This window comes from Mucor mucedo, assembly GCF_025094135.1.
Source record: "Mucor mucedo strain NRRL 3635 chromosome Unknown EV154scaffold_226, whole genome shotgun sequence".
NCBI lineage: Eukaryota > Fungi > Mucoromycota > Mucoromycetes > Mucorales > Mucoraceae > Mucor > Mucor mucedo.
The window spans coordinates 1-61675 of record NW_026252510.1 but is presented as its reverse complement, the minus strand read 5'-3'; the positions used below and the strand labels follow the sequence as shown (position 1 = coordinate 61675).

At 35.9% G+C, this 61675-nt stretch overlaps 9 protein-coding genes across 9 annotated transcripts; 3 read left to right on the top strand and 6 right to left on the bottom strand.

Moving 5' to 3' along the window:
- Positions 1-11288: 11288 nt before the first annotated feature.
- EV154DRAFT_488162 (uncharacterized protein) lies at positions 11289-12962 on the bottom strand (the record flags this gene model as incomplete). The annotated part of the gene is made up of 4 exons (XM_051599070.1): positions 11289-11314; positions 11384-12652; positions 12727-12755; positions 12931-12962. The coding sequence occupies 4 exons, from the start codon at positions 12960-12962 to the stop codon at positions 11289-11291; spliced, it is 1356 nt and encodes a 451-aa protein (XP_051450771.1).
- A 2248-nt stretch (positions 12963-15210) lies between these two features.
- EV154DRAFT_488160 (uncharacterized protein) lies at positions 15211-17148 on the bottom strand (the record flags this gene model as incomplete). Its single annotated transcript, XM_051599069.1, has 7 exons — positions 15211-15261; positions 15534-15552; positions 15937-16011; positions 16272-16350; positions 16500-16656; positions 16699-16907; positions 16977-17148. 7 exons carry the CDS (start codon positions 17146-17148, stop codon positions 15211-15213), a joined length of 762 nt encoding a protein of 253 aa, XP_051450770.1.
- Positions 17149-30756: 13608 nt separating this feature from the next.
- On the bottom strand, positions 30757-32490 carry EV154DRAFT_571403 (uncharacterized protein; the record flags this gene model as incomplete). Its single annotated transcript, XM_051606268.1, has 2 exons — positions 30757-30782; positions 30852-32490. 2 exons carry the CDS (start codon positions 32488-32490, stop codon positions 30757-30759), a joined length of 1665 nt encoding a protein of 554 aa, XP_051450769.1.
- Positions 32491-33102: 612 nt separating this feature from the next.
- Positions 33103-33766, top strand: EV154DRAFT_488157 (uncharacterized protein; the record flags this gene model as incomplete). The annotated part of the gene is made up of 3 exons (XM_051599068.1): positions 33103-33161; positions 33279-33370; positions 33585-33766. 3 exons carry the CDS (start codon positions 33103-33105, stop codon positions 33764-33766), a joined length of 333 nt encoding a protein of 110 aa, XP_051450768.1.
- Positions 33767-35713: 1947 nt separating this feature from the next.
- On the bottom strand, positions 35714-36914 carry EV154DRAFT_571402 (uncharacterized protein; the record flags this gene model as incomplete). Its single annotated transcript, XM_051606267.1, has 3 exons — positions 35714-35777; positions 35851-36553; positions 36824-36914. The coding sequence occupies 3 exons, from the start codon at positions 36912-36914 to the stop codon at positions 35714-35716; spliced, it is 858 nt and encodes a 285-aa protein (XP_051450767.1).
- A 2043-nt stretch (positions 36915-38957) lies between these two features.
- On the bottom strand, positions 38958-40325 carry EV154DRAFT_556861 (uncharacterized protein). Its single transcript, XM_051605378.1, has 7 exons — positions 40130-40325; positions 40022-40077; positions 39789-39877; positions 39455-39529; positions 39276-39386; positions 39127-39215; positions 38958-39070 (listed from the first exon to the last, which is right to left on the bottom strand). Exons 1-5 carry the CDS (start codon positions 40155-40157, stop codon positions 39383-39385), a joined length of 252 nt encoding a protein of 83 aa, XP_051450766.1. The 5' UTR covers positions 40158-40325; the 3' UTR covers positions 38958-39070; positions 39127-39215; positions 39276-39382.
- Positions 40326-49457: 9132 nt separating this feature from the next.
- EV154DRAFT_488153 (uncharacterized protein) lies at positions 49458-50098 on the top strand (the record flags this gene model as incomplete). Its single annotated transcript, XM_051599067.1, has 3 exons — positions 49458-49504; positions 49611-49702; positions 49881-50098. The coding sequence occupies 3 exons, from the start codon at positions 49458-49460 to the stop codon at positions 50096-50098; spliced, it is 357 nt and encodes a 118-aa protein (XP_051450765.1).
- Positions 50099-59328: 9230 nt separating this feature from the next.
- Positions 59329-60461, bottom strand: EV154DRAFT_571397 (uncharacterized protein; the record flags this gene model as incomplete). Its single annotated transcript, XM_051606266.1, has 2 exons — positions 59329-59363; positions 59432-60461. 2 exons carry the CDS (start codon positions 60459-60461, stop codon positions 59329-59331), a joined length of 1065 nt encoding a protein of 354 aa, XP_051450764.1.
- A 49-nt stretch (positions 60462-60510) lies between these two features.
- Positions 60511-61266, top strand: EV154DRAFT_571396 (uncharacterized protein; the record flags this gene model as incomplete). Its single annotated transcript, XM_051606265.1, has 1 exon — positions 60511-61266. One exon carries the CDS (start codon positions 60511-60513, stop codon positions 61264-61266), a length of 756 nt encoding a protein of 251 aa, XP_051450763.1.
- Between the last annotated feature and the right edge of the window lie 409 nt (positions 61267-61675).

Here is a 61675-nt window from a genome sequence, read left to right as displayed (position 1 = left end):
AAGAACTATTTAAAAACAACATCGTTCTAGAACACTGTTTTTATCGGAAATAAAAAAAAAACTTTTTTCTTATTCTTCTTTAAGTTTATTACACTTTCAAACGACACATACGCTATATTGAAAACTGGTTGGCGTAAGGACGGTATTTTGTCTATCATCTAGTACGAGTAATCAAATAATACAACCATATCATGCATTGTTGAATGGATAAACAATTTATTGTTGCGTGCGGCCAAAAAAAACCTTAAGACTACTTGATAAGAAATTAAGAGCTATACTTCATGCCATTACCGATATATAAATTAAATCGAAGCGTTCCCTGTTGTCTACATATTTTAATCCAACGTATGCAAAACTCAATTGAGGCCAAAGTTTCATATAAAAAAAACCTTTACGTCTATCATCACAAACTGTCTAACTTATAATAACTGATGGAAGAATCATTCCTATCTTTTATACTGCAATTTCATACTCAGGAAATCACAGAAATATGAGTATATGCGTGAGCTTTAAAGACGCTTTCCAGGATTATAAAACTTTCTAGACTGTGAATATGGGAAGCCCTCAGACTATGTCTGGGTAGAACAATCCGTTTTATCAGTAACATATTTACCTTGGTGCTGAACAGAGTCACTTAACCACTATTGATAATTCGGCACTAGCTGTGTTTGCTTAACAAAAAAGAACTACATGCAACATTGTTTGATAAAGATGAACAGAAAATTTTATTGTTTGTAATTTGATTTAACGTATACTCATGCCAGTCGGGAGGATTAGAAGATGAACAGGGGGGATGTTAAGATTACTTTGACCCATGTGGAATATAGTCATTTGCATACATTTGCCCCATCTATGGAATGAGTCACCTTAACTACCACAACATATTATGTAAACAGCTCATACCTGTTGGACATATCAAAAAGAAGTGCAGTTGGAGTATATTGAATTGAAAAAAAAATTACAGGTCAGTTTTATGAATGAGCGTACATTAATTGAGTGCTGTTATTTTTTTTTTTAGCAATGCATCTCAAAATTACGTTAGTAATCTCTTGAACAGAAAGAAAATAATAATAGACAAGAAGTTTTACAAGACAAAATTATTGTTAAAAAAAAACTTTATTAATTTGTAAGAATATTTATTTTCTATATATTGTGGACGTTAGCCGTTCAGAAGAACGTTACCAAGTCTAGCCACGAGGAGGCCTCCACTTTGTAGACTCACCCCCAGACCCCAACGCTGAAAAAAAAAGAACATTAGTTTCAATAATATTAAAAATTACCAACATAAAAGATGACACCACGGAAGAGACCAGCACATCGGATAAACACCAAAACCACAGGAATGACCGACACCAGAGATACTAGCCTATGTTAGTTTTAATAATATTAAAGATTACCAAAAACTCCAAGACGAAAGACGACACCACGGGAGAGTTCAACACATCAGAAAAAAACCAAAGACCAAACTATTGATACCAGCAAATGTTAGTCTAGTTGCGAAACTATTGAAATTGAACGTGCGTTGATATATACCCATAAAAAAAAATATAAAAAATTAAAGAAAAGAAAAAGATGAAAAAAAAAATTTTTTTTCTCATTTTAAAATCCAAGCCAGGGTGTGACTTTTTTTGAAAAAAATTTCGATGACATTCTTTTCTGAAAACGGAAATTTTTAAGAAACGTCATTAAAACACAAGAGAGTTTTACAATATAGAAAATACGAATTATATGAAAGCGATAGGTGGTTTTAGTCTATTTTGACCGGTAATAAGGATTAGTCTGATGCTACTGTTTATTAAGCGTATCATCTTTGCCAAAGATCACACCGGTTTTTCTGGATGAGACCTTTTTAGGGGAATACCAAATCCCTACGGTCGCCTCTGTAAACCTTGTTTTACCTCTGTTTTTTCCCTTTTTGTGTTGTATATTGGCCTGTGCCTTTCAGTTAAAGTTACCAGGAGGGAACAACGCATGCTTCTTTCTTTGAAATTAGATTTTCATACATGGATGTAATCGTTTCAAGAGTGGTTTTTAAAGAACTCTAAATGTCATAAACTCATTTCATCATGTCTTGTCATTATTCCTTGTGAAATCATTCCCCTATAATTATAATTGGACCATCTTGCATGACATCGATCTCTCTGTAAAACTATTTCAAAATATGTCTCCTAAATATTGTCTGACCCAATCTTTCTAATGCTTTTCTGATGATATGTAACTTGCGGTTGAAGAATAGGTTTTCTGCTTTGACCAAAGCCAAATACTTTTGGAATCAATAACTAATCAATGTCAACGGAATCCAACCTGCGCTTACTCGTCAAATGTTCAAAACTCTTATATGTTGATGATACCTGTCAATATGACTAACTTTGTCTGAACCTATCATATGAACAGCATGGTATTTTTTTTTGTGCGATATCTAGCATAAAAGAGTGTCAGTTGTTTTCTAGAAAAAAGCTATTCTGCATAGTTGTCCTAACCCATTCCCGCTCCTCTTAATTAATCTCTTATTTTTATACGAACCTTCCCTGTGCCCCAAAACATTTTCTGTTATATTATATCTCGAATTTCCCTTCTGTATGTAACAGTAATTCCGAAAGGCGTTTTCACCTGGTATTCTTTTTATTCCATAAGGACAATTAAACGATGTTTATGCGTACTGGTAAAGTCGGAAACATTACTCCTATTGAATCGTCTAATTATTTAAATCATCCTTTTCCATCATCTATGGGTATTTATAAATTTGAAATCGACTAATTATGAAATGTGTGTACCATAATATAAGCCAAAATTCTATAAATAAAACATACAGACGTCCGTGTACGTTTGCCTACAACAATGATAAAAAACTGGTAATGAGACCTCCCATCAAAGTGATTCATTCCTACAATCTTGCAATGGAGTTTTCAACCAGTAATGTGTAACTATTGTAAATGCTTCCGAATCAACTCTTTAAATTATTTCACTAGTTTTAAGATCTTTTTTGGTAGCAATAAACCGCTTAGTTGGTACCATCATGGGAATGATCATAACTGTTACATTGAGAGATGATTCGGGAATCTTGTAATGTACAAAGTCTCTGACAAGCTTCCATTTAATGTCGATATTATTGGGTAAGGAAATCTTGGTGATAGTAGACACATCTTGACGTCAAAGAAGAGTATGATTAAAGGTTTCCAGACTAAAAGAGCTTGACCCTTTTTCTTAGTTTGGTATATTTTTTATACTAGAAAAATCCAAGCCACACGTTACTCAAAAAAAAATTGAAAAATCACGTATTTTGCGGTAGCGAGGTATGCAAACGTAAAATTCCCCAAGGGAACGTTTTATGTGCTTGGTCTCTTCTACACTAAGATTCTGCCCAACATCATTCTTTTCTTCCAACGTTTTTTTAAGTGATAACTTGCTGGATAAGACTAATGTGGAAGGTTATTACGTTCACATCTGCGGTGTACTATTTTACATCTATTATTTTTTATAGATTATTTTACGATGAGTACTTGCCGCGTGTGCCGCTCTTTCACATTTGGTTTTTCTGGTACTGTTTGGAAATTACCCCTTCTTAATTATCTTGGTTTGTTTGCGCATTCTGTTAAAGAATGTTAACCGCATTCGTGTTAAAGAGAATGGGCTTCTCATTGTTCTTGCTTGGAACCTTAAGCTCTTGGACGCAGATAATGCTTATAGTAAAAATAGACTTTAAAAGAGAGTAGTTTTACTGAGAAAGACGGATAAAAAAACAAACAGAATACAATTATAAGTATTGTCGAGTTATTGTATAAGATTTGATTCAGAGCTGACTAGAGAGCTGGGTTAGCTCTAATATTTATAGAATATTTAAGATATCGCGACTTGTCTTGATTACAACTCAGATCCGTTATAGCTTTATGTAATGCACAATATATTGTTATTATGGAAGTTTGCACGATGGCTATCCTTGATATATTGTTTTACTCTACATTCTCTAATCTCTCGTTGGTGGAAGCCTAAAGTTTTATTATGATAAAAAATATTTCAAATAACCTGATAACTTTTTATCGATCTTTTATCGGTTAAACATCTTTCCTTTTGTAGACAGTAGCATTTATTATGAGGCTTTCCCACAATGCTCTTTCAATGCGTATTTTGTCTGTTTGAAGAGCTTTTTCAACTGATATTCAAGTTTATTTGTAGTCTTACAAATAGCGTCAGTGACCCATAGAGATATACATGTATAGAAAGAAACCTTGCCCATGACTATCACGGATTACCATTATCTAAATATGAGGTGAATACATCCTCTATCAATAGACCCCTTTTGATTTGCTTTGCATCCTCGATTAGTTTCTGCCTAACGTACACTTACATTTGGAGCACTTCTGTTTTCACTCGTTATAGTGTCAGATTGACAACTCATATATATGCGTGTTCTTCTTGCAATTTTCAGTTTAATTATGATGAACATTGGAAAAATCACTGAGAAATCTATTATGTTCACAGTAAGTCCGGAAGGTCTGAAAACTTTATGAAAACTCTGAAATGTTAGTTAAAAAGCACTGAAAAATTTACAAAGTACTGGAAAGCTTTAATTGGGTAGTTAATTCCGTGTTTCATTTTCAGTGTATTTTCAGTAAAAACTAATAAACTTAACGCTTTCATTAATACCATTAAAGTGCAACTGAATTTCTTAAATTTTTCAGCTCTAATTCATGGTTATTTCAAAATATTAAGACAGGAATTGAACAACTTTAAACAACCAGTGATTTCAGTCAATTTTTCAGGGTCAAACAACAGTCAATTTAACGTCTTTAATTTTATTACTGGAACATCTGAATGCGACACTTTATTTTCTTAATAAATTTTACTACGTTTATTTCAATTAAAGTTTGGTTCCATCTGCCGATTGAAATAATCGTATTCGCCAATCTTTAAATTTATCCTTCTCATCATAGGCCAGAAAAAATACATCCTCTCATTGTTCTTTATGCTTGACTCTAAACCAGCTGCAGTATGTAATAGATCTTCGATATCTACAATCTCCAAAAGAGTGCATTGATTTACGTCGTGTTTATTACATCTTTCGCGAATGTCACAGTATGGAATGCTAGCCAACGACACACAAGTATTCTGATAAATGTGGACAAGTGCAAAATGTTTTGTAATTTTATCATGCGTATGTTCAAAGAGTAAAAGTACTTTCCCGAGATATGGCTTGTCTGGTACGTTTGATTTTATGACGGCATATTGGCATAAATGGTTTCTTTCTATCTGATACAAGAATGGAACTATCAAACAATCTATACTTCTCACGAAATACCAAATGTTCGGCACATTTCAATTGTGTGGAAATTCTTGCAGGTGTTGTGTTTAATATACCAGATAAGAGTGATAAAGTGTTATACTTCCTAAATTTTTCTAAATCAAAGATCTGATTAAACATATCGGACATAGGTACAGAGTTTGCGTTTTTGTCATCGTATTTAGCTCTTGCGTGATAGTTAATATAAGCATCATGAATACATAAATTCTCGGCACTTTTTTCTGCAATCGAGTACTTTTAATGTTTTGCTTGATTCATTGGATCCTTCTTTCCATACTCCTGCAGCTAATTTGACGAAGTGAACCCATAGCCTGAATTTCGTCTTTGACATGAGTTAAATAATTCTGATTAATATTAAATTTTTCTGCAGGTAGACTATCACGATAGAAATTGAGCCATACGTTAATAAGATCATCCAATTGTTCAATATCATTATCAGATATGACATATTGCGTGGAAACTGAGCATACAATGGAAATAGCTTGAAGTGCGGAGATGGATGCATTTAAGTGTACTAATTCTTCGTCGGTTGGATTTCGAATATTATCATACTGCTGCTGAAGCTGTTCTACTACAAGAGTTGGCACAATATATTTTAAAAAAAACCATGTAGTCAACACCGCGCAAACGGCCTGTATTTTGAAAAACATTCTTGAAATCCCCTTCAAAAATAATGGGCGCGTATTTCCCTTCATTAGCTATATTGTCACCAAGCTGTTTATAATACGTCTTTGCCAAACGTAAAATAGATGGCTCGTTTCCTTGTAAAAAATCACGGATCTTTGTGGCAATATTCAATCCAAACAAGTGAAACTCATCAATGCCAAGAAAGTATATACTTTCAAAAGAAGGTAGGTTTCTAAAAATTGATGACTTCTTAATTCCACGAGTGGGATCTCCTTGCTTATAGTGGTCAATGGTTCTAACTTGAAGTGGCTGAGAATCACTGTTAGCACGTATGCCGAAGCACATACGACGTTTCTGTCTATCTGAATAGATCGTACAAATCTACAGGCCCAATATGACGTGTGACCAGTCAGATAATTGACCTCAGCGACAGATGGTATATCTCCAAAGGAACCAAGAAGATAAACTTTCAATCGATACGTATTTTCATTGACATGCACAACCATTCCTTCTTTTGCCAACTCTTCTAGTTCAGCGATAGCAAAAGGGAGATAGCTTGTAAGATTATTAGTTTTTGGTGGAAATCCAACATCAATAATATTTTCTTTTATTACTCTAGTTTAAATTGTTTGTTATATTGTTATTTTAGTAATTTACTGTTTTCACTTTACCTTTCCGTTTCTGGTAAATTCAAAATCTGAAAATGAATTGTATTTAATTTGACATCTCCTTTGTTGCGTGTTTGAAAACCATCATTAAATAGAATCAAGCCAATATCATATTTTTCTTGAAACAAGCCTTTTGATTGAAGATCTTTTATATATGATCCTTTGATGATTGTATCGATCGGTTTTTCACACTGACGTAAAAACATCGCATTTGTGAAAAGTGAAGACAGTTGAGGAGCTTACTTTAGCTGTTCTGTAGTTCGTCTAGGTGTTGCAGTAGAATTGGATGAAGTGTATCTTACTCCATGGAATTCAGGGCACTGTAATTCACTTTAATCCGGGAAAGCATACCAAGCATGTATACATGTATCAATCTTAAATGGTCTAAAAGGTGATTTTTTCTTGATCTTTGTCTTATACTTTTTGTGTGTCAGGAGGGGAGTTTGGTCTATTGAACGTCATGAGCAAGCATTCTGTTTTATTAAGTCATTTTACGTACCTTCATCCTTTTCTAGGTTATACCAGGTGACTATTTTGTCTATAGTACCATGTCCAATATGATCCTCTTCGAAGATTTGGTAGATATCAAGATTTTTCTTGTTAATATCAATGAATTGTATATTAGGATCCGTTACGGTAAAGGTTCTATCGGGATGAGAATTATAACTTGCTTCGCTTTCTACATTTACTGTTGTAAGAGTAGTACAAGCAGATGTTTCGTTATAGTCTTCTGGATCAAAACTGTTATCGTAATCGCAGTTGCTTTCATCAACACTTGATGTTGTCAAAGTATAAGTTGAATCATTATCTTGACTATTTGAATTTTCGGTTATTGTCAACATTGATCCTGGTAGTGTTGATACTAGTTCAACTTGATCCACTGCCGATTTGCTGCATATTTCCGCAGATGTTATCTCTATACCATTTTCTGTTTGTGCTCTTGTTTTTATTGTGGTTGTTCCTTCAGTTTGGCGTTGAATGCTTTTATGCGATCGCTTTCGTTTCAAGTTATTATTGTTTAATCGGTTGTGGATACGGCTGACTTCATGAAGGCTTCTTTGTTTTTCGTGTTCACGAAAATGAGCTATGCGATTATTGTCGCGTATTTTTTTGTTGCTGATGTTACATTCAAATGGCATTAAGAAACTTCGAAATAAAGTGAAACTCAAAACATTGTGCTTGCAACAAAAATAATGGCTTTAAAAATGAGTGAGATTAGCAGTCACATCTTTTATAAAAAATTTTTTCTTTGTTGTTTTAAAAAGTTGTCCTTCAGCCCTCTTAAAATAAAAAATATGCCTCCCAAGAAACATCATAATTTAGAACTGATTCAGAAAATTAGCTCATTGGAAAACACGGTGACTCAAAACAACGCAATGATAGTATCGTTGAAGGATAGTTTTACTCAGATTCAAGACATGTTACGTACTCATGCTGATGGGATGGAGGTGGTTCAAAGACATTTTGCCGAGAATGAAAGCCCCACAAGTTCAAACTCAAATGAGCAGGCAGGAACAAGGAAAAGGAAAATACCCATGCCAATGGTGACAATGACAAATGGAAACTCAAGGAAGCGAAAAATATGAAAGCGTGACGTACTTGATGCTATTCTTCTACTAAAACCTGATATTGAAGATGTTGGTATGGTTTATGAAAATATAAGGAGCTGTGCCTACTATCGTATTAAATCGCTTATGGATGTAACGTATAACGACCACCCACTACCATGGCGAGACGTGCTTGCGTGCTATCGTTGCGAAATAGTTCACTTGTTGAATGAGCGTGTACTTGAAATGGATGTAGATTTATCTCTTTGTGAGATTGACTGGGTAGCGCTCCACCTTATCAAGAGGTCTTACCAAAACAGAGAAAAGTATATGAGGTATTACTGGATATTTATTAAGATGACGTGACTCATTTAACAGAAAAATATAGCTCATCCACAGAGGCGGAAGAACAAACTCAAGACAGCCAAGACCAAACAAACTAAGCTCAAACAAACCAAGCCAAAAAAACCAAACCCAAGAAAACCATCTTCAAGAAAACCAAGCTTAAGAGAATAAGGTATTACCTCGGATTTGCATATTTTTATTTATTTAATATTTACTGGTATTGTTTTGACATAGGCTGCCATAGGCGATGAAAATATTTTCATATTTTTTTAATTTTTTTATTTTTAGGAAGGCAGTGAAGGTAAACTAAATGTATCCCTCGAATTGCATTACTAAATTATTTTATAGTCATTTTTATGCTTTGTCACCCCTTCATTTTAGGTATTGTTTTAGTTTTTTCATTATTATTATCATTTTTTAAATATTATTAAAACGAATAAAAAAAAACCGTTTTTATTTCTTACTGAATTAATGTACTGAATTATCTGACTGAATCTATGATCTGAATAGTACGAAAATGTATAATAAAAATACTGGATTCTATAAACTGACTTCTTTGAAATCACATGCTCCATATCAGTGAATATGGTCAACTGAAAATCGTTATTTTGCCCTTGAATTCTATTCATAAATTCACTAAAAATATTAGTGAAACTACCCCCCTTGCCGTGTTTTCAATTCACTACTTTTCTACGTCTTTTTCAGATCTTTCTGTTTTAAAGTGGTTAGTACTCTTGCTGATGCAAAAACGTATATCCAAGGTCTTTTACTTAATAGCATCAATGACGTACATAATGACTTACTCTCCTAAGGTTGTAAGCAAAGCTTATTTTTTGGACCAACAAACACCTGCAGGTACATTATATGACAGAATAATTACAACAATAATTATCGTTAAATGTTACCATCAAAACAGTCAAAAAGATTTGGATTACAGTGTTCTTTTTTTGACTGGTGTAGGTTTGAAAAATTGAGAGTCTAGCTCACGCCAATAATAATAGCGGAATAACTGAAAATAGCTTTAGGTCGGGCATTATTTTTTGTAGTGAGCTTTCCAAAATCGTTGAGAAAAATAAACTTATCAAGCGTGATAAAGAGAGCTGTTATAACATATTAATACTGCTATTATAAATCACCATAAAAAAATGGAAGATGTACAACAAAATTACGGTGACAACTTCTATTATCCGAACATATAATTAAATCAGAAAGTGAGCCACATGAAAAAATATGCCGTCGTATTTTTATCAATGCATCGGCAAGTCCAAGTTGAGAACGCGTTGTCGTGGGTACAGCAAAAGTATTTCAGAGACCACATAGTTGAAGTCAAGCGGTCTAACGGTTTTACCCAATCAATGAAATGACACCGCATAGGAACATTAATTCATCGCTGTTTTTACGTTTTTAGCGGTTGAAATTTAAAGATCTCTCGTAGTCTGGCACGGATTCAGCTTTCATTGGGGTTGTTTTCCTAATTTTTGTACGATTTTGAAGGGCTCCTCGCAATTGTATATCAACGGTATTAATATCATGTGTTGTGTTTTAAGGTAAAGTAAAATTATAAAAAGACTATAGGAGTAGTTTGAGACTGTTTATAAGATTGTCCTTTATTAATAAATGAAATATACGAGTATTTATATAAAAGACTGTCTGCTGTGTTCATATCTCTAGTGCTATCTTGAAGTTATCATTGATTAACCAAAAATGTATATGATTATTACATAGTCACTAATTTAGTCTTCTTCTAATAAATGTTAAGTCTTCTGAACTCTCTTTGCTTTAAACTAAATTTTAAGTATTTCTCAGACGTACTAAATTAGACTTGTGATGTAATATCCTTATAGTTCTTACTATGACATTTATTGTTAAGCTTACTGTATATCACAAATGGTATCAGCATGGATAAACCTTTGTTAGCTCTAATATGGCTATAGCCTTGCTAGGTCACCACATCATGAGTTAAATTAAAGTTATTATTCCTTTTTTGTAACAAAAAAGATAAAAAAAACCCCATAGTAGAAGAACCACGAAGGGGAATATAAGTTTCACCACAATTATTAGCCTTAATTTGTTGCAGTATAATTTGACAGATTGAAAAAGTCGTAATTTATATTTAGAATTCTGAAATCGTTGGGAACATCATTACACGCATTCGCATATAAAAATATGTGGTAGCTTGACTCCCACTACCAATAATAATAATAGTGATAAATCGTTAAAGTTAAGAGAAAACACCCGGAGTATTACTTTTTTTAGTATAATTTATTTTGCCTCATGACATCATTGGACGCAAAGTAGATCAAGATCAGTCGGGAAATCATTCAGCATTGGTCATCGAAGCATAATGTTACGTAGTCAATGTCTGTTAAAACGAGCAAACACTAGAGCAAGTTTTCTCTAAAACCCTTAAAACTGGAACGGTATTGTTTGATAAACGAAAAACGTCTCCCTTTTGGTTATTATTTGATTATATTTGACTAATTTAACAACGAATTAAAAAAACGGCTTTGAAGATTCTTTCGGAACGGCGATCTTAGCTTATCCAAATGTCAAAGTAAATTGTTCATGGAAGACTTTCTTCATTTTTACACAACCCTAACCTTCACAAACATGCTTTTGTATGTGAGCGCAACTGGCTCGTACATTTTTAACATACTTGTGCGGAAGCCAACCACATGTAAACAAAAGATCTCAAAGCAAAACAATAAACCATCAATTTAATGCCTTTACATGCACGAATTTCGACAATAATATTCCCATTTTGTTGGAAGAAAAAAGAAATTAAACAAATTTTTATTTGAATTATTCGTCCAAATTGTCCAAATATTCTATAGGAAATACAAACATGTACATTAAAATAATGAAAATACACAAATGACTAACTTGTTTCGACTTACCATCCGGCTCTAAAGCTAATTGTGCGAAAAACGCTTCGTCCGGATCTACATACTCCACCGAAGTGGACTCAACTCTATCCATCAAAGAGACAGAAAGAGGAACAGGAGCAGAGGCAGACGACAAGCCAGGCGACGCAGAAACAGCAACAACAGCAGGCTTCACAGAAGACGGTCCTCCAGAAGAAGGGCCAACCGCAACAGGCTCAACCTCGGACAGGTCACCAACCACAGGACGAAGACAAGGAGAGCAGACAGAGTCGACAACAGACGGTCCGCAAGCAAAAGGACCAACGACAACAGGATCAAGCTCCATTGGCTCATCATACACAGGACCGACACAGGAGGGAGAGCGGACAGGGTCAACTGCGAATGGTCCACCAACAAACGTACCAACAGCATCAGGTTCCACAAAGGAAGGTTCAACAAGGACGGGAGCAACGCACAAAGGAGAGCAGACAAGGACAGAAGATGGCACCAAGCCAACAGAAAACAACACAGGGCTTCCAGCAGCAGGAGTGGTAGAAATATCCATGGCGTTATCGATGTTCATGGGATCATCTATAATAACCCCAGAGGGAACCAAACCAGGATATTGACGTGCGCATTTAATACGCAGAGGTCTAGCTTCACCACATTTAAATTGGCGTTTGCCCCGGATTTCCGCACGAGCTCGACGTACAATAGACGTGGTGGTGCGGTTAGTGACATTCACAACCACCGAAACAGACGAACCGACAGCAGGAGAAGCCGCATCAGCTGGAGCCACATCAGCAGTAGCCACAGCAACAGGAGCTAGAGCAGCAGGAGCCACAACAGCAGGAGCCAGAGCAGCAGGAGCCAGAGTAGTAGGAGCCACAGCAACAGGAGCCACAGCAACAGGAGCCACAGCAACAGGAGCCAGAGTAGCAGGAGCTACAGCAACAGGAGCCACAGCAACAGAAGTTACAGCAACACGAGCCACAGCAACAGGAGCCACAGCCAAAGGGGCCACAGCAGCAGGAGCCAAAGAAGAAGGAGTCAATGCAGAAGGAGCCAAGGCAGGCGTAGCCAAGGCAGAAGGAGCCAAAGCAGAAGAAGCCAAGTCAGAAGGTGCCAAGGCAGAAGGAACCAAAGCGGAAGAAGTCAAAGCAGAAGAAGCTAAGGCCGAAGAAGCTAAAGCTGAAGTAGCCAAAGCAGAAGGGGGCAAGGTAGAAGGACCCACAAGACAACAACAAAGCCTGTTACTGGCCGAACAGACCAAAGAACCAATGAGCGACAACAGAATGCCCACTAAAGAAAATAAGCTAGAAAAATCGAATACGATCCATTAACAAAGGGAAAATCTACGTGTTTAAATTACTTACCCCAATAACACGAAAAAAATCGCGCAAAACTACATTCACATGCAAAAAAAAGGAAATTAGTATTTGATGGAGATTCCTAATGTCATGTCATGTTACCAGAAGCTTCAGAAGCAGAGGAAATAATGGGGACGCGCTGTAGACATGAAATCCGATAAGAAGAATTAGAAAAGATGTACATTTATGAAAAGGATAAGGAATACTTACAAAAAGACAATCGACGCGATACAGTAAATCATTTTTAAAATAAAAATACTATGAAAGAAAAAAAGAGAAAATGGGGGCAGTTACCCAAGGAAAATAATAGAATATTTTTTGACGGTCACTTTTAGTGCGTTTTGAATTTCTATGTGTACCAATAATTAGACTGTGGGGAAAGAGCAACTTCTGTTATTCCCATTCCGTTGGTAAATGAACCCGCATTTCCAAACAAAATGTTATGATGTCGCATGCTTCAAAAACAATAGGTCGTAGATCTAACTGGATTGCAGAGAGAAATAACCAATCATGCAATTTAGTTGTCCAAATTACAATAGAGATCCTAATGAGAGACAGTAAACTAACAGAATTTAGGACTCGTGTGAAGACCAATTGCAAAATTGTGAATAAAAACAAGAAGGTGAAATCTATTGATGGCTCAGTCATTAAAAATGTTTGAAGTCTTACGACACCCTGCTTTCAAGTCTTGGCTGGTATCTGCAAGGTGATATTCAGGTTTAGATCAAAAGGTGTTCCTCTTTCCGAACGAGTAGGTAAGATGATCACATGTCAATACTGCAATCGACTAATGTGTCTTTAAAAAATAGTTTTAGCACGTTTATATCTAACGTAATACATTTCCACGTTCATTCCTTTTATTGTTCCATAAACCATCAATGTGACATACAACTACTATATGTGGGCACGTAGGTTAGAGTCAAAGTAGCACGGCCAATCGAAAGTAGTTTTTATTTTATCAAAGACATCGGCACCGAACACAGTGTCAATGAACAATAACGAATGCTCATCGTCAAACTGGAAGAAAAGCTAAGACAAATGGGTAGTACATCGGAAACTGGCTACAAGAGCGCAGACAAAGTCGATGTATCTTGTTGGACAATCAAAAACACTAAGTGGATCAAATAGAGAAACGAAAGTGAATGAAGCAGTTGCGAACATAAATGAAGTAAAAACTACTTACGCCGGTGACAAGGTTGATGGCGTAAATGATGTTCTTGTTGTGCCCACATCACATAATAAGTACTACTGTCTACAAAAAATAAGGTGTTCTTCAGATGGAAATTAAGAAGACTAGACTGGACTATGTGCATCGTTTTTTTTTACTTTAACATCACTTCAGGGTTTAATTAATAAGAGATCAGAGGGTTCCCAGAATCATCACAAAAGAAGAGTCGTATTTGACGGCTGTCTCGAATTTAATTATTTCTGAAATTGTCACTCAATAATAAAACACTGTCAGGAGCGGACAGTACAGACAGAAGAATACTTGCTTACAAGAAGAAAGAAATAAAAGATATTTATTATATTTATTATAACAGAGAGAGAGAGAGAGAGAGAGAGAGAGAGAGAGAGAGAGAGAGAGAGAGAGAGAGAGAGAGAGAGAGAGAGAGAGAGAGAGAGAGAGAGAGAGAGAGAGAGAGAGAGAGAAAGAGAGAGAGAGAGAGAGAGAGAGAGAGAGAGAAAGAGAGAGAGAGAGAGAGAGAAAGAGGAAAAGAGGAGAGAGGGTTATTAGATGATATATCTGAGGAAGCGGAAGAAAGAAGAGGGAAAGTTAAGCTATATTTATAGTAAAGGATTGTATAGTTATTTAGCACAAAAATAAGCAATGACAAAGTTTAGCAAGTCATTACTTATTTATGACAGATTTGATAATCGATGACTGAGACGTAGATGACAAGGTGCTGAAAAAAAATTATCAAGATTAATGCATCTACGTGACACGATCATGACAAACACATACCCATTTGCGTTGTAAATATGATTTTTAGAATACATACATATTATTTCGACAATGTATCAGCCTCCTCTTCAGATTTTATTCAGATAACATTTCATAACGTGCAGCTGCTAAAGTGTCAGGAGCGGGGCGGGGCAAGAACAGAACAGAATGATTATTAAGGTGAGGACAAGACAAAGAGAAATTATACATCTATTAGTATTAATATATATAAAAAAGGAATGAGGGTAGAAAAAAGTTTATTCAGGGAAGCAGGAATAATAGATAAGATCTTGAATACACAAATAAGAATAAATAAACACTATGGCGGAAATAATGGCAACTAACTGCCATTTACTTCACAAAACTGCCATTTTTTCGGCGTGCAAAAGTGGCAGATATGATATTCTATAATAAAAAAAGAGGCACAGTTGCCATATACTTTTGTCTGGCAGAAATGGCACCTATAACAGTTGAATGAAGCCAAGAGGTTCACAGCTGCTGTTTTTGGTTTTAAAAAATTGTATCTATTTTAGTTTGTTGAAGACAAATCATTCACAGCTTCCATTTTCCTGGCTTGTAAAAGTGGCAGTTATGATATTCTATAAGAACAAAACGTTCACAGTTGCCATTTTTGTTAAATTGATAAACCCTTAACCTTTCTTTTAGAACCATTCTTTTATATTTGGCAGGCTCACTTTTTCTTATTCAATGTTATTATTAGCAGTAAAGCACGTTTTATTGGATTGTTTATTTATATTTTCAGTGGTGTATAGGAGGGTTTGATAGGACTCTAACCTTTTTATTTAGGTTTCTGGTTGTATACATGGCAATAAGATATACCATTATAATGTTGGGAGTTACTTTAGCTTACCTTTGACTCTCTTAACAGTCTATAAAGTTAATGTTAGAAAATAGTAATACTGTAATTAATTCTGCATTTTATTACCAGCCTTAAGTTCTGATGTCGACGATTATTTGACCGGTAGTGTTCCTAAAATGTCGTCGTTTGAGTGAAAGGTACACAGAATAAATAGTCTATATGTAAGCAGTATGATATCAATAAGAATAAAACATAACTTTTTAAAGGCTATTGACCGGTAAAAATAGAACCGTCTATTGATGAGGACCATTATCCATGGAAAATGGTTATATTATACAGACGTACTTTACCTTGATCAAAATAAGAAAAATAGACTAAAGTTTTATCTAAAAAAAAACCCCTTTTAGTTTATTATTCAGGTTACATGTCATTGCTTCAGTCATTACAAACATACCCAATTCCAGCATTTTTGTTCACACTTTCCGTTATTTTGAAGGTGCTATATACCCTTACCATCGTTATTTGAAGGCTATTTATTTTAAAAGATAAATAAAAGTAAAAAAAAGAGAGGGAAATTGTAAGCTAAAAGAACGCTAAAATACACACTAATAAAGAAGCTAAAGACCAGAATGGACCAATCATGTCGACCAGACACGACTATTATCTTCTTCTGGTTCTTTTACGTGAAGGTTCATTAGCTAGCTCTAGTGGAGGAGAACTGTATAAAAAATAAGTATCGCATATGAGTATACATATACCATGCATGAAAAACAATAAAAAAAAACTTACAGTACGTCAGCTATGATGGGGGACTCATCGCGACCCATATTCTCAAAAGCGTTATTGATAGAGTTTGAACAATCGGAATCTTGTTGATTCTACATTTTGTTACCTTGTTAACGATATTGATGAAATAAACCACTTAAGAATTTTTTATTGCTACCCTTCTTCTGTGTGTTTGGTTGTCACTTTAAAAGCTCTCCCTTAACAAGCTTTTGGCACACCACATTCTCTTACACTGGTATATTTTGAATCCCTTGTCATTCGCAAGCTTTTCCTGGCGCAACATGTAAAAATCCCTATCATTTGCCGGCTTATCCTTCGAGTTTTTTAACACGTCAGGTTGGTCCAGGTCAATCAAATCATGCTTCAACGATTGTGCCAGTGACTTCAACTGAATTCATTTGGTTTATAAATTACGTTGTAAAATTCGGACTGGAGGTGGCTTTTGTTGCTCATCGGGAATATCCTTGCAAAATAACTGCCAGTCTTTTGTGTGTAAACGTTGCAGCAGTTCATTTAGTCTATCAGAGATCTTCTTTCCTTTAAACTCTTCAGAATTTGGGTCAATCGTTCGTTTACCAAGCTGATCAGGATATTCAATCACTTGGGATCTTTTTACCGACTCGGTGATTCGATCACGAGCTAAAGAAAATATACAAAAAAAAACTGATTCAGTCAAGATTATCAGAATCTTGGAAGGATAGGCTTTACCACTTTGTTCGACGATACTTTTTTGTATCGTATTTACATCTTCATCCGTGATGTTTCGTGCAAATTGATTTTTGAACTGATCAGACAGCGCAGCTAGAATTTGATTGATCTCGGTAATGTCAAGTTCGATTTTACGAACAGAATCGGTGAGTGCAATATTCATATCAGACATTTGGAAATGTTTGTTTTAAAATAAATATTTTTAATGAATAAAAAGGTATAAAAAAGTTAAAAGAAGATATTCTAGTACATGTAATATGTTTTTATCCCACCTTTAGTTACTTTGAGTTGAATTGTCTGCTTACCTAAATTATGTCGTTTTTTGTTTTTTGTTTTTTTTTTGTTTGTTTGTTTTTTGTTTGTTGTTTTGTTTGTTTTTTTTTGGGACGACATGTCGTCAGGTCATGGCGTTTTAAAATTTAAATGACGGAAAAAAATTGAAATTAATACTTAAGGTCAAAGACCATAGCTAATAATATATCGTACCTGCCGTCATCTTCCAGGAAAGTTTTATCATTGACGTATGTCACTATGAAAGGGAAAAAATTCAAAAGGCGATTTTAAACTTAGGTTATTGAGTGTATAAAAAGCACCTTACATATATAAATTACTTACACAGGTTACATTTTCCAAATATAAATCACACTTCCACAGATATCAAAATTTTCAAATGTCATTCCCTCCCTCTTCTTCGTCAAATGCCAACAGACAAAGAGATATACTTCCTCGTGAAATTTTGAATGTGACAGCTGTTCGATGATCTCTGACAGAGACCGTCAACTCCAAAACCATAAGAGCGTTCATATAAGAACAACAACATCTGAAGATACCGATATGCAAGAAAGCAATTATAATTCTGCTGATAATGGAGACGTCAGTGATTAGGGTACGAATAACTACCTTATATCCTTATTTTAAAAATAACATACAAGGTAATTTTAGTCTCTACCCCCGTTGTCATGGATGTTGATGACCAAATCAATTACAATTGCGGATGCAGCTTTGAAGAAAATGAAGGCAGGGCTCACGTTTATCAACCCAGTCGAATCGGCTCCAACACATTCACAAAAGCTGAATTAATGAGCATTAATCTTTCCGAAATGATGCTGGAACAAAAGATAGCCCGAGCTGCTTACAGGGACATTGTAAGATTTGTTAATACGGTTATTCGGGACCACGATGAGATTATGATGGGTAATAAAAATAAACATATGGTCTTGATACATTAAATTTTCCTACATCACATTGGTAATTCATTCCGAACCCAGAGCCAAAATTAGCTATGGTGAGGTGGTTGATGATTTAGTCAAAGCTTAATCCAGTGTTTATGGCCACGAATACGTTGTCTGTCTCAACGTCTGTAGATTGTATTGATTGGATGATGAAGAAGACGAATGTTTGACTCTGACCAAAAGCGATATAAGACTAGCACTGAATTGATCAAGGTCGCCAACGCCAGGATGAAATTGATGTCTATCGGTGATCTTCTTTCCAATATGTTGGCTGATCCTCACACTAGAGACCTTCTAGATTATAGAGCCAACAGGGAATTAAGTAACATGCAAATGAGTGATATTTTCGATGGGCAAATTTACAAGGATCTGGTAAGAAAGGGATTGTTCTCCAATCCTGACGATATGGCCATTGGTCTTTACACTGATGGGTTTGTAAACCAAAAGAAGGGCAAAACGTTTTTTACAATCATCCACGTTGTGATATTCAATCATGATCCTTTCATCAGGTAACAACTTATACTGGTCTTAAAAGTTAAAGCTTTCTAAACACTAGACATTAGATACACAAACGAGCATATGTTACAGCTAGCAATTTCACGTGGTCCTAAAAAACCTACTCATCTGGATTCATTCTTGCGACCCATCATCGACCAGTTAAAGGATTCGAAAACCCATGGGCTTGTTGTTAAACGTGATGATATAAAAATATGTCGCTCGAAAGTATATTTGTTGCGAGCTTCTGGTGATATTCCAGTTTTGGCAGATATGGCTCACATCGGTTCTCATACCAGTATATACGGTTGTCGTTTTTGTGAATCGAAAGGGGGAAATCGAGACGATAGGTCTCATGGAAAGTATTTTGACGATAGTTCTGCCCCATTGAGACCACTGCAAGACTACATGACTGGAAGTCTTGTAAGTATAATGACTTGAACTTTTGTTTTCTCGAGACCAATAAAGTGTACCAACTATAGATAAAAAATATTTACCAACCTAGTGTTCTTAGTGAGCTATCGACATTTTCCGGTTCCTCATTTTTTGGGTTGTATGAGCTCCATCTTTTAGTCAGAGATATCGGCAAACATTTATACAATCTGATCACAGTAGAAATTTTTAAAGATCAAACGTACTACTATACAAAGCGAGATAAAACCGTCTCAATCGCCAACTATTCTTTCTACATCTCAGGAAACAATTTGGATGTTATTGGGGATTGTATCACTTCATCGAGAAAGCATGTCCCCGTTTCTTGCCAGGGTAACATCAGCAATGTTTTTGAAAAGATTGATGGTACACGTGGGGTGGATTGGTTGGACTTCCTTTTGTACATTGTTCCCACATTGGTTGTGTCCTACCTGCCTAACAGGTCTGCCAAAAATAACGTTCTGGGCTTGGTCAAAGGTTTTGCTCTTGCATTGCAGTCGGATCTTACACCAGATCTTATCAGTAAAATGGAGGGGTAAGTCGGTATACTAGAGTGTTGGGAATTTAGTTATTTAACAGAAATGTATTACCTCTGATAGCTTCTTTCCATTTGGCACACCTATCTTCTGGAGCAAGTCAATCTGAAAAACATCTCTCGGAGCGTGTTTCGTCCTGTCCAACCTTACTTGATTCACGTTTCAACATCATCAAGCAGCAAGGTCCCTTGAGGTGTTACGCTGCAAGATATATGGAGAGAGTAATTGGTGTATACTCCAAGCTGATTAAATCAAGAAGAATGGGCGGTAGAAATGCAAGTATGCTCATCGAAAGATTTGCAATTCGCAATTTCATCAGCGGTATTATCGATATTACGAGGGAAATTGATTTGATCGTACCAGCCGGACCAGGTGACATCGATTTCAGGAATCTTCCTGATAGCCTGGATGATGTGCAGCTTTGGGCGCCGTTTGGTGGTAACGCCTCTCTGAAGGTGAGATGATAGAAGGTATCAGATGCAGCCGAGTAAACGATGTCTTATCTAGATATTACCGAAGATCCAGTGGTCTGAATGCTGCTACTTCTTTCGGTGATTCTGAAATTGCCATTGCTTCATGTGCTTGGATAAACAACAATTTTTACTCCTCCAGCATGTACCGAAGACGAAGGAATGAGATAAGTCGGGGAAACCATTACGTGATGTTCACCACCAGCTATAAAAAGTAAGTCGATTCCTGTTTTCATTGAGTTAACTTCTCACGCTTCTTTCTTTTTCTATTTTTACCTTAGTCATTTCCACGTTTTCCGTCGCTGTTGGCTTGTAGGTGCTGTTCAGTTCTTTTTTAAGCATGTTGACTTGAATAATCTCCCACAGTTTTTGGCGCTAGTCGAAGTCATGAAACACCACGACGTGGATCGACACGACAAGTCTGTTCGAATTGTCGAGGCTCGTTCAGGCTCAGCGCAAGCAACATTCGTGGTCAACAATGTCGTAGACATTGAACATCAAGTTGGGTTTATTGAGTTTCGTCCCAATGAAAACCAGCTCTACGTCATTGCCCCCTACTATGTATTCGACGATAATCTTCAAGCAAAGAAAGGAAACCTTTCCATTTTGGAAGTTTTTGTAATTGCCATTCGTTTCATTACTTTTCTTTTTTTTCATGGAACACATGTCGAATAAAATAAGGTCATATTTTCTTGGAGCAAAATGATAATAAAAGAATCACAGAACCGAAAAAAAAGAACTTCTTTTTTTTTAAAAAAAAAAAAAAAATCTGGTTTTCAAAATAATAAAAAATGAGAGTTTGTTACCATTTGCTTCACAGGCGCAAAAAATTATTTTTTATACGGTAACCCATCAAATTCGGATCAATATTGCATCAAATTTTTCGCATAAGGCAATTTTATTTTAACTTCGAGATAGTCTTTATTACATCTAAACTACATATTGACGTTTTCAGAAAGGTTTTTGAAGCATTTTTGTTTTTTTATGATATTATGATCATTTGTAGCAATCTTTTACTCAAATCTTATTGGCTGGGGATATCGAGCAAATGAAAAAATAGTAGTTATGTTTTTATTTAATTCACAGCTGCTGTTATGTTCGCCATAGTGAAACATGCTGTTATTTATATTAATTGACAGATCGGGTTAACAAGGGTTCGGGGATCAGATTTACACAGACTGATTATTAGCCATATTGAGTTTGGGACATCTTTGGGGTAGCAGGCATACTGTAGATACAGATAATTTCGGGGACAGATACAGAGGATAACATGGTCCGATATTATTAATGTTTTAAAAGGGAGTGCAAAAGCAGAGGTACAAAGGAAACGGATGTTAAATGGGTTTTACAAAAACAAGGGATAACCGAGATACATTATTTGGAGCACAGACGTTAGACAAAATACAATAGTGATGTAACAGTGACATGTGTGACAGGAGAATCAGAACATGGAACAGGTGGAACAGGGACAATGGGCTAGTTTGGTTTCAATAATGCTCAGAGACACTTTGCATGATTATATGCAGCTGAAACCTAGCCGGTTCATGACACAAAGCTTCTAATTGAAAAATACAACAAAAAAAATAATCTATAAGACTAATGATTTACCGGATTGCAAAATAACTTGTTTTTATTAAATATAAAAATAAAGAGTTCCTTTATACACATTGAACGTAACCATAACTGTAAACGGTAAAACTACCATCGTAGGTAGATTTCATTATAAATCATCCAAGCTGTCAATATCCCGCAAGGTACATCAAAGATAATAAAAATAACAGTTTGTAACAGGGAAATTCCCCTTAGTGCTACGTCAATTTTAGATTAGTTGCTGACATATGTCAAAATATGAAATATGATAAATTACTTCAATCGTCGGAGTATCCCAATACTGTCGTGTATATACTCCTCGAATACAACACTAATTCTTCATAAATTAATTAATTTAAAGACCTTTTCGCAGAATAGATAAACCTTAATGCACTAAAAATAGCAGATATATTATCTAGCTTCGTGCATACACAATGGCTTTTTTTTATTTGTAACTGATTTCTAAATCCATTCTTGCTGTTAGATAAAAAGAAAGAAACAAGCAAAAAAGAAGATGAAAAAAGATAAAAGAAAAGGAAAAAGAAAACAAAAAAAGAAGACTTTGTTTATATGTACTTTTTAGTGGTTGGTATTACGACGGAGGGATGACTGGAGGCAGTTGAAATTTTTTTGTATACGCGGCTTCTTGACAACAGGACTCTCCGACGGATACTCGTTTGCTGCGGGTAAAGAGAGTGAATGAGTAATTTAAGGTTTGGATCTCTGATTTTATTGACCCAATCTGAGTAAGTATCCGCTTATAGACGGATGCTCGACTGCTTCAGGTAAATCGAATGGATGAGGTAATTTTTAGAGTTTGGATCTGAATTTTATTTACTCAATGTAAATAAGTATACGCCCATAGACAAATGCTTCTCTGCTGCAGGAAAGTGGAACGAATAAAGTAACTTTTATTTACCCAATGTGAGTAAGTACTCGCGCATAGACGGATACTCGTCTGCTGCAGGTAAATGGAACGGATAAAAACGCTTAAATTTTTATGCAACCGTTATATTTTACTCAAAATGAACGAACAGTTACCCCTGGACGGATATTTACCCTTTCTGACTAAATGAAGTAAGTTTATTTTTTGTGTACCATTCTTTATTTATCCAAAATAAACGGATAGTCGCTCACGGGCGGCTATCCGCCCAGATTTGAACTGATGTTTACTCCCAGATGACTATTCGCCCATTCGTCCGCTTTTAATTTGTTTAAGTAAGTGTTTTTAGCCTAGGTGCTTTGTAACCTTAAAAACCAAGATAGACCACTTTTTTTTTCAAAGCCGAGTAACTAGTAACAGCAGCATTCCAATTGCCGTTGCGGTTATTCTTTTGTTATATAAACAGCTTTTAATAAGCAGTTTGACAACTACCATTGGCATCCCTCAATATCATGTTAAAAAAGTAAAGAAGGGTATTGGCTGATATATCACACCGGTTTTTTGTTCTTCAAACTGGCTTTAAATAATTCATGCACGTCTGTGCTGATTTGTGTCTCATTTGTATTGGGATTAGCACTGATTTCGATATGCTTTTTAGCCGCATTTTCAACATTTTTTCAAGCATTAGTTTGCTCATTTCCTTCGTCACTGTCCTGGGCATTGTCTCCTTCTTCGTCATCATCGTCAAATTCTTCGCTTACATCTCGGTCTTCTCCGATATTGTTCTGATATTCTTCGAAATTACTGCTACTTACACCATGAGTGATACCTGACAATAAAATTAGTTTGCGATGAAAATGGTTTTTTTAACAATGTCAATGAACCTTTTTCCATGGCAATTGTCTTGATGTTGGCAATGATCTCTTCAGTTTTAGTCATTCTTAGTCATTCCTTAACATTTCACTAAGTTATTTTGTTCTTGAGCTCACAAAGTAATGACATGAGACTTATTGTTGTTAATGCCATCCATCAGTCCAATTAAAAACTTTTCTTTTTCAAACTGATAGTTGTAGTTGTTGAAACAGAGTTTTTCTCCTTGAGGATGTTCTCTTGAGTATTCGTTTAATTTGTAAAGAAACAGATTTGTTTAAGGAATATTTAACAAAAAATTGAAAAGGGGAAACACAAACTTCTGTATCACAAGATCCGAAATCTATTTTTAACTCCGTTTTTTTGTTCTTTTATACAGGTATCACCAGCAATTCGTTTTTTGTTACAAAATGGTGTGATTAATAGTTAGAAAACAGAAAGACACAACGTAAAAGATCAAAAAATCTTCAGACTGCTTATCGAGTTTTTTATGAATAAAAGTACATTATATGATTGAGAGGGTTATGTTCTAACAATGAGTTTGCTTATCTAAATTATGTAATATAAATCTTATTATAAAATTAGTTTAAGGGATTTGTTACACACTGCAGGTAGTTGTGCGTTGTTGTGGAATTGATCAACGTTATTTTTATTTTAGATATTTTTGTTAAGGAATCAGAAATAGAACCAGTTTTTTTCCTTGTATAGAATAAAACCAGCTGTGACGATTGGAATAAAAATCAATATATAAAGTCGAATGCAAAACAATTATAGAAATCACACTCTATAATTGTGTATTATAAGTCGGAGAGTTTTCCATCATAAAAAGAGGCGTCTTTTTTATACAATGATTAGTGCAAGATTCCCCTATGCAGATTGAATTAACTATTTACCCGCAAACTGGAAAATAATAGAGTTTCGTTTAGAAATCAGTTATATATCCAACATAGTCTAATGTTACATCCAAAGAGCTGTTTAATTCAAATCCGGCATTTCTAGTGCATTATCATGTATCCATTCAATTAATACTAAAGTATTTAATTAAATCTGTCAATAAATTTATGAGAGACTAATACGCAGCAATTCGACTAACCTAAAAAAGATTATCAAATCTGGTCTCAGTTAGGAATACGCAAAAGCTGGTACTGTGTCGAACCAATAGGAATGTATTCGCTCAATGGTACTTATAATACATAGGTTATATGTATTATAATTGGATGACAAGATAAGAGTAATCGTATTCGTGGAATTAGGCGTCAAATACGACACGCTATATTGAAAACTGGTTGGCGTAAAGACGGTATGTCGTCTATCATCTAGTACGAGTAATCAAGTAATACAACCATCTCACGCATTGTTGAATGGATAAACAATTTATTGTTGCGTGCGGCCAAAACAAACCTTAAGACTACTTGATAAGAAATTACGAGCTATACTTCATGCCATTACCGATATATAAATTAAATCCAAGTGTTCCCTGTTGTCTACATATTTTAATCCAACGTATGCAAAAAATCAATTGAGGCCAAAGTTTCATATAAAAAAAACCTTTACGTCTATCATCAAAAACTGTCTAACTTATAATAACTGATGGAAGAATCTTTCCTATCTTTTATACTGCAATTTCATACTCAGGTTATCACAGAAATATGAGTATATGCGTGAGCTTTAAAGACGCTTTCCAGGATTATAAAACTTTCTAGACTGTGAATATGGGAAGCCCTCAGACTATGTCTGGGTAGAACAATCCGTTTTATCAGTAACATATTTACCTTGGTGCTGAACAGAGTCACGTAACCACTATTGATAATTCGGCACTAGCTATGTTTGCTTAACAAAAAAGAACTACATGTAACATTGTTTGATAAAGATGAACAGAAAATTTTATTGTTTGTAATTTGATTTAACGTATACTCATGCCAGTCGGGAGGATTAGAAGATGAACAGGGGGGATGTTAAGATTACTTTGACCCATGTGGAATATAGTCATTTGCATACATTTGCCCCATCTATGGAATGAGTCACCTTAACTACCACAACCATTATGTAAACAACTCATACCTGTTGGACATATCAAAAAGAAGTGCAGTTGGAGTATATTGAATTGAAAAAAATTTTACAGGTCAGTTTTATGAATGAATGCACTTTAATTGAGTGTTGTTATTTTTTTTAGCAATGCATCTCAAAATTATGTTAGTAATCTCTTGAACAGAAAGAAAATAATAATAGACGAGAAGTTTTACAAGACAAAATTATTGTTAAAAAAAAACTTTATTAATTTGTAAGAATATTGATTTTCTATATATTGTGGACGTTAGCCGTTCAGAAGAACGTTACCAAGTCTAGCCACGAGGAGGCCTCCACTTTGTAGACTCACCCCCAGACCCCAACGCTGAAAAAAAAAGAACATTAGTTTCAATAATATTAAAAGTTACCAACATAAAAGATGACACCACGGGAGAGATCAACACATCTGATAAAAACCAAAACGACAGGAATGACCGACACCAGAGATACTAGCCTATGTTAGTTTTAATAATATGAAAGATTACCAAAAACTCCAAGACGAAAGACGACACCACGGGAGAGTTCAACACATCAGAAAAAAACCAAAGACCAAACTATTGATACTAGCAAATGTTAGTCTAGTTCCGAAACTATTAAAATTAAACGTGCGTTGATATATACCCATAAAAAAAAATAGAAAAAATTAAAGAAAAGAAAAAGATGAAAAAAATTTTTTTTTCTCATTTTAAAATCCAAGCCAGGGTGTGACTTTCTTTAAAAAAAATTTCGATGACATTCTTTTCTGAAAACGGAAAAAAAATGAAGAAACGTCATTAAAACACAAGAGAGTTCTACAATATAGAAAATACGAATTATATGAAAACGATAGGTGGTTTTAATCTATTTTGACCGGTAATAAGGATTAATTTAATGCCACTATTTATTAAGCGTATCATCTTTGCCAAAGATCACACCGGTTTTTCGGGATGAGACCTTTTTAGGGGAATGCCAAATCCCTACGGTCGCCTCTGTAAACCTTGTTTTACCTTTGTTTTTTCCCTTTTTGTGTTGTATATTGGCTTTTGCCTTTCAGTTAAAGTAACCAGGAGGGAACAACGCATGCTTCTTTCTTTGAAATTAGCTTTTCATACATGGATGTAATCGTTTCAAGAGTGGTTTTTAAAGAAATCTGAATGTCATAAACTCATTTCATCATGTCTTGTCATTATTTCTTGTGAAATCATTCCGCTATAACTATAATCGGACCATCTTGCATGACATCGCTCTCTCTGTGAAACTATTTCGAAATATGCCTCCTAAATCTTGTCTGACTCAATGTTTCTGATGATATGTAACTTGCAGTTGAAGACTAGTCTTTTCTGCTTTGACCAAAGCCAAATACTTTTGGAATCAATAACTAATCAATGTCAACGTAATCCGACCTGCGCTTACTCGTCAAATGTTCAAAACTCTTATATGTTGATGATACCTGTGAATATGACTAACTTTGTCTGAACCTATCATATGAACAGCATGGTATTTTATTTTGTGCGATATCTAGCATAAAAGAGTGTCAGTTTTTTTCTAGAAAAAAGCTATTCTGCATCGTAGTCCTAACCCATTCCCGCTCTTCTTAATTAATCTCTTATTTTTATACAAACCTTCCCTGAGCCCCAAGAAATATTCTGATGTATTATATCTCAAATTTCCCTTCTGTATGTGACAGTAATTCCGAAAGACGTTTTCACCTGGTCTTCTTTTTATTTCATAAGAACAATTAAACGATGTTTATGCGTACTGGTAAATACGGAAACATTAATCCTATTGCATCGTCTGATTATTTAAATCACCCTTTTTCAGCATCTATGGGTATTCATAAATTTGGAATCGACTAATTATAAACTGGGTGTACCATAATATAAACCAAAATTCTATAAATAAAACATACAGACGTCCGTGTACTTTTGCCTACAACAATGACAAAAAACTGGTAATGAGACCTCCCATCAAAGTGATTCATTCCTACAATCTTGCAATGAGTTTTCAAACAGCAATGTCTAACTATTGTAAATGCTTCCGAATCAACTCTTTAAATTATTTCACTAGTTTTAAGAACCTTTTTGGTAGCAACAAACCGCTTAGTTGGTACCATTATGGGAATGATCATAACTGTTACATTGAGAGATGATTCGGGAATCTTGTAATGTACAAAGTCTCTAACCAGCTTCCATTTAATGTCGATATTATTGGGTAAGGAAATCTTGGTGATAGTAGACACATCTTGACGTCAAAGAAGAGTATGATTAAAGTTTTCCAGACTAAAAGAGCTTGTCCCTTTTTCTTAGTTTGGTATTTTTTTAAACTAGAAAAATCCAAGCCACACGTTACTTAAAACAAAATTGAAAAATCAAGCAATATGTAGTAGCGAGGTATGCAAACGTAAAATTCCCCAAGGGAACGTTTTATGTGCTTGGTCTCTTCTACACTAAAATTCTGCCCAACATCATTCTTATGTTCCAAGGTTTTTTTAAGTGATAACTTGCTGGATAAGACTAATGTGGAAGGTTATTACGTTTACATCTGCGGTGTACTATTTTACATCTATTATTTTTTATAGATTATTTTACGATGAGTACTTGCCGCATGTGCCGCTCTTTCACATTTGGTTTTTCTGGTACTGTTTGGAAATTACCCCTTCTTAATTATCTTGGTTTGTTTGCGCATTCTGTTAAAGAATGTTAACCGCATTCGTGTTAAAGAGAATGGGCTTCTCATTGTTCTTGCTTGGAACCTTAAGCTCTTGGACGCAGATAATGCTTATAGTTAAAATAGACTTTAAAAGAGAGTAGTTTTACTGAGAAAGACAGATAAAAAAACAAACAGAATACAATTATAAGTGTTGTCGAGTTATTGTATAAGATTTGATTCAGAGCTGACTAGAGAGCTGGGTTAGCTCTAATATTTATAAAATATTTAAGATATCGCGACTTGTTTTGATTACAACTCAGATCATTTATAGCTTTATGTAATGCAATATATATTGTAATTATGGAAGTTTGCACAATGGCTGTCCTTGATATATTTTTTCACTTTACATTCTCTAATCTCTTGTTGGTGGAAGCCTAAAGTTTTATTTAAATAAAAAATATTTCAAATAACCTGATAACTTTTTATCGATCTTTTATCGGTTAAACATCTTTCTTTTTGTAGACTGTAGCATTTATTATGAGGCTTTCCCACAATGCTCTTTCAATGCGTATTTTGTCTGTTTGAAGACCTTTTTCAACTGATATTCAAGTTTATTTGTAGTCTTACAAATAGCGTCAGTGACCCATAGAGATATACATGTATAGAAAGAAACCTTGCCCATGACGATTACGGATTACCATTATCTAAATATGAGGTGAATACATCCTCTATCAATAGACCCCTTTTGATTTGCTTTGCATCCTCCATTAGTTTTTGCCTAACGTACACTCACATTTGGAGCACTTCTGTTTTCAATCGTTATAGTGTCAGATTGACAACTCATATATATGCGTATTCTTCTTGCAATTTTCAGTTTAATTATGATGAACATTGAAAAAATCACTGAGGAATCTATTCTGTTAGTACTCTTGCTGATGCAAAAACGTATATCCAAGGTCTTTTACTTAATAGCAACAATGACGTACATAGTGATTTACTCTCCTAAGGTTGTCAGCAATGCTTATTTTTTGGACCAAGAAACACCTGCAGGTACATTATATGACAGAATAATTACAACAATACTTATCGTTAAATGTTACCATCAAAACAGTCAAAAAGATTTGGATTACAGTGTTCTTTTTTTGACTGGTGTAGGTTTGAAAAATTGAGAGTCTAGCTCATGCCAATAATAATAGCGGAATAACTGAAAATAGCTTTAGGTCGGGCATTATTTTCTGTAGTGAGCTTTCCAAAATCGTTGAGAAAAGTAAACTTATCAATCGTTGATAAAGAGAGCGGTTATAACATATTAAAACTGCTATTATAAAACACCATAAAAAAATGGAAGATGTACAACAAAAATACGGTGACAACTTCTATTATCCGAGCATATAATTAAGTCATAAAGTGAGCCACATGTAAAAATATGCCGTCATAATTTTATCAATGCATTGGCAAGTCCAAGTTGAGAACGCGTTGTCGTGGGTACAGCGAAAGTATTTCAGAGACCACATAGTTGAAGTCAAGCAGTCTAGCGGTTTTACCCAATCAATGAAATGACACAGCATAGGAACATTAATTTATCGCTGTTTTTACGTTTTTAGCGGTTGAAATTTAAAGATCGCTCGTAGTCTGGCACGGATTCAGCTTTCATTCGGGTTGTTTTCCTAATTTTTTTACGATTTTGAAGGGCTCCTCGCAATTGTATATCAGCGGTATTAATATCATGAGTTAAGTCAACGTTGTTTTTCCTTTTTTGTAACAAAAAAGATAAAAAAAACCCCCAAAGTAGAAGAACCACGAAGGGGAATATAAGTTTCGCCACATTTATTAGCCTTAATTTGTTGCAGTATAATTTGACAGATTGAAAAAGTCGTAATTTATATTTAGAATTCTAAAATCGTTGGGAACATCTTTACACGCATTCGCATATAAAAATATGTGGTGGCTTGACTACCACTACCAATAATAATAATAGTGATAAATCGTTAAAGTTAAGAGAAAACACCCGGAGTATTTTTTTTTTTTTATATAATTTTTTTTGTCTCATGACATCATTGGACGCAAAGAAGATCAAGACCAGTCGGGAAATCATTCAGCATTGGTCATCGAAGCCTAATGTTACGTAGTCAATGTCTGTTAAAACGAGCAAACACTAGAGCAAGTTTTCTCTAAAACCCTTAAAACTGGAACGGTATTGTTTGATAAACGAAAAACGTCTCCCTTTTGGTTATTATTTGATTATATTTGACTAATTTAACAACGAATTAAAAAAACGGCTTTGAAGATTATTTCGGAACGGCGATCTTAGCTTATTCCAAATGTCAAAGTAAATTGTTCATGGAAGACTTTCTTCATTTTTACACGACCCTAACCTTTACAAACATGCTTTTGTATGTGAACGCAACTGGCTCGTACATTTTTAACATACTTGTGCGGAAGCCAACGAGATGTAAACAAAAGATCTCAAAGCAGAACACTAAACCATCAATTTAATGCCTTTACATGCACGAATTTCGACAATAATATTCCCATTTTGTTGGAAGAAAAAACAAATTAAACAAATTTTTATTTTAATTATTCGTCCAAATTGTCCAAATATTCTATAGGAAATACAAACATGTACATTAAAATAATGAAAATACACAAATGACTAACTTGTTTCGACTTACCATCTGGCTCCAAAGCTAATTGCGCGAAAAACGCTTCGTCCGGATCCACATACTCCACCGAAGTGGACTCAATTCTATCCACCAAAGAGACAGAAAGAGGAACAGGAGCAGAGGCAGACGACAAGCCAGGCGACGCAGAAACAGCAACAACAGCAGGCTTCACACAAGACGATCCACCAGAAGAAGCACCAACAGCAGCAGGTTCAATCTCGCACAGGTCACGAACCACAGGACGAACACAAGGAGAGCAAACAGAGTCGACATCAGACGGTTTAACAGCAAAAGGACCAACAACAGCAGGGTCAAGCTCCATTGGTTCATCAAACACAGGACCGACACAGGCGGGCGAGCCAACAGGGTCAACTGCAAACGGTGCGCCAACAAACGTACCCACAGCATCACGTTCCACAAAGGAAGGTCCAACAAAGACGGGAGCATCGCACAAAGAAGGGCAGACAAGGACAGAAGATGGCGCCGAGCCAACAGACAACATCACAGTGCTTCTAGCAGCAGGAGTGGCAGAGATGTCCATGGGATTATCGATATCCATGGGATCATCTATGATAACCCCAGAGGGAACCAAACCAGGATATCGACGTGCGCATTTAATGCGCAGAGGCCTAGCATCACCAGGACCAAAACGAACTCGACCACGGATCAAAGCGCGTGCTCGACTAACACGGGCTTTGTTGGTGGTATTGGTGTTTGTTTTATTGGTGGCGGTGGTGGTAGTGGTATTGGTGATGGGGGTAATAGTGGTGCTGCTGATGATGTCGTTGTTGGTATTAGGGAAGTTGCCAATATAACCAGCGGTAGATTTGACGGCAGTGGTGTTGACAACAGCCGCAGCAACAGAAGCAGAGACGGCATGAGCGAAATTGGTGGTGGTTTTGCCTACTGAAGCTGGGACAGAAGCAGTAGTGGCAGTGCTACTTGCCTCGACCGAGTGGGAACAATTGTTTTTGATGATGTTGTTGGTGCTGTGGAGAGTGTTGGAGGTGTTTGTGGTGTTTAATGTCACCGTACCAGAAGGCAATACACCCGGAGGCACTACGCGAGATACCACGTCCTTCCAACGTTTTACAGCGAAGGCCAGCATAGCCGGAGTAACTACATCAGAGAACTCAACAGCATCAGGCACTACGGCCAACGAAACCACCACTGGAGGAATCACCACAAGAGGAGCTACGACAGAAGGAGCCACGACGGAAGGAGCCACGCCAGAAGAGGCCACAGGAGAAGAAGCAACGGAACAAGGAGTCACGGCAGAGGAAGCCGCAACAGAAGAGGCCAGAACAGCAGGTACCACGACAGAAGGAGCTACAAGCGAAGATCTCAGGCGAGAAGAAGCCACGGCAGAGGAAGCCACGGCAGAAGAAGCTACAGCAGAAGAAGCACGATCAGAAGAAGCCACAGCAGACGAAACCACAGCAGTAGAAGCCACAGCAGTAGAAGCCACAACAGAAGAAGCCACAGCAGAGGAAGCCGCGGCAGAAGAAGCCACAGCAGAAGAAGCCACAGCAGAAGCACCCCGAACAGACAAAGCCGCTTCAGAAGGTCTGATGGCAGTAGAAGGCACGACAGAAGAAACCAGAGAGGAAGATGTCACGACAGCCGACTTACCATCACGAAAAAGCATGCTGATGGCCAAACGGACCAAAGAACCAAGGAATGACAACAACATGCCTACCAACAACAATAAACTAGAAGAATAAAATATGGACAGTTAGAACAGAGTCATTTCGACCTATTTAAAATAATTACCACAACGACGAAATTAAAAATGCACGAAACTTAATTGGCAAAAGAAAAAGAAAAGAAATTAGTCTTTGATGGAGATTCGTAATGTCAAGTCATGTTACCAAAAGCATTAAGAGCAAAGGAAAAAGTGGCGAAGTTCTGTGAATATGAAATTCCGATAAGAAAGATTTAGAAAAATTATACTATTATGAAAAGATAACAAAAACTTACAAAAAAGCAATCGACGCGACAAAGTAAATCATTTTTAAAATAAAACTACTTTGAAAGAGAAAAAAAAAAGTCGGCGCAGTTCTGCAGACAGAGTTATAAAATATTTTACGACAGTCACTTTTAGTGCGTTTTGAATTTCTTTTTGTAGCACGTAAAAAAGTGTTAAAAATAAACAGCAATCCCTATTATTCTCACCTCCTTTGTAAATGAGCCGTCATTTCGAAACAGAATGTAACGATTTTGCATGCTTTAGAAACAACGTGTGGTAGATCTAACTGAAATGCAGAGTGAAATGACGAGTCAGGCTGTTGGGTTGTTCAAATTACAAATGAGATCTGGGTAAGATACTGTAAACTAGCAAAGTTTAGGACTCGTGTGAAGACCAAATTACAAATTTGAGTGAAAAAACAAGAAGATAGAATCTATTGATCACTCTCACATATGAGGTCTTTAAAGCCCAATGATCTCCTGCCATCAACTATTGCCTGGTATCCACAAGATGTTATTCCGGTTTAGATCCAAAAGTGTGCATCAGTCCGAAGGAGTAGGTAAGATGGTCGCACTTCAATGGTGTAATCGACTAATATGTCTTTAAAAAATAATTTCAACAACTTTATATCTCACGTAACGCATTTACCCAATTATAGCGCCTAGTGTTTCAGAAACCATCAATGTGACATCCCACTATTATACTGAATATGGGCACTTATGTTAGAGAAAAAGTATATCGGCCAATCGAATGTAATTTGTAATTTATTAGAGACACAGGATACGAACTTACAGTCAATGAACAACAACGAATGTTCATCGTCAAACTGGAAGAAAAGCTAAAACAAATGGTTAGTACTTCGGAAACTGGCTACAAGAGCGCAGACAAAGTTGATATATTATGTTGGACGATCAAAAACATTAAGCGGATCAAATGGATAAAAGAGAGTGGATGAAACAGTTGAGGACATCAATGAACTAAAAATCACTTACGCGGCTGACAAGGTCGATGTCGTAAATGTTGTTCTAGTTGTGCCCACATCACATAATAAATACTACTGTCTACAAAAAAAAGGTGTTACACAGATGGAAATTAAGACGACTGGACTGGACTATGTGCATGGTTTTTTTTTACTTTAACACCACTTCAGGGTTTATTCAACAAGAGTGTGATAAATCACACATATAGATTATACAAATAATAAATTCATATCTCATCATCACTGATAAATGATAGCTAAATCATAATCAGGCATACAAAAGGAATTCGCTAAAGACGGTCAATATTTTAAAGTGTCATGGTATCATAACACCAATTTCCAAACTTAAGACATGGTATTGTTATTATTTTTCTATTGACTATGCGTAGCACTAATTGTCCAATATAGACATTGTTATTGATAGCATACTTGTATTGTTAAGCGTAGTATCCTCAGCCTCGTCCATTCCATTTGTTATAAAAACTCTTTATTTTTCCTCTTCTTAAATCGTCAGTTAACTTTAACATCAATAAACTCTGACAAGAATTCTAATTGATCCTATTGTTTTTTTATACCTTTTTTTCTGCAAAACTATCCTCTTTAAGCCTACTTTTGCTACAAAGAGATCAAAGGGTACCGATAATAAGCACAAAAAAGGAGACGTTTTTGACGGCTGTCTTGAATTTAATTATTTCTGAAGTTGGCACTCAATAATAATACAGATATCCATTTGTATCGCAAATATCGGACTTAGAATACATATATATTATTTTGACAGTCTATCAGCGTCCTCTTCATGTTTTATTAAGATCGCATTTGATAACCGTTCTTAGATTGATCGCGTAGACGCCAAAGTTCCATGAACCGCTTAGGTTTTAGCTGCATACGATCGTGCAAAATCGTCTACAATCATTATTGCAACGAAGATAGCTCATTATCCTTGTCCCACCTGATCCCTATTCTTTGTCTTCTGTCACACATGTCACTGCTAAACATTGCTATTGTCTCCTGGCTAACATCTTTTTTCTAAACAATGTATGTCCGTATCCCTTGTCCTTGTAAATTCCATTTACCGTCCGTTTCCTTTGTAACTCTGCCTTTGAACTCCCTTGTAAAACATTAATAATATCAGCCCATTTTATCCTCTGTATCTATTCCCAAAAATTTCTGAATCTATGCCCGCTTCCCCAAAGATGTCTTAAACACAATTTGACTGATAATCTGTATCTGTAAATCTGATCCCCGAACCATTGTTTGCCCGACCTGTCAATTAATATAAATAACATCAAGTTTATTTATTCTTGTTTCCGTATTCCCTATCTTATCTATTTTTCCTGTTTGTTTGAATAAAATCTTTTTCTACTTTCATCGCTTTTATACATATACTAATACTAATAGATATATAATTTCTGTTTGTCTTTGTGGTGATCTGCTATATTGTTGCAACATTAAATATATCCATATCTATGACATCAATACATTAAAAATGATTAAGGAATCAATTACCTAATATAGATAGTTAGTACTATCATATCAAAAGGTTACAAGAACACAGTGACTAAGGCTTACTAAAGATATGGAAGTACAATGTGTCTAAGATGACAGTAATTCCAAGTGAAACATATCTACAAAATAAGCAGTTAAAGGTAACAGGATACACACTGGGAAAATGATAACAACTTCAAAGATACACTAAAGATAGTGGTACAGCAGATAGTCATTTATATATAAATACTTGTTCATTTTATTTTATAATAAAGACAATCTTATAAACAGTCTCATATTACTTATATACTGCCTTATAATTTTACCTACCTATAAACACAACAGTCTTGCCCTCACTTTAATAGTCATTCTGTTCCGCTCTTGGCCCGCCCCGCTACTGACGGACTATTATGAGAAGGTCGACTTGGACAGTCCAGATTACACCTGGTGTTGCTGGAGGTATCTGAGAACATCAACAGTGTTTCCAGTCGTATATTGAATACTTGGAGAGATTTCGTTGTTTATGTAGTTTTAGTAGATTATGCAGTACATTTCGGATATGCTAATGCATAAACAACTGAGTTGCTACAACGTAAGAAAAGTCTATTTTAATCCTTTTGTGTCTCATGGCGCAATCGGGATCAACACGACTGCGATCAGCCGTTTGAAATTCGGGCTGAGCGGTGCCAGCGCGACTAACAGCTCTACAATCACGACCCATAAAACGACCACCATCACAACCAACACCACCAGCACCACAAACGTAACCAGCATTAATACCACTGTTAACATTGTTGTCATGGTCTACAGCATGATACGACCCAACATCATCAAAAGAAAAAGAATCCAACAAGCCATTATATGCTGATGATACAAATAAAGTGCGATTAGCTGGCTGTGTCTTAGATGGAGCCACCAGAGGAGACGAAGCAACATCGGTAGCTGGTATTTTTACAGACGAAGGCTGGCCAAACGAATCCTCACCAAAAGAATGACGTGAGAAAAATAGCGGTTCTTTTGAAAAAGTCCCAACAAAAGAAATATAAAAAGACGAAGAAAGCGCGGTTGACACAGGTTTAGTAAACAAAGACCGAGCATTCAACGGATTACCAGTAGCTAACCAAGCACCAGCAGCCAAAAAAGCACCGGAAACCAAAGGAACACGAGCAGCCAAAAAAGCATTAGCAGCCAAAGGAAAGCTAGCCACCAAACGAGAAAATCCAATACAAAGATGTTGACACTTAGCCTCGAAGGTGGTCAGTCCACGTTTGATGTCATCTGCAGTCTACCCAAAAACAGTATTGTTTATTTCTCTTTCCGTTTCGCGATACTTTAACAGCTGGCGTTAAAAACGCTCACCAACTGTTTTAAAAGTCCATGAAGATGAAATTACTTTATCGGCCAGAAGTTGCTAGAACAATCTCTCACTGATCTCTCTTTTTTTGATCTTACTACCAGCAGAAGGTGCGGGTAATTTTTGTCCACGATAACATATCTTAAAAAAGTCCTTATTACTCTCAATGAAATCAATCATAGCCTAAATTTGACCACCTGTAATTTTGGTTCTATCAATGATTTTATCTGCGTCATCATTGTTGAAAGGATCGCCACCAGTGTTTCTGTTTAATTGATCTGACATTGTATTATGTATCACGGACAGAAGGGACAGAACAGAACAGGAAGACTGCTTGGTGACCCGTGGGGGCCGATTGGTTAGAATAGAATATTTATTTAGTAAGAAAGGGAGAGGGTTATGACTAAGATCCAGAATAACGTTTTTCTAATAAATAAGTAACATCTATTAATACGATTTCTTATACATGGAAAAAATTACGAAAGGTATAAATTATAGATTAACAAAGGATTTGACGAGTAGTAACAGGCTGCATTTAGTCGACATTGAATAATATGATAGTTCGGGGAATACAGTACCTATAGTTTGACACGGGCGGAGAACCTAGATTGTGAATAAAAGTAATATATGATTGGAAATATTTACTAAGGTTGATTCAGACAGGAAGCGCGAGTACGATTGAGAGACAGGTTTACGATATGTTTTACAAGGAATTCGGTCGCGGGCAAGATACTGATATGATTTTTGGTACAAGGTTTTACAGGGAGTTTGGTGGCGGACAAGATATACTGATATTAATTTCTAGGACAAGGTTTCACATGGGTTAAAATCAAGGCATAATCTGGAACATGATGAATTGTGCTCAAGATATTATAAGTTTTAGAGAAAATTAAGCAGAAAAAAGGTATGTTGAGAACATAGAAAAACTTTATAATGCAAACACGGATACGATTTGATGCTTTTAGATTATCATAAAATAAATAAATGCCTCATTTTTACGTCATTTATCCTTCACAACAACGAATAGAAAAAGAGTTTTTTTTTCCCGACATATCTCGGGCATAGTTTTTTGCACGCATAGTCTCGGCACATAAAATCGTTCCCGCAAACCTTAGGGAATTCAACTGGGAAAATTTTCCGGGAACTGTTTTTAAAAATTAAGGAAATGCTTTTTAAAAATTAAGGAAATGCTTTTTAAAAACTAAGGAAATGCTTTTTAAAAATTAAGGAAATGCTTTTTAAAAATTAAGCGAATGCTTTTCAAAAATTAAGGAAATGCTTTTTAAAAAAATAAGGAAATGGTTTTTAATGTTTAGGTCCGCTTACTGTACAATATTTGTTTTATAACCATATTATTAAAACCAAAATGGAACTACATACTAAAACATGTTGTCCTGTTGTCATCTATGCATCATTAAATCCAAGTTGAGAATGCTTGGTCATAGGTATAACAATATTATCGCAAAAGTATTTCGGATATTGCATAGTTAAAGACAAAACCATTTAATGTCTTTATCTGATTAATCGAGTGGCACAGTATAGGCCAATAATATCTTCGCTATTTTCAGTTTTCGCTTGGGTATAACGTAAGGTTTTTCAGTGGTCAAGAACGGATCGAGCTTTCATGGGATTTGTTTTTCGTAATTGCTTTACGATTTTGAAAAGCTTCTTGTAATTTGAGATCTGTGATATCACTCTCATTACTTAAGTTATAGTTATTATTCCTTTTGTAGCCAAAAAAAAAAGAACGGAATAGAAGAGTTGCTGGTGTATCACAAGACTATCTCACCATAATAATAACTACTTTAATGTAAATGCGGAACATACAAGAATCAACGATACAACAAATAAGAATCACCGACATAACAAACCACTATGGCGGAAATAATGACAACTATCTGCCATTTACTTCACAAAACTGCCATTTTTTTGGCGTGCAAAAGTGGCAGATATGATATTCTATAATAAAAAAAGAGGCACAACTGCCATATTTTTGGCTGGCAAAAATGGCACCTTTAACAGTTGAATGAAGCCAAGAGGTTCACTGCTGCTGTTTTTTGGTTTTAAAAAATGGCACCTATTTTAGTTTGTTGAAGACAAATCATTCACAGCTTCCATTTTCCTGGCTTGTAAAAGTGGCAGTTATTATATTCTATAATAACAAACGTTCACAGCTGCCATTTTTTTTAACGGACAAACCCTTAACCTTTCTTTTAGACCCATTCTTTTATATTTGGTAGGCTCACATTTTCTTATTCATCGTTATTATTGGCAGTAAAGCACGTTTTATTGGATTATTTATTTATATTTCAGTGGTGTATAGGAGGGTTTGATATAACTTTAACCTTTTTTTTTAGGTTTGTGGTTGTATACATGGCAATAAGATATACCATTATAATGCTTGGATGTTACTTTAGCTTATCTTTGACACTCTTAACACTCTATAAAGGTATTGTTAGAAAATAATAATATTTTAATTAATTCTGCATTTTATTACCAGCCTTAAGTTCTGATGTCGATAATTATTTGACCGCTGGTGTTCCTAAAATGTCCTCGTTTGAGTGAAAGGTACACAGAATAAATAGTCTATATTTAAGCCGTATGATATCAATAAGAATAAAACATAACTTTTTAAAGGCTATTTACCTGTAAAGATAGAACCGTCTATTGATGAGAACCATTATCCATGGAAAATGGTTATATTATACAGACGTGCTTTAGTTTGATCAAAATAACGAAAATAGGCTAAATTTTTATCTAAAAAAAACCCCCCTCTAGTTTTTTATACAGATTACTTGTCATTGCTTCAGTCATTGCAAACATACCCAATTCGAACATACTTGTTCACACCTTCCGTTATTTTGAAGGGGCTACATACCCTTACCATTGTTATTTGAAGGCTATTCATTTTAAAAGATAAATAAAAGTAAAAGAAACCGAGAAAAAATTGTAAGCTAAAAGAACGCTAAATACACACTAATAAAGAAGCTAAAAACCAGAATGGACCAATCATGTCGACCAGACACGACTACTATCTTCTTCTGGTTCTTTTACGTGAAGGTTCATTCGCTACCTCTGGTGGAGGAGAAATGTATAAAAATAAAGTATCGCATATGAGTATACATATATCATGCATGAAAAACAATAAAAAAAACCTACAGTACGTCTGCTATGATGGGGGACTCATAGCGACCCATATCTTCGAAAGCGTCATTGATAGAGTCTGAACTATCGGGATCTTGTTGATTCTACATTTTTTTTTTTTACCTTGTTAACGATATTGATGAAATAAACCGCATAAGTATTTTTTACTGTTACCCTTCTTCTGTGTGTCTGGTTGTCACTTTTAAAGCTCTCCCTTAACAAGCTTTTGGCACACCACATTCTCTTACACTGGTATATTTTGAACCCCTTGTCATTCGCAAGTTTTTTCCAGGCGCAACATCTTCTTTATAAATAAAACTGGTTTTTAAAATAATAAAAAAATGGCAGTTTGTTACCATTTGCTTCACAGGCGCAAAAAATCATTTTGTATACGGTAAGCCATCAAATTCGGATCAATATCACATCAAATTTTTGGCATATACCAATCTAATTTTAACTTCGAGATAATTTTTATAACATCTAAACTACATATTGACCGTTCCAGAGATGTTTTTGAAGCATTTTTGTTTTTTTATGATATTATGATCATTTGTAGCAATCTTTTACTCAAATATTATTGGCTGGGGATATCGAGCAAATAAAAAAATGGCAGTTATGTTTCCATTTAATTCACAGCTGCTGTTATGTCCGCCATAGTGAACATGAACATATAATATATATACAAGAGCAAATTAAGCATTTAATAAACGATTGTCTTATATTTGATGGAAAATATCGCGTCTCAGACATTGGATATTACAGTTGCGATGGGGATTACAAGTTTGACCATACCTGTTGGGGTTGTTCTATCAAACAAGATAGACAGTCTATAAGATAAAGAAAAAGGTAATTGTGAGACTGGGTAAATTGGATATTGTTTTATTATTGAATTAGAGGATGGTTTATATAGGAATTAACAAAGTCCTTTCGGTACTTGTCAATTAATAGAGCAGGCTGAGAGAAGGATTTATAATGTGAACATATTGCAGTACGCATCTGTAGACTATGCGTGCATTGTAAGCTGTCGTATTATTTATAACTTGTTTTTATCCTTTGTAAATGCAGATGTTGCGTGTAAACCGCGTGTACGTGAGGTGACACAAAATAGCTATTTCGAGTTTCTTCGCTAAAGTAACTCACAGAATAGTCCTTGTATACACTTCGGGATATTTGGGTATACAACAGGGGTCATTTTGTCGTAGTCTTATTTCAGAGATTGAAACCAGTCGTATTTTCTAATTTGAGTTATACAATTGTTGGGAATACCATTACAGGCACTGGTGTACAAATATATACATGAAGGCTTGATTCCGACTACCAATCATAAAGATAAAACGCTAAAATTAAAAAAAAAAACCGACGTATTACTTCTTTTTATATAATTCGTCTTGACTCAGGACTACATTAAAACAAAAGAAAATCAACATCGTTCTGGAATTGATTCGACATTGGTCACCATTGTACTAAAATATGCACTATTTAACATATAAAATCGCATATAAAATCTTTCCATCGATCCTTGATCGACAGGTACATAATATCATAATACTCATAGAAAATAATAGCATAAAAAATATCCTGAGTTATACATTTACAACTCAGGGTTACTAGATATTCCAATAGAAGATCCCATTTCGAATAATAGATTGGCTACACTGATAAGGCTCATCAGTCATTAGTAAATACAGCCAATAATACCAAGTGAACACAAACGAGCCCATAATTTTACCCACGCTTTAAAATAACTATAAATATCCCCCTTTCTTTCAGAGATGAAAGAGGGATTCACTTTTAATAAGAATAAAAAAGCCTACAAGCAATATTAATCTTATTCTTTCTGTTTTTTAATCTTTTATTTTCCGTGTCAAACAAACCGTTTTTCCACAACCATACCTTAATGTTACGTAGTTAATGCCTTTGAAAATAAGCATTCGCTAGAGTTTGTTTGCAAGAAAACCTTTGATATTAGAATGTGATTGTTTTCAAAAAAAAGTCCTCTATTTCAACATATTTGATAATTTAGAAACATATAAAAAAATACATCTTAGAAAAGTATTTCGGAACGGTGATCTAGTCAGATTCCTGCTGTCAAAGTAGATAATTGTAGATCGATAACGATTCTCATTTTCGTACAATTAAGACCCTCACTCGCGTGCGTTTATATGTGTGAACGACGACTTTGAACCATCTTAATACACTAGTGGGGAAGGAAACCAGGTGCGAAGAAAATATTTGAATATATAGCAATACATTCTCAATTTAATGCCCCATATAACCCATTATCATTTCAATATCAGTCACTTTTTAAAAAAACGAATGTGGACAATAGTATTCCGAATTTTTTTTTTAAGGAAAAAATATAAAGAAATTTCAATTTATTTCCTCATCCAAATTATCCAGATAGTCTATATTAAATAAAAACATGTACATTAAAATAATCCGAATACTCAAATAACTAATTTGTTTAGACTTACCATCTGGTTCCGCACCTAATTGGGCGAAAAACGCCTCATCGGGATCCGCATAGTCCACCGAAGTGGACTCAGCTCCAGCGACAGAAGAGACAGACACACCAACAGGACTGTGCTAAAATCGCACTTATAAATAATAAAATAAAATAAATAAATCGTCGATCCCACATGGTCGACTCATATACCAAATACAATATCACAAAAGAAAAGAACATCAGGTCTAAAAACTGAGTTACTACTTTAGAACTCAGTTTGACTTAAGATTTCTTAGAACCATCGTCCTCTCAATTCTGACAGAACAATAAGACTAGCTCATTGTTTACGAATCAATCCAATCATAAAGGCAATGACTGCTTAAATTTAAGGCACCATCGGACATGTATTATACCACCCAATGGTACCTTCACTAACTTTTAGATAACCGTTTAAACTACAGATCCCAATAACTATAAATACCCTGCCTTCTACTATAATGTAGAGTGCATCTGCTTTTGAGTAGTTCCTAACGTGTTTTGTGACATTTTTGAGCATTCATCTCCGACTAGTACAAGTAATATAAAAGGAAATTTATTCATAGCCAGATTTTTTTTATGTGGGGATTTTTTTTTTTTTGAAGAAAATTTTTCAGTGGAAGTAATATTGGGCCCCCGGCTGCGATTTCATAGGCCGGCTCTAAACAGCTTTAGATCAATATTTCAAGCCTTTCAATAGATAAATTATTTTTAAAAAGGGTCACGCATCTTAAGAATATACTTTATAATATACATTCTAAATTACAAGTAATTCTACTTATTACATAAAAAAAATTTAAACTTTTTTACCCTTTTTCAAGGTTGATGATATTGAGCCTCCGGCTGCGATTTCATAGGCTGTCTCTAAACAACTTCAAATCAATATTTCGAACCTTTCACTAGATATATTAATTTTAAAAAGGGTCACGCATCTTAAGAATATACTTTATAATATACATTCTAAATTACAAATAATTCTACTTACATAAAAAAGTTTTAAACTTTTTTATCTTCTTTTCAGTGTAAGTAATATTGAGCCTCGGTCTGCGATTTCATAGGCCGGCTTTGAGCAACTTCAGATCAATATTTCAAGCCTTTCAATAAATATATTGGATGACTTCCAAAATGCAAAATAGAATTAAATAGAATAGACTTAATTTTTTGGGTTGTGTAACGTGGAATTAACCTTAAATTTCACTGCTTAAATTTTTGAAGTTAATTCGACCCCCCTACCCCCCCGAATTAAAATAGAATTAACTCCAAAAAAAAAAAAAAAAACATTTCTATTAAATACTTTGTTTCTGATAAACGCTAATAATATGCAGATAATAGATATGAGATGTATGGATAATATTTGTCAAAAACGTTTATTTATTCGGCTCTTTTACGCTTCTGGGAACGGGTGCCTTTGCCCTTTTCAGAAGTAGGAATAGGTTGCTAATGTGCATATAAAGATTATGGTTTTTAGTACGAATAAAAAAAACATGATTTATAATAGTTAAACTACCTTAGCTACCGATGTCTTGATATATTCAAACATCGCTGACATCTGATAATGTAGTCGGTTAGATAGAGTTTATATATATGATACGAATCAACATATTGATTAAATTTACCGTCTCCTTCAACTCGTTGAACTCCTTTTTGACATCATTGAGTTCACTTTTGAGGCCATTTTTCACACCATCCAGGCGAATGTTGACCTCCTCAAATTGATTGTCAACAGCTCCAAGACGATTTTCAATCATTTCCAAATTGACATCGGTCACGTTGGTCATTTCGGAACGTGTGGTTGGGACCGATGGTTTTGGTTCATTTTCTCCCCGAAGAGACAACGCAATTGCCTCAGCCAGGACACCAAAATGGTTGTTGAAGTCCTCCATATGCTGGTGGGTATTTTTGGACTTCTTTGGCATTGGCACCGTTCTACCAACTGCACGAGGAGATGCCTCACTCTTGTCACTGTCTGTTAAACTCTGCTCTACCAGATCATCAATTGAGCGAAAGCCGCTACCTCCATGATGCATGCGGCTTGCTTTCTCTTCATCCTCGGAATCCGTGTGACCATGAAGCTGTGATAAGCAGCCTTTGATTGCAATTTGGTCCTCAATTGTTTTTGCATCAGTAATCAAAGTAGTTGGGGTTGAGTTGCCTAATAGATTTTTTTTGTTTGTATCATTGTTAGCAAGATTTCTTTCATTACACCTCGAATTATATGATAATTTACCTGTTGGTGCTTTTGCCGTTCTCAATGTACGATAAGCCGCCTTCAAAGAGTTGCCGCTACGCTCATAGGCAACCTTCGTTCCCTTGGTTCCTGTTTCCAACCTGATGGCCTCGTTTTCTTGTTCGACAATTTTTTTTTGTCCAGCCATATATATTTGGCTTACACGGGACCATTCGTCCGCTCCACTTGGCAAAACCTTCTTTACTATTTTCAGTAAATAGGTTTTTTCATCTTTAGTCATTCTGACAGATCCTGTTACGTTGCCCATTGTTATTTTTATTAAGTTATATGAAAAGAAAGAAAAAAGGCTTTTTTAAAAAGCGAAAATTATGGTTTTTATAACACGTTGTTTAATAAAGCACGCTATTATGTCAGACTTGTTTGAATCAATCATCTTGTTGGGATAATATGGCGTGACTTATGAGATTCGATGTTGTGGAACCCAATTGTTGTCACTTTTGTATTGGTAACGAAATACAAGTTAATCTCTCTTTTATCATCCATTTCCTTTTTCTTTATCCCCTTTATATTTTTGATACAAAATGCCCCCTATAACAAAGCGTAAATTAGCATTATTATCGCATATTACTTTGCTTTCTGCTGCTGCCTATCAGTACATGAATTATCTTGAATCTCAACGCCGTATTTCTAAACGATTCTACACAACGTCAAAAAGTCTGCATTCACCTACTAAATCGGCTGCTAAAAGGTTGCTTGATGGTCGTCAGGATGATGCCTTTATGTGTCATTTTGGTTTGACGACTGGAGCATTCGATCAATTACACGAAGAATTCCAAAAAGAATATCCAACCGAATGCACGGCTGGACGTAAAAGAGTACTTGACACGGTGATGACACTTGCTTTGGTTCTGATGTGGTTGCATAACACCATGAAGCAGGAGACACTCTGTATAATATTTGGTGTCCCTGCTGCAACACTCAGTAGATTTAAAACTATGGGTATTCAAACCCTCTTAAACGTTTTTGAAAAAAACAAAAAAGACCCTCGTTGGAAAATTGGTTGGCCCACTACAGATGAAATGACAACGTTTAACGATATGGTGCTTACGAACACCACAAATGACTTTGAGAAACAGGTGTTAGAAGGAGTGTTTGGCTTTGTTGACGGTCTTAACCTTAGAATACAACATCCTGAAGACCCATTCGAGCAAAATGCGTACTATAACGGATGGAAAGGTGATTGCTATGCCTCACAAGTTTTAGTATATACCCCGGATGGCTGTATCGCCTATGTGAGGTAGGATTGACATACTTGTTTGATTCTCTAAACAAACAAAACTAAATTGACTCTTTTTCTTATAGATATAACTGTCCTGGTTCTTGGCATGATGCCGAAATAGCAATTCCACTTTACGAAAGGTTTCTTGCTTACAAATGTCCAAGCCCTTTCAAGCTTCTTGCGGATTCTGCTTTCCCTTGTAAGCGAGAGTTTGAAAACAAAGTGCTAAGTGTACCAAGAGAAAACGCAATTGGCATTGAAAGAGCCAACGTGCAGACACAAAAGAAACATGCTATCATTACCAAGCATAGACAGGCAGTGGAATGGGGTATGAGAGCCATACAAGGGTCTTTTGGAAGACTTCATACCAAGCTTCCTTCGGATAAAATTAAGCGTTATGAAATCTTGACCCTTGTATGGAGACTACACAACTTCAGTGTAAGAACGGTTGGCGTCAACCAAATTAATACTGTTTACTATGCTAATTGGAAGGCGAGAGAGCAAGAAATTTTGAATTATGAAAATTAATAAAATTTATTGAAAGTTAATTCTATTTTATGGTTTTGGAACAAAAAAAAATTAACTCGGAAAATCAAATTCCCGGAGTTAATTCTATTCTATTTAATTCTATTTTGCATTTTGGAAGTCATCCATTAATTTTAAAAAGGGTCACGTATCTTAAGAATAAAGTTCATAATATGTATTCTAAATTACAAGTGGTTCTACTTAGTACATAAAAAATGTTTAAACTTTCTTACCCTTTTTCAGGGTTGGTGATATTGAGCCTCCGACTGTGATTTCATAGGCTGTCTCTAAAACAACTTCAAATCAATATTTCCAGCCTTTCAATAGATAAATTATTTTTAAAAAGGGTCACGCATCTTAAGAATATTTGTTTTAATGTATATTTTAAAATTCAAGTAGTTCTACTAAGTACACAAAAAAGGTTGAAGTTATTTCAAGCCATTGCTAAGGATTATATAGTCTGTGCGCGGTTTTTTAAATCCGTGAGCACAAACAGTGGGTTATTTCAAAATCCGACTACGGCTAATGATATTAGCGGCAGGTTATTATTGGCCTAAAAACTTTTTTGTACAGGTTGTGACATTTTTCCACCGCCCCCACCTAAAAAAAAAAAGTTGAATCCAGAATCTGTTATGTTTTTTAATTTGATACATGTAGATTCTCATTTTAATCAACATTAAAAACAATCCTAACCTTTCAGATGGGATATTAATTATAAGGAAAATGTGTTTGACCCAACTAATTATTTGTCTCTGCTTAAATTTTTTTTTAGGTACCACCAAAAAGCAGATGCACTCTACAAGGTGATTCAGTTTTAAAGCTAATAATAAGAATAAAAGCCTACAAGCACTATTAATCTTATTTACCTGTTTTTTATTCTATTTTTTTCTGTGTTAAACAAAGTTTCTCCACAAGGACCAATGGCGGACGACTCGCCAGGAAGCGCAGAGCCGGCAACAACAGCAGGGTTCACAGCAGATGGTCCACCGGAAAAAGAACCAGAAGCAACAGGCTCAAACTCAGAAAGGTCAGCGACCACAGGACTAACACAAGGAGAGCAGACAGAGTCAACATCCATTGATCTACCCTCAAAGGGATCAACAGCAACGGGTTCCTCGACGGAATGTCCAACCCAAACAGGACCAACACAACAAGGAGGACACCCAAAGACAGAAGATGGCACAATGCCAACAGAAAACAACGTAGGAGTTGCTGCAGCAGGAGTGACCGACATGTCCATGGGGTCATCGATATCCATGGTATCATCGACGACCACCCAAGGCCTAGCCAAACCGGCATGGCGACGTGCGCATTTGACGCGCCGAGGTCTAGATTGACCGCGTCCAAATCGGAGTCGGCCCGGATTTGAGCTTTGGCTCGACGTACAATCGATGTGCTGTTGCGATTAGTAGCTTTCAATGCTACCAAACCAGACGATCCAACAGCATGAGGACCCACAGAAAGAGACGTCACAGCCGATGGAAGTGCCACGGCAGCAGGAGTCACATCCAAAGGGGTCAAAGCAACCGAAAGCGCAACAGCAGCGGGAGAAAATGCAACAGAATCCACCGCAGTAGGATCCAGAGCAGCAGTAGCCATAGGAACAGGAGCTACAGCAGGACGAGCCACAACGGAAGGACCCAGAACAACAGAAACGACAGACGCAGGTACCGTAGCATTAGGTGCCAAAGAAGCAGGATCGATAGAATCGCCACCCAGAGCAACATAAGCTGCAGTAGAAGAAGCACCAGCAGCAGAATCCACCGAAGCAGGATCCACCGAAGCAGGACCCACAGCAGGACGAGCCACAACAGCAGGACCCGGAACAGCTGGAGTCACAGCAGAAGCTACCATAGCAGCAGGTGTCAAAGAAGCAGGAGCCACAGCAATGGATGCCACAGCAACAGGAGCCATAGCAGCGGGAGCCATAGTACCAGACGACACAGCAACAGGAGCGACAGCTGCAGGAGGCATAAAAGCAGGTGCCACAGCAGCAGGAACGACAGAAGCGGGACGCACAGCAGCATGTACCATACCAGTAGGTACCAAAGCACCAGGTGCCCCAGCAGCAGCAGTCACAGAAGCACGAGCGACAGAAGCAAGAGGTACAGCAGGAAGAGGTACAGCAGGGAGAGGCACAGCAGCAGATGTCACAACAGCAGGAGTGATAGAAGCAGTACCCACAGAAGCAGTAGCCACAGACGCAGCAGCGACAGATACAGGACGCACAGCAACAGGTACCAAAGCAGCAGGTACCAGAGCAGTAGGTGCCAAAGCACCAGATGCTACAGCAGCAGGAGCTACAGAAGCAACGACAACAGAAGCACGAGCAACAAAAGCGGGATGTACAGCGGCAGGTGCCAAAGCATTAGGTGCCAACGCACCAGGGGCCACGGCAGCAGCAGTGACAAAAGCAGCAGCCACAGTAGCAGGAGTGACTGCAAGAAGAGCGAGAGCAGAAGAAGTCACAAAGGCAGGAGCGACAGCAGCAGGAGTTACAGCAGCACGTGCGACAGCAGCAGGAGCCACAGCAAAAGTAGCAAAAGCAGAAGGACCAACAAGACAACAACGAACCCTGTTACTGGCCGAACAGACCAAAGAACCAAGGAGAGACAACAGAATGCCTACTAAAAATAATAAGCTAGAAAAATCAAATACTATCAATTAGCAAAGAATCACTTTACGTGTATAAATTACGTACCCCAGTAACACGAAAAAAATCGCGCAAAACTATATTCGCGGGTAAAAAAAAAAGGGATATTAGCATTTGATGGAGATTCCTAATGTCATGTCATATTACCAGAAGCTTCAGCAGCAAAGGAAATAATGGGGACGCGCTATGGACATGAAAATTAGATAAGAAGGATTAGAAAAGACGTACTTTTATGAAAAGGATAACGAATACTTACAAAAAGACAATCGACGCGATACAGTAAATCATTTTTAAAATAAAAATACTATGAAAGAAAAAAAGAGAAAATGGGCGCAGTTACCCAAGGAAAATAATAGAATATTTTATTGACTGTCACTTTTAGTGCGTTTTGAATTTCTATGTGTACCAATAATTAGACTGTGGGGAAAGAGCAACTCCTGTTATTCCCATTCCGTTGGTAAATGAACCCGCATTTCCAAACAAAATGTTATGATGTCGCATGCTTCAAAAACAATAGGTCGTAGATCTAACTGGATTGCAGAGAGAAATAACCAATCATGCAATTTAGTTGTCCAAATTACAATAGAGATCCTAATGAGAGACAGTAAACTAACAGAATTTAGGACTCGTGTGAAGACCAATTGCAAAATTGTGAATAAAAACAAGAAGGTGAAATCTATTGATGGCTCGGTCATTAAAAATGTTTGAAGTCTTACGACACCCTGCTTTCAAGTCTTGGCTGGTATCTGCAAGGTGATATTCAGGTTTAGATCAAAAGGTGTACCTCTTTCCGAACGAGTAGGTAAGATGATCACATGTCAATACTGCAATCGACTAATGTGTCTTTAAAAAATAGTTTCAGCACGTTTATATCTAACGTAATACATTTCCACGTTCATTCCTTTTATTGTTTCATAAACCATCAATGTGACATACCACTACAATATGTGGGCACATACAGTATGTTAGAAAAAAATTAGATCGGCCAATCGAAAATAGTTTTTATTTTAACAGAGTCATCCGCACCGAATATACTGTTAATGAACAACAACGAATGCCCATCGTCAAACTGGAAGAAAAGCTAAAACAAATGGGTAGTACATCGGAAACTGGCTACAAAAGCGCAGACAAAGTTGATATATTCTGTTGGACAATCAAAGACACTAAGCGAATCAAATGGATAAAAGAGAGTGGATAAAACAGTTGAGGACATAAATAAAATAAAAATCACTTACGCGGGTGACAAGGTCGATGGCGTAAATGTTGTTCTTCTTGTGCCCACATCACTTAATAAATACTACTGTCTAGAAAAAAAAGGTGTTACACAGATGGAAATTAAGAAGACTAGACTGGACTACGTGCGTGGTTTTTTTACCTTAGAATAACTTCCAATAAGAGATCAGAGGGTTCCCAGAATAATCACAAAAGAAGAGTCGTATTTGACGGCTCTCTCGAATTTAATTATTTCTGAAGTTCTCACTCAATCATTAAACACACACCCATTTTTATTGTAAATATGATATTTAGAATCCATACATATTAGTTCGACAATATATCAGCCTGGTATTTATGTTTTACTAAGATAACAATTCATAACCGGCAGCTGTCAAAGTGTCAGGAGCGGGGCGGGACAAGAGCAGAACAGAATGATTATTAAGGTGAGGACAAGACAAAAAGATATTATATATCTATTAGTATTAATATATATATAAATAGGAATGAAGGTAGAAAAAGGTTTATTCAGAAAAGCAGGAAAAATAGATAAGATCTGGAATACAAAAATAAGGATAATTAAACATGCCGTTATTGATATTAATTGACAGATCGGGTAAACAAGGGTTCGGGGATCAGATTTACAGAGACAGATTATTAGTCATATTGAGTTTGGGACATCGTTGGGGTAGCAGGCATAGATACAGATAATTTTGGGGATAGATACAGAGGATAAGATGGGCTGATATTATTAATGTTTTACAAGGGAGTGCAAAGGCAGAGGTACAAAGGAAACGGATGTTAAATGGGTTTTACAATAACAAGGGATAACCGAGATACATTATTTGGAGCAGAGACGTTAGACAGGATACAATATTGATGTTTGACAGTGACATGTGTGACGGAAGACAGAGTACAGGCAACTGGTAGGACAAGGACAATGGGCTGGTTGGGGTCCTATAATGGTCTGAGACTTTTTGTATGATTATATGTAACTAAAACCTAGGCCCTTCATGACACAAGGCTTCTAATTCCTCATAAATTAATTAATTTAATGACGTTTTCGCAATATAGATAAACATTAATGCACTAAAAATAACAGATATTAGTTATCTAGCTTCGTGCATACACAATAATTTTTTTTTATTTGTAACTGATTTATTAATCTATTCTTACTGTTAGATAAAAAGAAAGAAAAAAGGTAAAAGGAAAAAGAAAAAAGGTAAAAGAAAAGGAGAAAAGAAGACTCCGTTTATATGTACCTTTTATAGGTTGTTGTTACGACGGAGTGATGACTGGAGGCAAATGATTTTTTTTGTATACGCGGCTTCTTGACAACAGGACTCTTAGACGGATACTCGTCTGCTGCGGGTAAAGAGAGTGAATGAGTAATTTAAGGTTTGGATCTCTGATTTTATTGACCCAATCTGAGTAAGTATCCGCTCATAGACGGATGCTCGACTGCTTCAGGTAAATCGAATGTGTTGTATCGCAGATGTATTGAATCATAGAAACAATAGAAATCCAATATTAGATCTCAGTAGACAGACTGGAGATCGTAATCATGGAAAGATTGTTATGGACGAATAAGAATACATGGATAAACATTTATTCAATTCAAATGGATAGACGATTGAATAGTAAATCCCGATTGGATCTACTATTAGTTTAGACACAGCTTCGTAAAAGTATAAATACGAGCTCATTCAACTCTTAATAAAAGGTTATCTTTACTTTGATTATTTTAAAGACCCATTTTGATATCTACGATATTTCAGAATGGATGAGGTAATTTTTAGAGTTTGGATCTGAATTTTTATTTACTCAATGTGGATAAGTATCCGCCCATAGACAAATGCTTCTCTGCTGCAGGAAAGAGGAACAGATAAAGTAACTTTTATTAACCCAATGTGCGTAACTACTCGCGCATAGACGGATACTTGTCCGCTGCAGGTAAATGGAACGGATAAAAACGCTTAAATTCTTATGCAACCGTTATATTTTACTCAAAATGAACCAACAGTTACCCCTGGACGGATATTTACCTTTTCTGAGTAAATGAAATAATTTTATTTTTTGTGTACTATTGTATATTTACCCAAAATAAAAAGATAGTCGCTCACGGGCGGCTATCCGCCCAGATTTGAGCGGATGTTTACCCCCAGACGACTATTCGCTCATTCGTCCGCTTTTACTTTGTTTAAGTAAGTTTTTTTAGCCTAGGTGTTTTGTAAACTTAAAAACCAAGATAGACCACTTTTTTTTCAAAGCCGAGTAACTAGTAACAGCAGCATTCCAATTGCCGTTGCGGTTATTATTTTGTTATATAAACAGCTTTTAATAAGCAGTTTGACAACTACCATTGGCATCCCTCAATACCATGTTAAAAAAGTGAAGAAGGGTATTGGCAGGTATATCACACCGGTTTTGTGTCCTTCAAACTGGCTTTAAATAATTCATACACGTCTGTGTTGATTTGTATCTCATTTGTATTAGGATTAGCACTGATTTCGATATTCTTTTTAGCCGCATTTTCAACATTTTTTCAAGCATTAGTTTGCTCATTCCCTTCGGCACTGGCCTCGGCATAGTCTCTTTCTTCTTCTTCATCGTCAAAAACCTCGCTACATCTCGGTCTTCTCCGATATTGTTCTGATATTTTTCGAAATTACTGCTACTTACACAATGAGTGATACCTGACAATATGATTAGTTTCCGATGAAAATGGTTTTTTTAACAATGTCAATGAACCTTTTTCCATGGCAATTGTCTCGATGTTGGCAGTGATCTCTTCAGTTTTAGTCATTCTTAGTCATTCCTTGACATTCCACTAAGTTATTTTGCTCTGGAGCTCAAAAAATAAGGACATGAGACTTATTGTTGTTAATGCCATCCAACAGTTCAATTAAAAACTTTTCTTTTTCAAACTGATAGTTGTAGTTGTTGAAGCAGAGTTCTTCTCCTTGAGGATGATTTCTTAAGTATTCGTTTAATTTGTAAAGAAACAGATTTGTTTAAGGAATATTTAACAAAAAATTGAAAAGGGGAAAAACAAACTTCTGTATCACAAGATCCGAACTCTATTTTTAACTCCGCTTTTTTCTTCTTTTATACACATCACCAGCAGTTCGTTTTTTGTTACAAAATGCTGCAATTAATATTTATAAAACAGAAAGACACAATGTAAAGATCAAAATACGTTCAGACTGCTTATAGAGTTCTTCAATAATAAAAGTACATTATATGATTGAGTGGTTTATGTTTTAACAATGAGTTTGCTTATCTAAATTATGTAAGATAAATCTTTTATAAAATTAGTTTAAGGGGTTTTTTACACACTGCAGGTAGCTGTGCCGTGTTGTGGAATTGATCAACGTTATCTTTATTTTAGATATTTTTGTTCAGGAATCAGAAATAGAACCAGTTTTTTTCCTGGTATAGAATAAAACCAACTGTGATGATTGGAATAAAAATCAAAATATAAATTCGAATACAAAACAATTATAGAAATCGCACTCTATAGTTGTGTATTATAAGTCGGAGAGTTTTCCATCATAAAAGAGGCGTCCTTTTTATACAATGATTAGTTTAAGATTCCCCTGTGCAGATTGAATTAATTATTTACCCGCAAACTAGAAAATAATAGAGTTTCATTTATAAACCAGTTATATATGCAACATAGTCTAATGTTACATCCAAAGAGCTGATTAATTCAAATCCGGCATTTCTAGTGCATTATCATGTATCCATTCAATTAATACTAAAGTATTTAATTAAATCTGTCAATACATTTATGAGAGACTAATAGGCAGCAATTCGACTAACCTAGAAAAGATTACCAAATCTGGTCTCAGTTAGGAATACGCAAAAGCTGGTACTGTGTCGAACCAATAGGAATGTATTCGCTCAATGGTACTTATAATACATAGGTTATATGTATTGTAATTGAATGACAAGATAAGAGTAATCGTATTCGTGGAATTAGGCGTCAAATACGACACGCTATATTGAAAACTGGTTGGCGTAAAGACGGTATGTCGTCTATCATCTAGTACGAGTAATCAAGTAATACAACCATCTCACGCATTGTTGAATGTATAAGCAATTTATTGTTGCGTGCGGCCAAAAAAACCTTAAGACTACTTGATAAGAAATTACGAGCTATACTTCATGCCATTACCGATATATAAATTAAATCGAAGCGTTCCCTGTTGTCTACATATTTTAATCCAACGTATGCAAAACTCAATTGAGGCCAAAGTTTCATATAAAAAAACCTTTACGTCTATCATCACAAACTGTCTAACTTATAATAACTGATGGAAGAATCATTCCTATCTTTTATACTGCAATTTCATACTCAGGATATCACAGAAATATGAGTATATGCGTGAGCTTTAAAGACGCTTTCCAGGATTATAAAACTTTCTAGACTGTGAATATGGGAAGCCCTCAGACTATGTCTGGGTAGAACAATCCGTTTTATCAGTAACATATTTACCTTGGTGCTGAACAGAGTCACGTAACCACTATTGATAATTCGGCACTAGCTATGTTTGCTTAACAAAAAAGAACTACATGTAACATTGTTTGATAAAGATGAACAGAAAATTTTATTGTTTGTAATTTGATTTAACGTATACTCATGCCAGTCGGGAGGATTAGAAGATGAACAGGGGGGATGTTAAGATTACTTTGACCCATGTGGAATATAGTCATTTGCATACATTTGCCCCATCTATGGAATGAGTCACCTTAACTACCACAACCATTATGTAAACAACTCATACCTGTTGGACATATCAAAAAGAAGTGCAGTTGGAGTATATTGAATTGAAAAAAATTTACAGGTCAGTTTTATGAATGAGTGCACATTAATTGAGTGCTGGTATTTTTTTTTTTAGCAATGCATCTCAAAATTATGTTAGTAATCTCTTGAACAGAAAGAAAATAATAATAGACAAGACGTTTTACAAGACAAAATTATTGTTAAAAAAAAACTTTATTAATTTGTAAGAATATTGATTTTCTATATATTGTGGACGTTAGCCGTTCAGAAGAACGTTACCAAGTCTAGCCACGAGGAGGCCTCCACTTTGTAGACTCACCCCCAGACCCCAACGCTGAAAAAAAAAGAACATTAGTTTCAATAATATTAAAAGTTACCAACATAAAAGATGACACCACGGGAGAGATCAACACATCTGATAAAAACCAAAACGACAGGAATGACCGACACCAGAGATACTAGCCTATGTTAGTTTTAATAATATGAAAGATTACCAAAAACTCCAAGACGAAAGACGACACCACGGGAGAGTTCAACACATCAGAAAAAAACCAAAGACCAAACTATTGATACTAGCAAATGTTAGTCGACTTGCGAAACTATTAAAATTAAACGTGCGTTGATATATACCCATAAAAAAAATAGAAAAAATTAAAGAAAAGAAAAAGATGAAAAAAATTTTTTTTTCTCATTTTAAAATCCAAGCCAGGGTGTGACTTTCTTAAAAAAAATTTCGATGACATTCTTTTCTGAAAACGGAAAAAAAATGAAGAAACGTCATTAAAACACAAGAGAGTTCTACAATATAGAAAATACGAATTATATGAAAACGATAGGTGGTTTTAATCTATTTTGACCGGTAATAAGGATTAATTTAATGCCACTATTTATTAAGCGTATCATCTTTGCCAAAGATCACACCGGTTTTTCGGGATGAGACCTTTTTAGGGGAATGCCAAATCCCTACGGTCGCCTCTGTAAACCTTGTTTTACCTTTGTTTTTTCCCTTTTTGTGTTGTATATTGGCCTTTGCCTTTCAGTTAAAGTTACCAGGAGGGAACAACGCATGCTTCTTTCTTTGAAATTAGATTTTCATACATGGATGTAATCGTTTCAAGAGTGGTTTTTAAAGAACTCTAAATGTCATAAACTCATTTCATCATGTCTTGTCATTATTCCTTGTGAAAGCATTCCCCTATAATTATATTTGGACCATCTTGCATGACATAGATCTCTCTGTGAAACTATTTCAAAATATGTCTCCTAAATCTTGTCTGACTCAATCTTTCTAATGCTTTTCTGATGATATGTAACTTGCGGTTGAAGACTAGGTTTTCTGCTTTGACCAAAGCCAAATACTTTCGGAATCATTTAACTAATCAATGTCAACGTAATCCAACCTGCGCTTACTCGTCAAATGTTCAAAACTCTTATAAGTTGATAATACCTGTCAATATGACTAGCTTTGTCTTAATCTATCATATGAACAGGATGTTATTTCCTTTTGTGCGATATCTAGTATCAAAGAATGTCAGTTTTTTTCTAAAAAAAGCAATTATGTATCTTGTCCTAACCCGCTCCCGCTCTTGTTAATTGATCTCTTATTTTTATTCAAACCTTCCATGTGCCCCGAGAAATCATCTGATATATTAATCTCATACGTCTCTTCTGTATGTGACACTAATTCCGAAAGACGTTTTCACCAGGTCTTCTTTTTATTCCATAAGGACAAGTAAATGATATTTATGCGTACTGTTAAATTCCGAAACCTTACTCCTATTGCATCGTCTGATTATTTGAATCACCCTTTTCCAACATCTATGGGTATTCATAAATTTGGAATCGACTAATTATAAACTGGGTGTACCATGTTATAAACCAAAATTCTATAAAAAATACAGACGTCCATGTACGTTTGCCAACAACAGTGACGAAAAACTGGTAATGAGACCTCCCATCAAAGTGATTCATTCCTACAATCTTGCAATGGAGTTTTCAACCAGCCATGTCTAACTATTGTGAATGGTTCCGAATCAACTTTTTAAATTATTTGACTAGTTTTAAGACCTTTTTCGATATCAGCAAACCGCTTAGTTGTTACCATCATGGGAATGTTCATAACTGTTACAATGAGAGATGATTCGGGAATCTTGTTATGTACGAAGTCTCTGACAAGCTTCTATTTAATGTCCGTATTATTGGGTAAGGAAATCTTGGTGTTGGTAGATACATTTTGACGTTAAAGAAGAGTATGATTAAGGTTTTGCAGACTAAAAGAGCTTGACCCTTTTTCTTAGTTTGGTATTTTTTTTATACTACAAAAATCCAAGCCACACTTTACTCAAAACAAAATTGAAAAATCAAGCAATTTGTAGTAGCGAGGTATGCAAACTTAAAATTGTCCAAGGGAACGTTTCATGTGCTTGGTCTCTTCAACACTAAAATTCTGGCCAACAACATTCTATTGTTCCAAGGTTTTTCTAAGTGATAACTTGCTGGATAAGACTAATTTTGAAGGTTATTACGTTGACATCTGTGTCGTATTTGGGTACGATTTGCTTAAGAATAAATAAACAAATCTTTCAATTAATTAAATTATGAAACAAAAAAGAACCTTCAATGTTGTATACCGGCATACACATGTATACTGCTATACAACTTCTCCTACTACGAGTACATATTTCTATATTAGAGGTTACATGATTGGCCTAAATATGATATACGAATGACAGTTGGATACAAAAAGCTATACCGCTGAGTTACGATATCACCGATCGAGAAGAGAAAATTCTCTGATCAATCAAGAATTAAAAGAAAGAGAAATTTAATGGTAATAGTTCTCTCAATGGCTTAGCTACCCATAGAGAGAATAGAACAGCTATTAGTATAATTAGTTCATTTACTTATATATTGATATAATTATACTGCTGATAAAGAGTATAAAGAAATAGTGTATGAATTAATGGATACCTATCTTCTACAACCGAATATACAAAATTCGATAAGATATTTTATATTTGGGATCGTATTTTATGCATTAGAAAATTAATGCACAAATGATCAATTATAACTATTATGTTCTACTGCCGATTACACTTGACAAACAAGTATGTATCTTTTAAAAGTATCCGTTACACGATCTTACAAGAAGTGTGCCACTGTACCAAGTATTTGTCAGAATAGTGGTATTCCCGTTTCACATCTGGGACAGCTTTACCTTTAATCAATTCTAACGAGTAGAGTTCAGATAACACAAGATGATAGACTAAGTTATAGATTTGTTCGAAACCCAGAAAGGTTGAGTCATCATAAATCCAGGAGATGTTGACAATATAAAAAAGATTGATTATTTCATATCAGCAAAGTTCTTTAGTCTATTTTTACCCTAATAAAAATATTCATTTATATCATTATTTTTTACGTGCCATTTTATCAAATATCACAATCATGACAAACACTCCAACTTATAATAAAGGATTATGGAGTCTCATTTCTTTACTTGCTTTTTTTTCCGTTTACATTTTTCTTTTTTATAACAATTATCACAAACGGTATTAATATCATCTGTTAAGCTAAAGTTATTATTCCTTTTTGTAACAAAAAAATTAAAAAAAAACCCAAGTAGAAGAACCACGAAGGGGAATATAAGTTTGGCCAAAATCGTTGGGGTCAATTTGTTCTAGTTTAATTTGAAAGATTGGAAACAGCCGTATTTTATATTCAGAATTTTAAAATGTCGCAAAGCCCTTACCCGCATTCGTATACCGAAATATTACGTGACTTCACTCCCACTACCTCCAATAATAATAAATTGTTAAACTAAAAAAAAAACCCAAGATCACCTCTTTTAGTATAATGTATCTTGGCTCAGGACAAAATTGAACGAAACGTAGATCAACAGTACACGGGAGATAATTCAGCATTGGTCATCAATGCTTAATGTTACGCAGTCAATGCCTGTGAAAACGAGCAATCACTAGAATATTTTTCCAATAAAACCCTTAAAACTTGAAGGTGATTGTTTGATAAAAGAAAAATGTCACCCTGTCTTCTTTTATTTGATTATATTTGACTAGTTTAACATCGTATAAAAAAATGACGAAGGAAAATATTCCGGAACGGTAATTATCGCTGATTCCCAACGTAAAAGTAAAATATTGTTCTTGGATGACTTTGTTCATTTCTTAAAACTATGAACTTCACTCGAATGCTCTTTTATACGACAGCTAACATTTCGTATCTTTTTCCTATAACAATGGGGAAGGCAACCAGGTGCAAAACAAAACATCTCAGTACATAAAAATAAACAGTCGACTTAACTCCGTATATAATCAATTATCATTCCAATATGTGTCACTTTTTGAAAGTCGGATTTCGACAATAATATTCGCTTTTTTGTTTGAAGAAAAGAACAGATGAAGCAAAGTTTAGTTTATTTCTTCGTTCAAATTGTCCAAATATTCTATACGAAAAAAACGTTCCACATTAAAATAATGCAAATACCTAAATAACTTATTTGTTTACACTTACCATCTGGTTCCAAAGCTAATTGAGCGAAAAACGCTTCGTCTGGATCAGCATACTTCACCGACGTGGATTCATCTCCACCAACAGAAGCAACAGGCAGAGGGAAAGGGGCAGAGGCAGACGACACACCCGGAGACACAGAAAAAGCAGCAACAGCAGGTTTTAGAGCCGAAGATCCATCAGAAGAAGAATCAACAGCAACAGGATCAACCTCAGCCAGGTCACACACCACAGGATCAACACAAGGAGAGAAGACAGACTCAACAACCGACGGTTTACCAGTAAAAGAACCAACAGCGACAGGTTCAATCTCCATTGGGTCACCAAACAAGGGACCGACAGAGGAAGGAGTGGACACAGAGTCTGACTCCAACGCGCTACCAACAAACACACCATCAGAATTGGTCTCCGCAGAGAAAGGTTCAACAACAACAGGACCAACACACAAAGGAGAACAGACAAAGACCGAAGATTGCACTGTGTCAACAGACAATACCACAGGGGTTACAGGGGCAGGCGTACCAGTGATATCTATAGGATTATCGATATCCATGGGGTTATCGATATCCATGGCATCGTCGACGATAGCCCCAGAGGGAACCAAATAACTATGACGACGTGCGCATTTGATACGCAGAGGTCTACATTCACCATGTCCGAAACGAATTCGACCACGAACCAGAGCACGAGCTCGACGAGCAAAGGACTTGGTGGTACGATCAATGGTGTTGGTACTCGGGGCATTGATGGTGGTGGTCGTATTGGTGGTGGCGGTGATATTGGTCGTGACTTTCATATTGGTGGTGGTGGTGACATTTGCGCTATCAATATCAGCGTAGTTGCCAATATCAGCATCGGGGCAATTGATGGCGGTTGCAGTGACGACAGCGACATCAGCAGAAGAATAGACATCAGCAGCGGTATTCGTGGTTTTGTTTTCTACTGCGGCTGGGATAGCAACATTGGTGGTAGTGCTACGTACCTCCACCGAGCGGGAACAATTGTTTTTGCTGATGATGTCGGTGGTGCTCATTGTCATCAAACCAGAAGGCAGCACACCCGGGGACACTACGCTAGAGACCATGGTGGTCCACCGTTCAACAGCGAAGGCCAGCATAGCCGGAGTAACTGAAGTAGAAAACTCGACAACATCAGGCAACACGGCCAAGGGAACCACCACGGGAGGAAGCATCACAAGAGGAGCTAAGGTCGGAGGACCCACGACGGAAGGTGTCACACCAGAAGATGCCACAGCAGAAGAAGCCACGGAACAAGGAATCACGGCGGAGGATGCCGCAACAGAAGAGGCCACAACAACAGGACCCACGACAGAAGGAGCTACATACAAAGGTCGCACGTTAGAAGAAGTCACAGCAGAGGAAGACACAGCAGAGGAAGCCACGGCAGAAGAAGCACCAGCAGAAGAAGTCACAAAAGATGAAGCCAGAGCAGATGAAGCACCAGCAGAAGAAGCGACGGCAGATGAAGCCACAGAAGATGACGCCACAGCAGTAGAAGCAACAGCAGAAGAAGCTACAGCAGAAGAAGCTACAGCAGAAGAAGCTACAGCAGAAGAAGCTACAGCAGAAGAGGCCACAGCAGAAGAGGCCACAGCAGAGGAAGCCACAGCAGAAGCACCCCGAACAGACGAAACCGCATCAGAATGTCTGACAGCAGTACAAGGCACGACAGAAGAAACCGGGGACGAAGATGTCACTACAGCTGACTTAACATCACGAAAAAGGATGTTGATAGCCAAACGGACCAAAAAACCAAGGAATGACCACAACATGCCTACCAACAACAATACGCTAGAAGAAAAAAATAAAGACAGTTAGAACAGAGACATTTCGACCTATCTAAAAATAATTACCACAACGACGGAAATAAAAATGCACGAAACTTAATTGCCAGAAGAAAAAGAAAAGAAATTAGTCTTTGATGGAGATTCCTAATGTCAAGTCATGTTACCAAAAGCCTTAAGAGCAGAGGAAAAAGTGGCGAAGTTCTGTGAACATGAAATTCCGATAAGAAAGATTTAGAAAAAATATACTATTATGAAAAGATAACAAAAACTTACAAAAAAGCAATCGACGCGACAAAGTAAATCATTTTTAAAATATAACTACTTTGAAAGAGAAAAAAAAAGTCGGCGCAGTTCTGCAGACAGAGTTATAAAATATTTTTACGGTAGTCACTTTTAGTGCGTTTTGAATTTCTTTTTGTGGCACGTAAAAAAGTGTGGAA

Coding starts and splice junctions, on each gene's coding strand:
- EV154DRAFT_556861 (XM_051605378.1), bottom strand. CDS start 40,157: ATGATTTTTTGCGCCTGTGAAGCAAATG. Junction 40,078..40,129: donor TTGCGCCTGTGAAGCAAATG/GTAACAAACTGC, acceptor TTATTTATAAAG/AAGATGTTGCGCCTGGAAAA. Junction 39,878..40,021: donor GGGGTTCAAAATATACCAGT/GTAAGAGAATGT, acceptor AAAAAAATGTAG/AATCAACAAGATCCCGATAG.